Below are 72,089 nucleotides of genomic sequence, written 5' to 3'. Positions count from 1 at the left end.
CTGTTTAGAATTGGTTGACCTGGGTCGTAGATCGTAGATCAACCATTAGAAATGTGTTTAGAATTGGTTGACCGGGGTCGTAGCTAGTAGATCAACCATTAGAAAAGGGTTTAGAATTGGTTGACCCGGGTCGTAGCTCGTAGATCAACCATTAGAAAAGGGTTTAGAATTGGTTGACCTGGGTCGTAGCTCGTAGATCAACCATTAGAAAAGGGTTTAGAATTGGTTGGTTGACCTGGGTCGTAGATCGTAGATCAACCATTAGAAATGCGTTCAGAAGTGGTTGACCTGGGTCGTAGCTCGTAGATCAACCATTAGAAAAGTGTTCAGGATTGGTTGACCTGGGTCGTAGATCGTAGATCAACCATCGAAAATGAGTTCAGAATTGGTTGACCTGGGTCGTAGCTCGTAGATCAACCATTAGAAATGTGTTTAGAATTGGTTGACCTGGGTCGTAGCTCGTAGATCAACCATTAGAAAAGTGTTCAGGATTGGTTGACCTGGGTCGTAGATCGTAGATCAACCATCGGAAATGAGTTCAGGATTGGTTGACCTGGGTCGTAGATCGTAGATCAACCATTAGAAATGTGTTTAGAATTGGTTGACCTGGGTCGTAGCTCGTAGATCAACCATTAGAAATGCGTTCAGGATTGGTTGACCTGGGTCGTAGATCGTAGATCAACCATTAGAAATGCGTTCAGGATTGGTTGACCTGGGTCGTAGATCGTAGATCAACCATCGGAAATGAGTTCAGAATTGGTTGAACTGGGTCGTAGCTCGTAGATCAACCATTAGAAAAGTGTTTAGAATTGGTTGAACTGGGTCTTAGCTCGTAGATCAACCATTAGAAAAGTGTTCAGAATTGGTCGACCTGGGTCTTAGCTCGTAGATCAACCATCAGAAATGAGTTTAGAATTGGTCGACCTGGGTTGTAGCTCGTAGATCAACCATTAGAAAAGTGTTTAGAATTGGTTGACCTGGGTCGTAGCTCGTAGATCAACCATTAGAAAAGTGTTCAGGATTGGTTGACCTGGGTCGTAGCTCGTAGATCAACCATTAGAAAAGTGTTCCGGATTGGTTGACCTAGGTCGAAGATCGTAGATCAACCATTGGAAATGTGTTTAGAATTGGTTGACCTGGGTCGTAGCTCGTAGATCAACCATTAGAAAAGGGTTTAGAATTGGTTGACCTGGGTCGTAGCTCGTAGACCAACCATTAGAAAACTGTTTTGAATTGGTTGATCTGGGTCGTAGCTCGTAGATCAACCATTAGAAAAGTGTTTAGAATTGGTTGACCTGGGTCGTAGCTCGTAGATCAACCATTAGAAAAGGGTTTAGAATTGGTTGACCTGGGTCGTAGCTCGTAGATCAACCATTAGAAAAGGGTTTAGAATTGGTTGACCTGGGTCGTAGCTCGTAGATCAACCATTAGAAAAGTATTCAGAATTGGTTGATCTGGGTCGTAGATCGTAGAACAACCATCAAAAATGCATTCAGAATTGGTTGACATGGATTGTATAACATAAATCAACCATGTTAATTGCATTGAAAATTGGTTGACCCGGGTCATAGAATGTAGCTCAATCATCAGAAATGCATTCAGAACTGGTAGACCTGGGGTTTATATTGCCGCAATTCGTTTAGAGACTGTAAGGCTTGGAAGATAGAAAATATAAATTGAAGAATCATAAAATTCTGCACATCCAAAATTTTTATGCTAGATTACCATTTTTGTACAGTTTTTATTGCCCATATTATAACAATATTTTGCCACTCTGCAAACGAGGGTTTATGACTGATATTCTATCCCAATAATTGCAACACATTCTGGCTGTTTGATGTTAACTTTCTCCAGCCACAGCAGAGCGGTGAATTTATTTACCTCAAAGCATGTAAATTTTATCGTCTACCCTATAATCTGTAACCGACCAAACCATAGAGTTCTACGTGATTTTGCAATCCATGCACCTAAAGCTCTGCTTGCTGCCAGGGATACAAATTTGGCTGTGATATTAGATTCCCTTTTAAGCCAGGCCAAAATATACACATTATATACAAATATACACAAAATATAAACACTTTTCTAATGATTGATCTACGATCTACGACCCAGGTCAACCAATTCTAAACTCATCTCTGATGGTTGATCCACGAGCTACGACCCAGGTCGACCAATTCTGAACACTTTTCTAATGGTTGATCTACGAGCTACGACCCAGGTCGACCAATTCTGAACTCATTTCTGATGGTTGATCTACGAGCTACGACCCAGGTCGACCAATTCTGAACTCATTTCTGATGGTTGATCTACGATCTACGACCCAGGTCAACCAATTCTAAACACTTTTCTAATGGTTGATCTACGATCTACGACCCAGGTCAACCAATTCTGAACACTTTTCTAATGGTTGATCTACGAGCTACGACCCAGGTCGACCAATTCTAAACTCATTTCTGATGGTTGATCTACGAGCTACGACCCAGGTCAACCAATTCTGAACACTTTTCTAATGGTTGATCTACGAGCTACGACCCAGGTCGACCAATTCTAAACTCATTTCTGATGGTTGATCTACGAGCTACGACCCAGGTCCCAAACCCAAATTCTGAACACTTTTCTAAATGGGTTGATCTACGATCTACGACCCAGGTCAACCATTCTGAACACTTTTCTAATGGTTGATCTACGATCTACGACCCCCGGTCGACCAATTCCTAGACTCATTTCTGATGGTTGATCTACGAGCTACGACCCAGGTCGACCTATTCTGAACACTTTTCTAATGGTTGATCTACGAGCTACGACCCAGGTCGACCAATTCTAAACTCATTTCTGATGGTTGATCTACGAGCTACGACCCAGGTCAACCAATTCTGAACACTTTTCTAATGGTTGATCTACGAGCTACGACCCAGGTCGACCAATTCTAAACTCATTTCTGATGGTTGATCTACGAGCTACGACCCAGGTCAACCAATTCTGAACACTTTTCTAATGGTTGATCTACGAGCTACGACCCAGGTCGACCAATTCTAAACTCATTTCTGATGGTTGATCTACGAGCTACGACCCAGGTCAACCAATTCTGAATACTTTTCTAATGGTTGATCTACGAGCTACGACCCAGGTCGACCAATTCTAGACTCATTTCTGATGGTTGATCTACGATCTACGACCCAGGTCAACCAATTCTAAACACTTTTCTAATGGTTGATCTATGAGCTACGACCCAGGTCGACCAATTCTAGACTCATTTCTGATGGTTGATCTACGATCTACGACCCAGGTCGACCTATTCTAAACACTTTTCTAATGGTTGATCTACGAGCTACGACCCAGGTCGACCAATTCTAAACTCATTTCTGATGGTTGATCTACGAGCTACGACCCAGGTCAACCAATTCTGAACACTTTTCTAATGGTGATCTACGAGCTACACCCAGGGGCGACCAATTCTAAACTCATTTCTGATGGTTGATCTACGAGCTACGACCCAGGTCAACCAATTCTGAACACTTTTCTAATGGTTGATCTACGATCTACGACCCAGGTCGACCAATTCTAGACTCATTTCTGATGGTTGATCTACGAGCTACGACCCAGGTCGACCTATTCTGAACACTTTTCTAATGGTTGATCTACGAGCTACGACCCAGGTCGACCAATTCTAAACTCATTTCTGATGGTTGATCTACGAGCTACGACCCAGGTCAACCAATTCTGAACACTTTTCTAATGGTTGATCTACGAGCTACGACCCAGGTCGACCAATTCTAAACTCATTTCTGATGGTTGATCTACGAGCTACGACCCAGGTCAACCAATTCTGAACACTTTTCTAATGGTTGATCTACGAGCTACGACCCAGGTCGACCAATTCTAAACTCATTTCTGATGGTTTGATCTACGAGCTACGACCCAGGTCAACCAATTCTGAATACTTTTCTAATGGTTGATCTACGAGCTACGACCCAGGTCGACCAATTCTAGACTCATTTCTGATGGTTGATCTACGATCTACGACCCAGGTCAACCAATTCTAAACACTTTTCTAATGGTTGATCTATGAGCTACGACCCAGGTCGACCAATTCTAGACTCATTTCTGATGGTTGATCTACGATCTACGACCCAGGTCGACCTATTCTGAACACTTTTCTAATGGTTGATCTACGAGCTACGACCCAGGTCGACCAATTCTAAACTCATTTCTGATGGTTGATCTACGAGCTACGACCCAGGTCAACCAATTCTGAACACTTTTCTAATGGTTTGATCTACGATCTACGAAACCCCGGTCGACCAATTCTAAACTCATTTCTGATGGTTGATCTACGAGCTACGACCCAGGTCAACCAATTCTGAACACTTTTCTAATGGTTGATCTACGAGCTACGACCCAGGTCGACCAATTCTAAACTCATTTCTGATGGTTGATATACGAGCTACGACCCAGGTCAACCAATTCTGAACACTTTTCTAATGGTTGATCTACGAGCTACGACCTAGGTCGACCAATTCTAGACTCATTTCTGATGGTTGATCTACGATCTACGACCCAGGTCAACCAATTCTGAACACTTTTCTAATGGTTGATCTACGATCTACGACCCAGGTCGACCAATTCTAGACTCGTTTCTGATGGTTGATCTACGATCTACGACCCAGGTCGACCAATTCTGAACACTTTTCTAATGGTTGATCTACGAGCTACGACCCAGGTCAACCAATTCTGAACTCATTTCCAATGGTTGATCTACGATCTACGACCCAGGTCAACAAAGTAGACATTTTTATTGTCGACCTACGATCTACGAGCTACGCGCCAACTTCACACACCTTAAAAATTCCCATTATTGTCGAGTAAATCTATAATATATATGATGTTTCTCCGGTACCAGTTTTCTGAATATTCTGTTTTTATTCTGAAACGGTGGTTATACCATAAAGGCGAGTATAAAATATCTTCTAAATCATTGATTTCGCAACATTCAACAAATCTACATCAACTATTGAGCACATCCCTCCAAAATGGATTATGCACTTCTCTTACTAGTACTTTACATATTGCGAGCCAAAAGAGATAATTTTATCAAATGAAAACGTTAACAGAGATTTCCAAGTATCACAGTTAAAAATAGCTAATCTCCTAATCCCACTAATTTTCAAACTTTGAATAAAAGATTTAATATTAATCATGTTCCAGATCCTCCGAATTCTATATTCTTTGTGACAATAACTCGTTTTAAAATTTTGTCAGGTCCGTTGTTCCATAAAAACTTATAGGCAATAGTTTCCAATTCCTTAATAAATAATCAGATGGGTCAGGAAGTGCAATAAATATATAGACAAACTTTGACAAAACAATAGATTTTAACACAGTTACTTTCCCAAAAAGGGGGAGCTTTCTTTTTGCCCAAATATCTAATATATTCCTGCATTTTTGTAATATTTCAAGAGCATTTAGATTCCAGATATCATATATATTGGCAGAAAACCGAACACCAAGTATCTAATTGGTTCTTGACTCCAATCTAATGAGTAAATCTCTACATAACTGACGTTGGGAATTTCTAAGTGAACCTATCCAATAAGCTCTGGTTTTTTCTATATTTATTTTTAAAACCTGACATTTTATAGAAGTTATCAAGTGTAACCAGACAATTTCTAAGAGATTCCTCGGTTCCGTTTAAAAATATCTGTGTATCGTCAGCATATTGACTAATTTATATTGCTGATTTCGGGAGGCTAATACCTACAATACTATTGTTACGTCTAATCATTAATCCCAGTACTTCAGAACATAAAATAAATATATAAGGTGAAATTGGGTCACCTTGTCTGCAGCCTCTTTCGAGAAGGAAAAAGTCGGATAAATGACCATTTTGCAGAATGCACGTTTCACTTCCGTTTTGAAATAGACGTATCCATTTTTTAAAAGAATTCCCGAAATTGAAGAAATCTAGGGTTTTGTGTATAAATGTCCACGAGATAGAATCAAAGGCTTGCTGGAAATCTATAGAAAGCAGTAAACCAGGCAAATTTTCTGAATTCGTTTCAAACATAATATCGTAGATAAGTCTAATATTTCTCCAATAAATCTGCCGGATATAAAACCTTTTTGATCATTGATGTATTAATTATCCAAAGATAATTTAAACGATTTGCTATTGCAGCTGAAGCTAACTTGTAAATAACATTTAAAAGAGAGATTGGTCTCCAATTTTTCATCAAAAATCTATTTTTATTTGGTTTTGGAAGACAAGTTATGACCCCTTGTTTCTGTGTTACTGATAAATTGTTTGTTTGATAGGCAAAGTTTAATGATCTCAGAACAAAGTATGCAACATCTTTCCAAAAGAACTTGAAAAACTCTACAGTAAATCCATCTAACCCGGGGCTTTTATCGTTTTTCATATTCTTTAAGGCACTACTTAATTCCTCAATTTCAAGCTGTCCTTCCAGTTTTGCAGAATCTAGAAAACATAATTTGAAAACATGAAGATATATTTTATTCTGACCAGACACTATTCGTTTTTATATTTGTATTTCAAATAACTATATTAAAACTGTCGAAACATGGTTCTTTTGTTGTTACAAGCTGAGATGATTTTTGAAAATTTAATTTTCGCTACAGTTGATTCATTTTTAAGAGCAAAACATTGTTCCAAATTCCGTAATGGCAATCGGCAATTTACTTCACATTACGTAATATCCCGATACTACTTCGGCATTTTCCGGCTGCTGATGTGGCGTTTATGAGCAACCAGACGGAGAATGCCGAAGTACTAGGCGGAAAAAACGTAATCGCACGGAAATTACCAATATTCATTACGGGTCCATTACCTTAAATTATTAAGTCATTCAAAAAAGTGTATACTATGGTAACTGATTTCTGCCATTTCGCGTTTTCGCCCCGCGACCCCGCCGAGAGAAACACGAGAATTAACAAGTTAAACTAGCGGGGGCGCTGAGCGAAAACACGATAATTAGCGGTGTCGCGGGGCGAGATTTAGTAACCGGAATGTCGGGGCGCTTTGCGAAAACACGACGTTAAAGCAGCGCTAATTATTGTGAATTCGCCGCCCCCCCCCCCCCCCCCCCCCCCCCCCCCCCACACACACCCCACTTCCACTTCCAGACTTATCAGTTATACCACCATAATATACTTTCTTTAATTTTCAGATGTTTTAGAAAAGTGTATCTCGTTTTGTATTAATACCAAAAAATAAATACTAGAAATTACATTTGAGCCGCGCCATGAGAAAACCAACATAGTGGGTTTGCGACCAGCATGGATCCAGACCAGCCTGCACATCCGCGCAGTCTGGTCAGGATCCATTCTGTTCGCTTTCAAAAACCTATTGGAATAGAGAAACTGTTAGGGGAACAGCATGGATCCTGACCAGACTGCGCGGGGCGCAGGGTGGGCAGGAAACCATGCTGGTCACAAAGCCACTTTGTTGGGTTTTCCCCATGGCGCGGCTCATTTATACTTTACGTTATTAGAATTACAGGTAAAGTAGTTCTGTACGTTCGCATCCACTTTTTTTTACAAATTTAAAACTTGATTAAACCTTGATTTTTCAAAACTTCAGCGTAAAAAAGAAATTCGGGAATTAAAGAATAAGGGTCACCCGCATGCATTTAAGCAGCGGTTTGCAAAACTTGGACATCACAAAATATTTTCATAATTGGACTTGATCGATAACTCCCCAATTTTTTTTGACATTTTTGTGAATAAACATATATTCCTTTTCCGGGTACATTTTTAGGAAACCTGTTCAAAGCTACTGATTAACACAATTGTTTTCTGAAAATGTCATCTATAAAATAAAAAAATCGTACTTTTTCTTTAGAAAGATAATAACGTTATACCGACGAATTATCTTTTTTTTTTGCTAACGATGAAACACTGGTTTTTTATCAGTGAGATATGATCCATATCAAATCACTGCATATACACTCACGTAAAATTGATTTAATAAATTTTATTGCTCTGAACACATAATACACAGCACATATACATAATAATAACAAAGAAAAATGGTTGGCTACAAGTTATTACAACATTAGAAGTCAACCCCTTTCCTAAGTGCGTAACATTTTTAAAAGCAAATGAAATATGAAAAAGCGTTTTAGTTAAATTTAGCATAGATATTGTTTTATCTTGCCTCCTACAAGTTTCTTGCATTTCTATTGGTCAATATACGTCACGTGGAGACAGGATATATTCCATATCCTGCTAGTGTATTTCAGATATGAATTTTGATTAAAACAAAATGGCTGCCACACTGCTGGTGTCATTGAATCAAGTCAAATTATTTATTAGCTCCAGCGTTAGTATCATTTCCGAGAGTAAATTTAGTGTTTTCTTGTCGATTTCATTCTACTTCAGTTGAGGCTCATGAAGTTTGACAAAAGTTAGCCGTAAATTTAAAGCGGAATAACTCTGTATGGGATACACAGACGTTGAAATCTTGTTTTAAGTTAAATCGTCGTAAAATAAAGGAATTAACATATTTGTTACTTGTTTGTTGTAGGATCATTTAATCTACGTGCAAGATAAATGATTTAACAGGAAACGGGATGAAGGCGGAAGTATCAAGACATTTGCGACATCGTGAAATCTGGTGACTTTCGAAGGGATGGAATAGGAAGTTTTTTTAGTGTTTCTGATCTAAACTAGTTCATAACCTGTGTAAATGAGCTTTTGTGTTTTGTGATTTAACCAAGACACAGGTCATTGTGCATTTTATGGCTGGTGTAAATCAACTATAAACAAAACATGATGACCAAACAAATGATTGTAGGATTCCAGTCTGCACTGTAAGTAGCTTTGTTAATTTACAAAATATCTTGATTATAGCATGTAAGTAAAGGGTAGTCGGCAAGATAAAATCGTTACACTGCTGTTGGTGACAGGATACGGGATATACGCTGTCTCAAAAATTCGTAGATTGAGAGTAAATTTTAATACGCCAGGCTAAAATTTCAAAATCGGCATTGTTTCTTAAATTGTACGGGTTTAAGTCATTCACGGTCGATAGAAATAAATCGAGTAAATATATTGGCAGATCATTATTTTTTTCCTTTTTATACTAAAATTAATTTTTGTTTTTTCTACGGTCAGAAAGAGAACCCCAACCAATTTCGTTAAGAAGTCTTTCTATTGATAATAAACGCGTTAATCCAACAACAATACGCGCTGCTTCAAGTTGGATCTTTTCTAATTGATCTTTTTCATAATTCGCACAGTTATCCCAAACATCAGAGGCATATTCTAGGACTGGTCTCAAATAAGCTATATAGATTTTATTTAAGGTGTGATTTCTTAGTTTAAATTTCAACGTTCTCATAGATCCTAGTATTTTTGATTCCGACTTTACAATATTAGATATATGTTCGCGCCAAGAGAATCTCTAGAGAGCGTTATGCCAAGATGTCTGTGATGTTCGACAACTTTTAACTGAGTATTTTCAAACAAAAGATTAGGACACTGAAAAGAGCATAGCTTCTGTGTTTGTGGGATTTAATCCCACTCATTGTAAATGATCTAGCTTTGCCGATCTACTTGTAGCCTACATTGTGTATAAATTATTTGCTTAAAACAGGATGAAAATTGTAGTCGCACTTTGTTCTTTATAGTATATTTCTCGATTCAAATCATTTTACTTATTGAAAGTTTCATAACGTGATGCAGCTAGAAATAAAATAAGACGGAATTTTGTTGTGTACGTCTTTTTAACGCCACAAAACATGTGACGTCATATTCGTTTACGGGCGTCTGTTTTCGCGCAGGGATTAAAAATTGTTTCAAAATGCATATCTCAAAGAAATTAAGCATTAAACAAAAATGTTTTTGTTTTTGTTTTTGTTTTTTAACATGAATATAGAATATCTCACCTCAAAGTGAGAAAATTTTAACATTTTCACTCGCTCTAAGCGCTTATGAAAACATTTGAAATTTTCTCACTTTTCAGTGAGATATATTCCAAATTCACTCAAAACAAACAAATATCCTCTATTTATATAGTAAACAGAGGATATTACATGAGTGTCTTTTCATACTGAATTTATTAAACAAGTGGAATAAAATAATAAAATGCAAGGCTCTACCGAGCATTTAATCAATTAATAGATTAATAAATTCAATGTGGAAAGTCACAATTGTAATTTTTTTATATCACATGTTAGCTTTTCCTGCCGAACATAAGTATTCTACCATAAACAACATCGACGTCGAAGTTTTTTTACACTAGTGTATAATCATTTTTATATACTGTGAAATCATTTTTATTCGCGTAGGACGAATTTTCGCGTATCCGCGCTAGGACCGATGCGCGAAATTAAGACCGCGCTATTATTATTTTTTAATTATATTTTCATCACTAAAATTGAAAATGCGCGAATTATAGTCCGCGCGAAACAGTCCTTTTTAATGTTTGCGCGAAATTTCATGTCATCGAATTTAAATGATTTCACAGTAATGGATTTATTACCACCCGCACGTCAACATGGGGTAAAAGAAAATAGAATTTTTGTTGTTTCGACAGGAAAATCTAACATGTGATAAAAAGAAATTACATTTGTGACTTTCCGCATTGACACAAAATCGTATCGTACCGTCACTGGAATTTTTCCAACGTTATCGATAAATGACATTACATTATAATTCCATTTATAAAACGTACTTATCAAACGTACAGAACTAAATTTGCGGAAATTTCAATTTAAGAATCAATAATAAAATTCTGTATAGTCATATCGTCAAGCATATTTAAACCATTTGTAAATAAAAAATAATAAATAACTTACGTGTTTAAAGACTTGTACTGCAAGTCATGCCTCACAGAAATATTTTCTTTCCTTCGAACAAAGTGTTTAAGACCTGCTGACATACATCAGTTTTATACTTATGAAGCGCCGATCCTAATATCTACATTGGCATCTAATTATAGGTAATAACATTTTTTATTTTAGTTTTAAATGAACAAAAATTAGTTTAGTTATTATTGCGTCTTTTAAAACCCGGCACATATTGATGCTTCATTCTTCGGCTTTTTCAGAATATCATTATGCTATATTATCACAAAAGATCATTTGATGAATTAATTATCTTCGGTGAAGCGTCAAAAGTTTAAAAAAAGTTTAATTTTTCTATCAAACAATTTATACACCAAATAATGTTTTCTGGTTGTAGGTGAAGATGGGTATCGAGGTAACTGCTTAGGCTGTCACGAGGCTCTGCCGAATACCGCGTGAACAGTTACCCGTGAGCGGGATATTTCAATCCACACATACACCCACTGATAAAATCTTTTTCTTGCATGCCATATTCAGGACGAAATAAGCACCAATAAACAGTTTATTTAGTGTTTGAGTCATTGAACCTTCCAAGGCTATGCCCTGCTGTGTCCCTTCTTATTAAATGTTTATGTGAGCATGTTTTCTATTATTGCGTTTACATGTGTTTGTGTATGCATATGCTAAGTCGGTTTGCACGTATTTACATTTATGCATAACTCTATGCTGTATGGACAGCTACGTTCTTTGAATGTAGGTTGTCCTCTTTAACTCTAGTTCCGTCATTTTTACATTTGAAAACAACGATCTAACGTAAATCAGGTAGATCCATATGTATGGTAGCATATTTCTGCATACGATAACCAGATAAGTTTCGCAAAAATGTATCGAGTTTTCACGAAAAATAGAACTTTTTTCGCGAAAAAATAAAAGCTTTTCACGAAAAGAACTGCAAATATTAAATGGAAAAAGATTGCGTTGCTGCCCACTACTGCATAGGAAAACCAGATAAGTTTCGCGAAAATGGACTAAACTTTCATGAAAAACGATTAAGTTTTCGTGAAAAAAAAAGTTTTCGCGAGATAATATTTTATTTTCACGAAAACTTTACCGTTTTTCATGAAAATTTGGTCCATTTTCGCGAAACTTATCTGGTTTTCTTATGCAGAAGTGGGCACTAACACAAATTTATCCACTTAATATTTGCAGTTCCTTTCGAGAAAAGCTTTTATGTTTTCGCGAAAATCTTATATGTTTTCGCGAAATTATTTATGTTTTTCTTGAAAACTCGATACATTTTCGCGAAACTTATCTGGTCATCGTATGCAGAAATATGCCACCATACATATGACATAACATTTTGTCAAGTGGATAAATACCTTGTTACCTGTGTTGTTTTTTGGGTAACAGTATGCTGCATGTACGTGGAAAAGTTAGTGAATCTACATGTTAAAATTTCCCCCCAGTCAAAAAATACATAACCTGAAGTTACAATTACGGCTTCTGTGAGTGAAATTGTATTCAAGCTGAACTTTATTATTTCGCAAACATTTATAAATATTCTAAAGTGAGATTCGTTCTTACTGATTTCAAGGGGGAAAATGAAACCAAATCAGTATAATATTTGAAAGCAAAAATGGATAAGATGACTTTGGCAAATGAAATACAAAAATGACAATCGTAATATCAAAATTCATCAAGAATCCAGATAAAATCAAATGTGTTGAAGTGAACGCTTATAACGCTATCAAAAAGCAACAGAACAAACACTATAAGGTTGAGAGGCGTGTGCATACACTTCACACATGCTGTTTATCCCCGAGGGGCCATTTTCTTCTTTCTTGTGCAGGTAAGAATTACGTTGCAAAGTTTCAAAACAAAAATAGAAATGAAAATAACATATACCATGGTGCTCATTTTAACAAAACATGGATTAGTACCTCGTACATAGTTTACAGATTGCTGATTCTTGTGCTGACCCTCACCAACTCATTGCATAAATACCCTCACCAACTCATTGCATAAATATTTTCACTAACTCATTGCATAAATATTCTCACTAACTCGTTGCATAAATATTCTCAACAACTCATTGCATAAATTCTTTAGCACTCTTAAAATATTTAGTTAGGCAAATTAACATTTCAGTTTGCTCTTTATAAATAACATTTCAATGTTTGTCTTCTGTGCAGCTAATTAAAGAATTACATGCGTTAATGTTAAATATTTATGTGATTCTCTTCATATATATCCATGTGCATCATCAAATCTCACTGCAAGTGTGCAAAATATTTCTCTTTACATGTATCTGAAAAGAATAAAAGACCGAAATCACAAATTCAATTAAGAAAGAGTTTATTCATATTTATGTTTATAACGTGATATATGAATACGAATTAAATATAACAAATGGAAAACTAGATATACATATGTTCGTATTAGTGGACGAATAACAGTGCATGAGGCCCTAGGGACCCACTACTATATCGACTCATTTTTATTTCAAATGCAAACCACTTTTATACATGTAATTAAGTTTGTATACTTTTACCACTGAGAAAATAACTGTAACACGAGTTTCTACACCTAGTATAATTTAAAAAAAACAAAAAAACTTTTAACTCTTTTCTACTGCTACAGAATTTCTACGAATGACTGACGACAGGCTTGTGGTTCTACATGTTTAAAAAAAAAAATAAAATGCACTATTTGTATTTTCTGTTGTATCAAATGCAGTATATGACCATACTTACATGTTGGTTCTAACACCATAGTGGCACCTTGGAGTGTCCCTTTTGTAGGCATGACAGTAGCGGATTGCCCAGACACACAATCTGTCGGCATCAAACTCAAGAACACAGTTCCATTTGAAGTCTTCTGCATAGCCTAAAATATCCATATAAGTTCAATTTTAGAAATTGTTCTTCTATCATTGATCCTATATCGTCTACATAGAGTTAAAGTTATATCTGCTCTTAACATTTGACTGAGCACATTTCTATTCAATTTGTTTTAATTATTCATTATTCAGAACAACACATTATTATATTTAGACCTTTATCGGTGTAAACTTTACATTTCATTATGAGAACACGTATGTCTGTTTAAATGCATCGTGTTAATTGGTGTAAACTAGTGGTCTAATATTGTACGGAACAATGTTAAATGACCGAATACCTATGAACAATCTGCTAAAAATAAAAATATGCTTATTTCATATATCAATGCGAGTAATGCGCATCAAATCAAAATACGGTATTGTCGTTGAAGATATATATAAAGGATACAACAATTACGAACTAATTTAATAGATATATGTCGATTCAGCGTAATTTTATAGATATATGTCGATTCAGCATAATTTTAAAGATATGTGTCGATTCATCGTAATTTTATAGATATATGTCGATTCAGTGTAATTTTATACATATATGTCGATTCAGCGTAATTTTATAGATATGTGTCGATTCAGCGTAAATTTATAGATATGTGTCGATTTAGTTAATGTTATAGATATGTGTCGATTCATCGTAATTTTATAGATGCCGATTCAGCGTAATTTTATAGATGTGTCGATTCAGCGTGATTTTATAGATGTGTGTCGATTCAGCGTAAGTGTATAAATATGTGTCGATTCAGCGTAATTTTGGATACTTACCACACATGTGAACTGATAGGAAGTTGTTGATAAAGACGTATCCCTGTTGTAGTACGAGGTATAGTATGTATCAGTACTGGACTTGTATACGTTTGCAATACATCCTACCTGGCCGCCAGCTGAAGGAAAAAATAAAACAAATCTGGTTTTACTCTAAACAAGAGAAAGGTAAGGAAATTTAAAGTAAGAAAAGATACTGCATATAATACCAGAATAATATCGAATTATATAAATATGTATTGAACACTAGTGTGAAACAACATTTTGTTGATGCAGATTGGATCATAATTATTAAGATTTCGGGGTTTGAAAACTATTCCAGATATACACTTTTAGAAAATTCATGTAATATCTGAACGTACGAAATGTTTAGAAGGAAAAAACAGTCATGAATATCAATAAACTGTATGCTGAATAAAACTCCCTTAATTCATTCTAAACTTGACAATACTTAACGTTAAAAAAAACTTGTAAGGTGGATGATAAGGTCATACAAATGTTACTTTATTTACACTGGCATATCTGAATATATTTTCTGTGTAAACATTCACACGTATGAATGTCTTTATACTACGATTTCTATATACTTTAAAAATAACACCTTATAAATATAAGCACAATCACGATCACGTAGTTACCGGAATAAAAAGGTTCCTTTGTAGTACATCCTGTATTGTCAATTTCTAATTCAGCATAGCTCTGGTTACTGCAGGCTATAACAGTAGATGTGTTCACAGATTCACAGTACGTGCCGGTCTGATCAGTGTAGGTGTACTGGAATAAACCTAGGATATTGTCAGGGCACTGCACCGCTGATATAGCTTCAGACTCAGAACCTTTGAAACGTAAATTAACTTTATTTATAACAAAACAATATAGTTTATTCTCTGCCAGTCCCAGAATAGTGGGAAATAAATTAAAACTTATTTAAAGTATTAAAACATATGGTTATTAAGGGATCGTTTATATGCATTTGCAAAATGCTAGCTTGCTGAATTGTAATATTATTTTTTTTCTACATAATACAAACAATTGTTACTTTCACTATTTTGAACAATATTGGAACAAATATAAAGTATATCATGTATATGTTGAAAGGAAATGATAAACGGGGAAACCTTAAGAGGCATCAAAATAAAAACAAAAAACAAAAAAAAAAACAATAATGTTGACATTGTTTAGGTCATTGTTTACGAAATATCACTTAATTCTGTCTATTAAGTGATATGTATACTAGTGAATCCGAAAGTTAAATAAAGGTATTAAACATGAAGTAATGCTTTACTGTGAATATAAGGAAAATACTAAACACTGTATAGGTTTGTACTTGAGGAAAAGTCAGACACGTTCTCTATCAATGTGCTGTTGGACCTACCGATATGTTACTGATATATTATGACATCGGTCAAGTTTTATGTTTCAATTTCTTTTTAATTTTATAATATTTTCAGAATCAATCATCCAAATGTATTTACCTGATTTTATCATAGTGTAAAACTCTGCCGTATCCACTGTAGATGAATCACATATATCAGTGAGAGAGGTGATAGTGTCAACGCTTCCTGACAATACTGCCTTGAATCTTAAATCACCTAACGTTATTTCTTCAGCTGAAACGTTAATTAAAGATTAACAAGTAATATGCGAAAAAAAGTCAGGTTAAGATGAAACAAAACACTGTCATTCGTGTCTTCAAATAAGTGAGAAGACGTCCTTATTTAAATGCTTGTAGGAGATCCAGTAAGACAGAAACGGTATTACTCCATTAGCAAAACATCGGCATTGCAATCTTATCCAGTTAAACAAAGGATCTGAATACAAAATAGTGGACTACATGATTTTTGTACCTTTCAGTTAACAATGTGGGATATTTTTATGTTCTAATCATCCTAGGTTAAAAACGTCATTCATATAAAACGCTAAGCGTGGCGAGGGGTACCATAAGAAATGGCACTGTGATTAATATATGATGTAGAACTTGTTTATTTATTGACTGTAAGATTATGTCAAGGCTATTTACAGTTCTTTATAAAACTGTGTTTTGCCTCAAAAACGGACAAGCCAAAGGCTAGTGTGCTGACCAACGTTAAAGGTTACTTGAATAATCTTAAATATATATATAACATGAAACTCCATTTTTATTACTGTTTGTCAGTTAGGCAATTGGATAAACAAACGCCAAGGTCGTTAATGACAATTCTTGGCGCCTTAATTGCACTCCTTGGCCATTTTCGAAGAGAGAGGGTGCACATATGTATACAGTTATTGAATGGCGTCCCGGTCAATAGTAACTATTTAAAGACAAACCATTCAATAAGAGTTTTATTATATGACATCGGAAATTAATTTTTAAAGATTTATGTAATTTCTTCACTACTTAGCCCAGCAAACCTGTTATGAATATAGACCAGTCCTGTAACACAATTTTTAAACTATGAAAATGTGATTTATAGTGATACATAATAAAACTCTTAAAAGTGAGTGATTAATTAAATATAGTAATACCATACAATGGTTCTGTCATTTGTTTTAATGGTATACAGAAACATTATCCGACATTAGGCAGCTGAAACGATCTGCATATTTAAGTTTGCATCCTTCATGGGGTTAGGGTTAGCAAAGTTGTAAATTTAAGACACAGTTACACGTTATGATACCCTAAGGCGTCCTAAAACCCAAATAAACAACACATCTTCAATGACATATAATTGTGTATATTTCTCGCTATCTGTTTATTTTTGTGTTATTGACCGTTGTCTACACATACATAAATATACTGAAGCAAGGATTTTGTTTTTGTAAATTAAGGCGCCATTCTTGAAACATTGCTATTTCTATTTCATTTGAAATTTCAACTTTTTGTTGAATAAATGTGTATTTTTGCGGAATCGGATTAAGTAAGAAAGTTGTTTATTATTATATTACAGGAGTCATAAAGAATACATATATTATCATATCCCAAGGTAGTATACCTGAATTAAGATAGAAATAATACGAGTATGTGCCGGCTTGCCTGAAGTCAAAACAACCGTAGGGGTAGACCTGGAGGGTTCCACTTAAGATTGGCACCGTCTCATTCATCCTGAAGTATGAAAAAAAAAAGAAACAGCTGCTATGGATAATGTTAGTGATTTTATATTTATGCATTGACTATTGATGTTTAGCTTGAAAATATTGTATTAATTATTCTTATTTAGAAGTTAATTAGTTCATCTCTTTTATTAATATGTAACAGCTATGAACGTATCTATTCTATCAGTAATCATTAGATATGCCAGATGTGGCTCTGATTGCCTTGGGTATACTTAATGCTAAATTTAAGAGATGTGTCTCTGATTGCGCTAGATACGGTAATTAAACACTTTCGAAATACTATTTTACTTGTATTTCCACAGCAATCCCTCAAAACACTTCTTAAAAGGCAGCCGTGGCATAAAATTGTATTATAATTTCATGTATTATTTTAGAAGTTGCTGCTGTAAGAAGTGACTATGTACATCTATTTATATCATTGTGAAAAGTGAATATATCATAACTATATAATAGCAATGACTATTTTTTAATTACGATGTAAAATGTTATTAACTTTGTGTCTGTGGCATGAATACATAAATAACTTTAAAATACAGTTTGAAGGAGAAAAACTATTATTTTACTTACTTAAAGACGTATTGTGTGCCAGAATTCAAAACACATTCAAAGTTGCTACCTGACAGCGAAGAGTGAAACGTTTTCGTCATGGAAAGAGTCATTGCAGATGACGATATAGTGATTGTTTCTAAACTTGTGCTGGTCCAGACACCATCTAAGGCATCCGGAACACTCGAACATACTTGCAACGACGGGGAAACTGAAACAAAAAAATTAATGTCATATTCAGGTAATATATATGAACATAGATGAGATTTCTTTTTGAATAGGTATATCCCAACACTATGTATGTTTGAATATTGAAATGCATGATTTTAGCTTTATGAGATATTCCTGTGATTTGTTACTGGAGAAAACATGTCATTTGTATCTTTCAGTTAAGACTTGCGAATTACCAAATGGTACAAGTTTTCAATTTCATTTAATTATACACTTTCCTTAACATCTAAATAAACTTATTCCTCAGATTACAATAATGTCAACTCACCTGCTATTTGCAGTAAATAAACTATTATCAGAGGATTCATTACTCCAAACAGGAATGTTCACATTACTTAAAAATATTTGTCCTCATTTCATTTATTTCGTGTAGGAAATAATAAATGTTTGTAGTAAGCCATTTTGTTTTTTAGTCCATTAATCAATACAGTTATGGTATCTAAGACTACTAAGGTACCTATGGGGACTAAATATCTGGAAACCAGATATTTAACTACTGCAGAAGTATTTTAGATATTCACCTTTGATTTCTTTAACTTAATAATTTTATTTTAATATTATAAGCAAATTTAACATTATCGGAACATTTAATTAATTAGAGTAATTTTTAATTCACTAGTATAAACCTATATGGCCCCACAACTAAAATCTATACAAATTCTTTAAACAATAGCTAAAATCAATGGCATACTTTCTAACGGGTATTTAAATGAAAATGGGGTATCATCTTTCAAACACAGCGAACCGTTCATACGGATCAATTCTTTTAACAGTGAGGGCGTTATAAAATATACCACAGCTTTTTTTCATTTTCATTCAATTTACCGAATGACAAGACAAAACGTATGTGACCTTAACGGAGATTATTTTAACTCAACCGTCTCCCTTTTGATCTATATCAACCTTTTGAATATCTTGACACGTTTTATTAACATGAGAGAAAACGTTTATTCATACAGTTATATATTGAGACTACTGAAAAGTTATTAGCAAGGAACCATCATCAGTTTCAAGCTTTCATTATAACATCCATTGATGGTATATTATATGTAGGCTGCCGTCTTTGAAAACCTTTTAAAAGCAAAATAGGAACCTATATCAAGGACAGTCTAACAATATTTGGAAATTGATTTATTGCAGATTTTTTTTTACTTCTTTTATTACAGAATCAAAATTATGCTATATTACCTGTCTATATTCAACATGTTTACTGGACTAATGAGTCAAAAAGTATAAAAAAAAATCTGTAAAAAGTAATTTCCGATGTCATGTAATAAAGCACTTATTAAATGTCTTACAGACCAATAGTAACAACTTTTGGCCTCTGGTCTTTTGGCCTCAGGCACTAATTTTGATTAATGACCGGCAAGCCATTCAGTAATTGTATATCAGGTATCACCTCAAGACAAAGAGTTTCCAAAATATAGATACATTTTTAATATATTTCCCGCAATAGAGGAGAAAATGTTTGCTTGATTTTCATTCACTATTAACATTTTTTCTTATTTTTTTGCCAATTAATAGTTACTCCCACATGAATTATTATACACTAATTGAATGACTCGTCTGTCAGTAGTTAAAACTATTGTCCCGCGTCCGAAGGTCAATAGTGTTGTCTTTTGACTGGCAAGTCATTCAATAAGTGTTTTTTACATGGCATCAGAAATATATTTCAATCAATTACTTTTATTTTAGTTTTGACTATAGCCTAACAAAATATGGCATTGAACTTTAGATCAGTCATAAAGCACAAACTATGGAACGGTAAGTTATTGGAGTCAAGTAATAATACATAACACAAATGGTCTAGATGCTATGCTTTATTCATGAACAAATGTTGCTATTATCTTCATTCATGACAGACCGTAAGATTTCCTTCTCAAAGTCTCCAAATATATAAGAAGTATGAATATTAACTGAAAACGAAAGTCCAGATTTGTAACGTAAGTAAATAATTCATTTGCATAAATTTTATAACCACGAATGTTGAAATAGCTTTTTAACTACGAATGTTAAATCGTGTAAATTCATTTTGTCCCTCAACGTTCTTCAAAAATGAGAATCGACACATCGGAGAAACAATTAACAAAACCGTAAGTTACGTGTAGGCACATTTTACCATTCGACGTTTTACAAAAAAGAAAATGAGCATTGACAGATGGAACAATTAATTTTGCGACTACTCTATAACTCTTAAACAGTTGTCTCTAATTTTCACAGATTATTTAAGCGTAGAATCCTATATATTCTATTCTTTTTTACCTTTGTATAAACTCGAATCAAATATTGACATTTACATTATTGCGCATCATATAGATTCCAAGTGTGTGTTTATTGTTTAGAAGTATAGATATAATAACCTTAAATATGTATTTGTCCGTCATAGGAATCTTTTGGATAAACTGCTCCTTTCACTTTGTTGTCATAAAGTACGCTCCATTGTACATGCAAGTTTCAACACTGTCAGGGAACTGCCAGTACTTGTTTTGAATCTAGAAAACTTCATTCTTGTTATCATTTACTGAACCGTCATTTCATTTCGCCAACCCTCCATGCCAGATTTCAGAAATAATCTTAGATACCCACTGTCTTTCCAGTCGTCTCAATTCCACCACAGTGACTGGATTCCAACTTGTCTTTCCTAAAGTCATTGCATATCCTTATGGTTACTATTATACAGATGTATACAGATAACCTGCATACCACTAATAGTGACAGTTTATCATCATCTGATTTCACTTTAATCTAGGAAATACTCAAGACGGTTGAGCTGCAAAGTTTATTAAACTTTACCAATTGTCTTTTAACTTCCAGCTACTGACGCTTCTTAGCCCCGCCATACGCAGTACAACTCCTCTCTGCATTCTTTGCGGTGTTTTGACTGCCTGCCATTCTCCTCGGTTGCTATGATATTATAGTGTCTAAGAGCAGTTTTCAGTAGGAATTCCTTTACATTCAACTTCAGCTGGGTAACTCCATACTATTGACTCAAATTCTCTGTAAATCTTTTCCATTTCTTCATACTCGAGTCTCGTTCTCTAATTTGCCTGTCAACTCGACAATCAAAATATGTTTTGAGCGAATTATTTGGAAATGTGTTATACGAATAATTTCTGGGAACTGCCAGTTCTTGTATATGCCAACCCTCATTTCCGAATCACAGGTGCCTTCCAATATATATGCTGTTTCGCATTATGCCATGTCGATATCAATTTCAATATCAATATAAGGTATCTTCTTTAGTTAGAGTTGTATCTTCTCAACATTTTGTTATGTCTTGTTCACTACTGTGTTATCATGTTGACTTGCAATGCCATCATGTCTAACGTTGTACTATTTTGTCAGAGTGACGTATTATTTTGTTAAACGACCATCCTAGTTTCTCAAAGCAACATGCTGTCATGTCCAGTGTGTACACTATCTTGTCAGAGTGACGTACCATTTTGTTAAATGACTATCCTACTTTCTAAAAATAACATGCTATCTTGTCAGATTGACGTACCATTTTGTTAAACGACCACCCTATTTTCTCAAAGTACTTTCTCAAAATATTATGTCTAATGATACACTATCTAGTAAGATTAATTATTTCACATCCATATAAATTTAAACAATTGATAGCATTTCCTTCTATCACGTGGTGATATAATTATAGAATGCGGTTATTAAACAGTGTTGAATAAAATACTGAATTCTATTGGACGACTACACATCAGTTATAATCCATATTGAGGCGAGGCGATTAGCTAAACAAAATGAAAACAACTTTTCATAAAATTTTGAACCGAAACCATGATCATCGGATGGGAAATGTTCTAACTAAGAAATTGAGTGCTCACACTTACATGTTTCGTTCAAAAATAAGGAAGTTATCGCAGATTTTAAATGTTACTGTTTTCTGCAGGTGAAACACTATATACAAGGGAAGTCATTTTCATAACACAGATACATACATAACAGAAATTATTTATCTTATGGCTTACCAGTTTTATGTCGATCAATTTTTTTTGACGAACTGTCGTAGTAAATGACATCTTGCGGTCCCTGACCGGTAAATCAGTAGCGGTTGCATATCCCTCTAAAATTACTGTTCCGTTATAGATACCGGTTACGGTGTTCCGTTTGGACAATCGTGACTTTTTATTTAAAACTAAACCGTGATGCACGATGGTACGATGACGAAAACGCAATGGCGCGATGGCACGATGATGAAACAACGATGGTACGATGGTGAAAACGCGATGGCACGTTGATGAAATCGCGATTGTGCGATGGTACGATGGTGAAATGTCGATGTAATATCGCGTTTTCATCATCGTACCATCGCGCTTTCACCATCGCACCATTGTGCCATCGCGTTTTCATCATCGTAGCATCGTGCCATCGCGTTTTCATCATCGTACCATCGCGTTTTCACCATCGTGCCATCGCGTTATCATCATTGTACCATCGCGTTTTCACCATCGTGCCATCGCGTTATCATCATCGTACCATCGCGTTTTCATCATCGTGCCATCGCGTTATCACCATCGTACCATCGCGGTTTCACCATCGTACCATCGCGTTTTCACCATCGTACCATTGTGCCATCGCGTTTTAATCATCGTACCATCGCGTTTTCACCATCGTGCCATCGCGTTATCACCATCGTACCATCGCGTTTTCACCGGCGTGCCATCACGTTATCACCATCGTACCATCGCGTTTTCACCATCGTGCCATCGCGTTATCACCATCGTACCATCGCGTTTTCACCATCGTACCATCGCCTTCCGGTTAGAAAGGCGTAGTTCCGTGCACTTGAATTTTTGTTAACAATAGATGAATATTACGGAATTCCGTTAGGGCCATCGCCTTTGAATGTGTTCATCTGAAACGCGTATCGTAGTATCGCGTTATCATCATCGTGTTGTCGCGTTTTCGTTATCGTAGTTTCGTGATTTCGCGTTTTCATCATCGTACTATCGAGTATCGCGTTTCTGGTCAACACATTCAAAGGCGATGGCCCTAACGGAATTCCGTAGAATGTATCTCAATGTATTTTGTGAGAAGAAATTTACCATTTAGATTCTGCTGTTTTGAAAAATGTTTTCAAAATGTTCAGTGCTCAACTCATTAAAACTGTGTAAAATCTTCAAGGCCACGTCCTTTGTATTTATGTATGCATGAAAGTAAATAAAAAGCTGGATGTAATAGTTATTCTTGTTAGGATGTAGAAGGTACATAGTGCAATGTGAAAATGAGATTTATTACTGACACATATACTGTACCACTGCGCATGACCACCGGAAGGCGATGGTACGATGGTGATAATGCGATGGTACGATGGTGATAACGCGATGGTACGATGGTGAAAACGCGATGGTACGATGGTGATAATGCGATGGTACGATGATGAAAACGCGATGGCACGATGGTGAAAACGCGATGGTACGATGATGAAAACGCGATGGTACGATGATACGATGGTGAAAACGCGATGGTACGATGATGAAAACGCGATATTACATCGACATTTCACCATCGCATCATCGCGATTTCATCATCGTGCCATCGTGTTTTCACCATCGTACCATCGTTGTTTCATCATCGTGCCATCGCACCATTGCGTTTTCGTCATCGTACCATCGTACATCGCGGTTTAGGATTCAATAAAAAGTCACGATTGTCCAAACGGAACACCGTATACCGGTAAATGTTTTCTTTCATGCGTTCTCATCAAACTTATTTACGATTTAATTGACAGTTTTTTCTTGAAAACAAATATCTGAGCTGGAAACACGTGCATGACGTCACAAATTATGTCACATTATTTGTATGACGACATGGTCAATTAGCGACAATTTAATGGATTATTTCCTGAATTATTCTTATTTTCTTTGATAACATATAGATATTTCTTCACATGGAACTGGATTTGTGTAGAAAAAAATACGTTAATTCAATAGATGTTATTATAGAAGCGTCTTTACGTAACTTATCAAACGAGTTGAATAAAGTAAAATGCGAAGCTCTACAGAGTATTTTATCATTTTTATTCAACGAGTTTAATCATATGGACAGGAACAGATGTAATATTCTTTTTATCGCATGTTAGCTGTTTTTTGCTCAAACATCAAAATTTCTTCTTTATTTACCTATTATAGACACAATTAATTTGAACAACGTCGTCTATATTTAAAACGACGTTAAAATTTTGTTACACTAGTAGTGTAATACCAAAAAATACATAATGGCTTTATTTCACTCCAACGACGTCAAACATATGATAGATATCCGTTTTAAAACATCAGCAGATAAAATATCATACACTCCAACTAAACAAGCGAATTCATTTCCATTACATTTTTGGTCTATACTTCTGATTTAAAATGGCAACATGGTTTGAATTATTATTATTATTATTTATTATAGTCTCTTCACTGTACAGTACATCAATATACAACATAGGTTAAAGAAACAATAATACAATGTACAATGTCATTCATATATGAATTATAAGAGACTGAGATAAAATTGATTTCTACTATAAAAAGCCAGACAAAAGTTTTTAAAAAACATATTCATATTTACTTTTACTAGTATTACCACTAATTAAAATTCTATATTAACTATCTAAAATCTAGGAATTAGACATATCACTACTAAGACAGTGCCATTTAAAAGTTTAAAACAGTCTATTTATAATGAAAAGGAGATAAAACAATTGTTTACAGACTGTCCTAAATATCTACATTGGTACATATAAGACCATAATGTCAGTGTTATTGATACAGCTATTAATAAGCTATCTGTTTTAAAATGTATGTTTTTTTAAAAATATATTTCAACAAAACCTGTTCGTAAGACAGCAGGCTCAACCTTTCTCAGTGAATTAGAGCTTTGTCCGCAAAAGAAACACTGTGTAAAAACTTTAACTAGAACAGTCTAAGTTAAATAAGGGGCACAACCCTGTCAAAATCCAAGATCAGATCTATGGGGATCGTCCCTCCTGGTGTAGACTGACAACAGATGACCATTTCAAGTTATGAGTCTAACAAATTTATCAAACTTAAACAAAAAAAAAAAAAAAAAAAAAAAATTAAAAGGGAGCATAACCCTATCAAAATTGAAACCAGGATTATGCAGATTATTTCTCCTGGCATAGAACTTGGTAGTAAATAATTATTTTATGGTTCAAGTCACAAGCTTTGATAATAACAGAGATGTTCAAATTTATCAAAAAAAAAAAAAAAAAAAAAAAAAAAAAAACTTTTTGACTAAAGAAAATTCTAACTTAAAAGGGGCATATGTGTCACACCCCAAACCAGAGCCATGGGGATTGTTTCCCCTGGTGTAAATCTTGGTATTGATAACTGTTTTAGTTTAATCCTTAAATGCTTCTGACTTTATAAAAAAAAAAAAAAAAAAAAAAAAAAAAAAAAAAAAAAAACTTGAGGGTTGTGACAGTACTGCGGCAAGTGTGCTAGCTCCATTTTCCCTTGATAAGTCGAGCTAAAAGATATAGTGAATACCATTGATAAAAATTGTAAACAAAATGAAACACTTATTACTCGAAATGGAAATTACTTTGCATGGAATATGAGTGATTAACACTGACATTATGCATTAACCTAAAACACATGTTTTATCTTAAATATGAATATTGTTAGTACATTTAATAACTATTTTATTTATATACAAATTCATTTCTTCTCCTTAAAATAAGAAAGCAGGTTTTGGCTGTAAAACGAACAAGAGCTCTATTTGTAAAAAAGAATAGAAACTTTTCATTATCAGAGTAATGATTAAATTCTGCTTCTATAGAACTGGCTTTTCTGAATAATTCTTGTCTAAAATCACTATATAATTGACATTCCATAATGACATGTTTTTCATCCTCAATATTTTCCCTACAAAATGGACAAAGCCTTTCATTAATATCTAGTCTTTCATATCTTCCAGTTTCAATACGTATTGGCGCAACACCTATCCTAAATTTTGCAAAAGCGGCTCTATGTGGACGAGACAGAATAACTTTACAATATTGTTCTGTTTCATACTTTGATTTAAACAATTTATAAGTACGTAGTTTATTTCTACCTCTTTTGCTCGGACCATGTTGAGCATTTATGTCGGTTTTCCACCTATTAACAAATTCTTGCATGGAAGACTCAATGACTCTATCTAAAACAGATTTCTTAGACATAACCAAAAAGCGATTACACAACTCTTCACACCTAATAAGTTTAAATTTTTGACATATTCTAAAACACCAATTTTTGCATTTATTGCCATTTTGGTTATAACAATAATCAAAGATTCTACGGTTTATACGTGATATTGACATATTACAAACTCTATACCAATAATTTGAAACATTAATTAGTTGTCTCACTGGTGTGGGTCGCCATCCCATATCGCCAGCAACTGCTGCTGATGGGGCAAATTTTGATACACCAAGAAACAAACACATTGCTCTATTTTGTACTGAATCAATGCAGGAAAATGACTGGGTTCCCCAAACAGCTGCTCCATATCCAATGACGGACCACACCATCGAGTCAAATAATCTTGTAAACACATCTACAGGCATACCACCCAGAATTCTAAACTTTGCAGTCAAAAGACCAAGTGCCCTGCCTGCAGATTGTGCAACATATTTAGCAGTAATATTGAAGTCCAGAAACTGATCCAAAGTAAGGCCTAAATACACATACTTATCTACAATTGTAAGACTATCGTTACCACATTTAAATATGTGTTTGGTAGACGGTATATGTCGTGGTCTGAAATGAATTATATTACTCTTGTTTGGATTAACATAAATACAATTTTCATTGGTCCATTCATACAGTGTATTTAACATAAGCTGCAAATCTTTTTCATTCTCGGATAGTAGTACAATATCATCGGCATAAAGTAAAATACAGACTTTTTCATCATTACCAATATCAATACCATATCCTAAACTTTTCATCTTCACTGCCAAATCATTAATAAAGAAACTGAACAAAATTGGAGACAGGCCACATCCTTGTCTCAAACCTGTTTTAACTTTAAACCAGTCTGTTTGAAAACAATTTACTTTAACACAGGAAGATGTACAATCATACAGTGACTTTATAGCACCATGCATTTTACCATGTATACCTGTACTGCCCAGTTTCCGCCAGAGACGACCTCTATGTACAGAATCGTATGCTTTCCTGAAATCGATGAATGCTGCGAATGTGGACATTTTATGTTTAATTCTAGTTTCAATTAAATTTGTTAATGACGATAAATGATCTACAGTACTCCTTTTCTTTCGGAAGCCATTTTGTTCATCAGCTAATTTTTTATTCGATTCTGCCCATAGAGACAATCTCTCGCTCAAAACTGAACTGTACAGTTTATACATTGCAGGTGATAATGATATCCCTCTGTATGACATAGGATCTCTAGTATCATTTGTACTACTTTTGGAAATTGGGTTTACAATACATTTACCCCAGTCTGATGGTATTTTACCAGAATTAAAACATACGTTAAATAAGACATGTAAATATGAAACAGAAGTATCATTCTTAAATATCTCATATGGGAAACCATCAAAGCCTGGAGATTTGCCACTTTTTGCCTTAAAAATAGCTTTGCGGACTTCCTGCACACTAATATTATTATTTAATGTTTCATCTATCTCTAAAGCACCATCACTTTCAGCATATATTTCCTCAATGGCATTATCTTCTCTATCAAGTACATTATACAAATCTGAAAAACTGGATTTCCATTTATCTAAGACAGCTGCTTTATCTTTAATAATGTGACCATTTTCAGACATAACTTCCATAGGTATAGAATGTTTTTTCTGATATCCTACTCCAATTTTACCAAAGGATTTCCAAAACTTATTTGGATCAGTATTTACATTCTGTAATAAATCCTGTTGAACATTAAACCAATGCAGCCGTTTAGATTTTTGCACTAATCTATTAAACTCTTTACGGCACATCAGAAAATCCATTCTATACTTTTTTCGGGTAGAAGGAACTTTACTGTTTAAATATTTGTTTTCATATTCACAAACTTTATTCCCTTTTACTGAGAGGTCATTATTCCACCATGGTTTTCCAGTCTTTTTATTCTTTTTGGGGGCCTTGGAATTACTGGACGTACTCTTCATCTTACACTTTAATTTTAATGACATTTCTTTGTTTAAGGTCTTACAAAGTTTAGAATATGCCTCATCAATATCAGTTTGATTTCGGAAACTAGACTCAAGTTTAAAAACTGTATTATGTAATTCTTGTACAATACTAGTATCTTGTAAAAAAGTATCTGGCATATTTCGAGTATCATACATTGTTGATGAGTTACAGTTTTCATCATCAATTACACAATCGTTTCTAGTAAGAGTACATGATATCATAATATCCCATACTAAAATGGAATGATCTGGCATTGCAATTGGCATAATACTAAACAACTTTACCAGTTCAGACATACGTTTAACCTCAAAATTTTGATATAAATTCAAATCTTCATGACTAACTAGGCAAAAATCTACCACAGAACTACCTTGTGGTCTAACACATGTATAATCATTTTTCACAGTGTTCCTACCATTTAGTACACAGAAATTACTATTTATTAAAAAGTCAATAAGAAAAGATCCATATTCATTACTGATAAAATCAATAACATCCCGCTCAATGACAGAATCAACACCTTCTATATAATCATAAAGATCACCAATGCGACTATTATAGTCGCCACAAAAAAATAATGTCCCATATTTATGATATTCATATACCAATGTTAAAAGATTGTCGTAAAAATTCTGTACATCTATCTGTCTGGTTGAAAATTTTGGTGGTAGATAACATACCACCGGACATAAACAAAGATCATCATGTATACATTGTAATTTTAACAACAGAATACCCTCATTTTCATTATTGCATTCTGTCACTTTAAAATCCTCAAGTATATCATTTTTAATTAAAAACCCAACCCCCCCCCAGAACCTAATTTTGCATTTTTATGTAAATTTAACCTATTATTTCCAAACCATGTATATCCATTTACTTTAAGTACTTCTTGAGGTTTTAAGTGACTTTCTGCGACACCTATTATATCTAAATCTAACATATTTATACATTTTTCCCTGAAAAGAAATTATCAGTTTGTATGTTGCAGTTCCATCCATTCACGTTCCAAAAACCTGCTTTTATCTAGCATTGCTCTCGTCTCCAATTTCCCCTGCGACTGTACTGACCTCCATTTGACCTGTAAGTATCATCTGTAGAGTATCTTTGATCAGAATAACTGTTTTTTGACGAATGTCTTCTATTATCTTGACTCGAATATCTTACATAACGTTCATTTCTGTCAAAGTTTCTATTATGCTGATATTTGCTTTGTTGGTTAAAACTGCCACCGTCTCTTTGACGGATCTGATCATTTTCACTCTGCACACGCGAATATTCACCATGTTTATGTTGGTCATTATAATCATTATCTAACACAATTTTAGACCCTCGCACCGATAGGTTTTTTGTCTCCTCTTTTTACCGCATCCACTAATGTACGCATGTTTGTTGCCCACCTGCGTTCTTCCGACGACTGGTCATTATGTATAAATACTTTTGTATATTTCTTTGAGTCTTTTAACTTATTTTTTGTGACCATTATCTTCTTTTTGTCTTCTTTACTCCTACATTTTGCTATGATCAATCCAGGCTTACTTATGTCTCTATTCTGTTTCCTTACAGCCGAGACCACTGTGATTTCATGTAATTTCAGCCCATCTCTGACTAAAGCATTAATTTTACTTTCTGCATTTTCATTCACAGTTTCAGGTAACCCCCGTACAACAATGTTCAATGATAAATCATTTGATTTGATAGTCGTGCTGTTTTCAATTTGTTTTTCTTCTCTCTCACTTAACTTTGTATCTATTTCCTTGATGTCAATCATAATATCTTGACGGAGAGCATCCAACTTTTTATCAAATTCATTTCTAAGTTTTGCAGTTTCAGAGCTCACTCTCTTATCTATAATTTTTGTTACCTTGTCTGTCACTTTTTCAGTAATAATTTTCTCGGATTTGTCATTTTTTTCTTCTATATGATCCATTCTGCTTTTTAACATGTCATACATAGCATGCATATCATCGGACATCTTTTTCAACATAGATCTCATGTCAATATCTGCGTCAATATGCACATCTGCTCGAGTTATTCCTGTTAACGAAGATTTTTCTTTAAGGTCAGATTCATATGAACTATTTTCATTTACCGTTTCATTTACACTTTGTTTTGCAACATTTATCGATTTACTGGAATCTTTCTTATTTGCTGTTTTCTTGCCATTTTTCCCCCAGTCTTTGTATTAGACACTGATTTATTTTCAGATTTATCGTTGCCAAGAAGTTTTCGTTTCACGGAAAAGAAAGTATCTTGATCACTGATATTAGAATCTATATTATCACTTCTCTGTTTTTTCATTTCACTTTCAATCCCTGGTTCTGATGGGTATCTTTTTCTTTTAAGCGGAATAGGCGTTCTCATAACTGCAATTGCCGGTTGGGAGGAAGACATCACACTATCCACATATTCTTGTGCTTCCCCTAAATTTTCCATCATACAGGTATTAAACAACAGCTATAAATCAATGAAAGATTGTCAGTATAGTCACAGATAATCACATATATACTGTCATAAGGTAACAAACTGTCATCTCACGCTAGAATCTTTTTTCTTTCTTTTCTTACTTCTTTTCTTTCTCCTAGTGGCGTGATACCTAGGCGATGGCTCCCGTGAGATTTTTACGTCTACATCGGCCACACTGCAAATGTATTATTACCGTGTATAATACAGTCTATGTCACATTTCACGATATAAATCGATAGATACTTTGCTCCGACACACACTAAACACTGTCTCTTTATAATACAATGGCAATCTCATCCAATTTTAACACTTAAATTCAGTTTTTTCCACGCTACTTTTGAATACTTTGAAATAGTCAGATAATCTAAGCCGTGTGCAGTCGGATATTTTTAACTGCAAGTCTAACAGAATTTCATTAAATACATTCAAGGCATACCTTCCAACAATAATGAACACTCGCTTTTCAAAGGGATGTTCAATTATAAAGCATAGAATTTCAGAAATGTCAAAGTTTATTTCACAGTTTGTTTTTAATGACGGGTTGTCCGCCATCCATGCCGGATTCTAGATATCTTGCATATCTGCTGTTTTTCCACTCTTAGAGGCCATCTGCTCAGAATTTCATAGTCAATGGATATCTGTTCGTTTATGTACATGTACAAGTGTCACGACCTGATTTCAGATATCATAATATTAATTTGCGTTACATTTGATTATTATTATGAGCGTTATTCCATAAACTACAATATCAGTTTGTTTTATATGTGTTAATGTTTGCACGAAAAGCCTTCATTATATATATATATATTCTAGAAATGTCAGTGTTCGTTATATAGGGTATTTTTTATATCAGAAGCCTCATTCTTGCTACTAGAATAACAGTTATATTAGCTATTTGTTTAAAACAACGACAAGTCCAGTGGGGGAAATCTCAGTTTAGTTATTTGGAATATTTTGTTTTGTTACATTGATATTTCAAATGTCATTTGCGGTCGTTTAGGTAAACATTATACAAACTAGAATATCACTTCTTGTTGTATTAACTATTATTTAAGTCAGAAATCTTATTTTGCACACTAGAATATCAATCGATCTCGTCGTTCACACATTGACGATTCCCTTATTATTATGTTTGTATTCATGCGTGTATTCAAGCGTTGCATTAACCAATTTGGTCCACATTTACATAGTTGGTGAAATCTATTCTATAAAAACCCAACAAATTGTATACTGTATAATGGTTTCTTATCCATATCATTTAGTGTCAAAATGAGGTCTGACAAGGCTGTCCTTTGTTCCCCTATATATTTATTTTAGCTATTGAACTACTCTCTATAGCCATTAGAGGAAATAAAATTATTAAAGGTTTTAAGATATTTGGTATAGAAATAAATAAAACAGCATGTTTGAAGTTTTTAGACGGTACCGATAACAGTTTTAAAGAGATGCTAGGTAGTTTGAACAATTTTCGTTTATTTCACGCCTTATACTCAACTAAAATAAATGTACAGTTCTTAGGACAGGCTCGCTCCAAACCCAGCACGACCCAGTATACTGTAGAAAAAATATTGAAACTTTTCATGAAATTTAGAGTATGCAAAAACACTAGGTGTTAATTTTCATTCAAAGGCTGATGAAAAAATTAGACCAAATTAAGATACTAGATTATCCTAATTTCAAACGGATATAAATAGACGGAAAGCTAGGCACCTTACAACTATAGGTAATATTTTGGTATTTTAATCACTAAGTCTTCCAAAATTAACCTAATTGTTTTCTGTTCAACATAATCTTTCGGATGAAGTTATAAAACGAATTACTAAAAGTTGTTATGAATTTATATGGAACTCAAAAAAGGGATATAATAATACAAGAATTTGAAAACGGGGGCTTGAACATGATTGACATACCAATATTTTTAAACTCAATAAAATCCAGCTGGATTAAATGAATGACAAACGATTCAAATAATGGATTGTGGAAAGAAATTATAAAGAAGCACATATAGCATTTAGGAGGAATATCTCTATTCAATTGCAATAGAAATACAAAGACGCATTGAAGTTCAAGCTTAAAGACTAATTCATAAAATGACATATTAGTTGCATGGAGGAAAAAAACTTTTAATGAAAGTCTACATAGGCTTTTAGCAACATTCATATTTAAGAAATAACAACTCTCTACTTTTGCTCATACAATGGAAAAGTAAAAACATAAATCGTATTAAGGACATTTATAACACAGACACAAGCAATTTTAATACTTTCAATCAATTACAAATAGAATACAACATTCCTAGTACCGAGTTCTTGAACAGACTTATTTCATCGATCGCAAAGGAATAAAAACGGAAGTTTAAAAACAACATACCCCTAGTATATCCGATGAAATAAATATGAATCCTAGAAAAACTGAGTTATACCTATAAAAAAAAATAATACAGCTACAGAAAAAGCGTAAAACCGAAATCCTAATTAAAATGATAGAAACATATATGAAACACATAAGAATGTGTTGTTAACTGTAAGAATAACACTCTACAAATTGTTCATTACATTTTTAATTGCACAGGAATATTGCAACAAACAAGTTCCGTTTTAATTGCAGATATGTAAGTCTAGACTATGTGATTTTTGTAATATGGAAATAGACTGTATTGAACATAATTATGTTTTGGAGCTGCCACAAAACACAATTGTTTTGGAACAAATTGTTTAAATGGCTAATTGAAATTGGTATAGATTTAACTCAAGATATATTTCTGTCATCTTTCATTCAAGAAATAAAATCATATCATACATTCTCCTGTTCTCCAAATATTACAGGTACAGTTGTGGAACATTGCCAATCTGACTAAAATCATCTCCTCAATAACGCTGTACATTGGGATCTGACAGTGACCCGTTGGAGGTCACCTTCTCGCGACTTTTCAACTAACCAATCAACGCCTATCTTTCAAGTTTTTGAATGTGAAAGTAGAAGTAAAAAAATCTATATTTAGCCTCATAAGCCTTTAAGCGTGATAAACACACGTCTATAATTCTAATGACGACCGCAATATTGCGACAACATCTTTCCAGTTCATTCTTTCGAGAAAACGTCCACTTATTTAGGTTTCACTATGTCCCATCGATAACCTGATGTTTACAAACAAGACTATGAATAGATTAAAATGGAACATAGAGAAGTATATGTTAAAATCTAAATATTTCTAGTTTTAGTATCAATTACAAATTAGCTCAGAGGTAAAGCAGAATTTTCATGTTAAACAGATCTTTTGCCGTGCTGGTTCGAAACTCAGCTTCGACATTTAATCTTTATTTCACTTTCGCATAAAAAATAAGATTCCCTCATATGCTCTGTGACAGCACGACAGAGAAATATCTAAGCCGAAATGGCAGATGAGAAAGGTTTAGCATCATATCAAACACAATATTGATGCACTTAAGCGAATAATGATCATAATATTTTGTTATATAAATACATATAATGCAAATACAAACCATTGAAGAAAGAAACGAAAATAGGGGAATAATGAAAACGAATGAGAAAAACAAAAAGAAATCTGAAAAAAAGCCCTGTTGATCATTGTTGAAACTATCAAGAGAATCGTTTAGAAGTACTTTAAGATTTGTAATTTGTTGGACAGTTTTTGTTTAAGAATAAGTATGTTTGGCAATGTTTCCAATCTGATTAAAATCCCGATCTTCTCGTACATGAAGATCTGACAGTGGCCAATTGTACACTAATTTCGCACAGTATCGGATTTCCGAAAACGGTATTTATAGTTCAGCCAATGAAATCGCTTGCTACAAAAATAAAATAACATAGGCTCGACATTCAAAATGGCGCTGCCCATTGCTATCAAAACTGTTTTGGAAAAGTTTGAAATAAAATAACTACTAATCCCCAATGATAACGTGATTTCCGCCGAAACGCGAGGACGAGTCCATCCTATGATAACTGATAAAAATAACAATTCATCATGCTTTCACATTACTTAACAAGTAAATATTGATATTTCGATTCAAGGTTTGATAACAAGTAATATTTTCAAAATGTTTGGTGTAGACAGCAAAGTCAGTACAATGAAATATCGGTGCAGAAACATATTTACTTGGAATCTAAAAAGAACAACTTAGATGTCGAGCGATAACTTGTAGTTGTACCAGAATTAGCATTTAGAAATATATACATTCCACTGGGGCACTAAGATGTCAGGCAGTTCTGCCAATTTTGGCGTCAAGTCTTCCGTTGGTGAAAATCGATCGACACATTTTTCGTTTCGTAAGCCTTTATGACAGATTTAAAACATCCTAATAAAGTACACAACGTGGTTTCCAAATATTCTAATTCATTCAAGTAGCATTTTACAGATTCTGCTAATATGTATTTAACAATCTGAATGATCGTAGTCGAAAAGTCCATTGAAAAATGTACCATTCAGTAACATCTATGGGTCGAGTAAGGCATGCCACTAATTACCATTAACCATCTCGACATCTCTCACGGTATTTCTTGGGATTCTCTTCTTCTTCCCGCGATAAATACAGAGGCTAACAATTATGAAGGTGATCAGAAGACAGAGGCATGGAAGCAGGATATACAACCATTTCAGGTTCGTTGATTTTGAGTCCAAGTCTGTGTCTACGCACCCTATTTGAAAATGGAAAATAATAACTTAAGATTATCAATGTCTGGTCATTCTAGATTACGTTCAAGAATGTTCGTTACTTAAGCAAAAGTGAGATATATCCCATATGCACTCAAAGCATACAAATATCCTCTATGTAACGTCATGGTGTCATTTTTATTTAAACGTGGTGGAGTCTTGGGTTTCGTTTGAATATAAGATTTGTTGATAAAAAGGCGTTGATAAACGTTCAAAATGAATAAGAAACTAATGTGATTATGATACCTGCTCATAATGAATATCAATGAAAGAAGTCCGAATACGAGAATGATACGGAATTTAATTTCAATATAGTACAATACGGTATATTGTTTCCGCCTGTTTGTATTTACTTGTGAAAAACATGCCGTTATTTTACAGAATTTACGTAGGTACATTGTATATGATTAATCACATTACGTAATTAAACCGGATTAAGTACATACAAGTTAATTATTCTATAGTTGTGCGATGTTCTTGTGGAAAAATTGCACGCATTTGTGCTTGCATGTGCATATGCTTGCGTTCGTGCGTACACGAGTGCAGAAAGTAAGCACGTGTGCAGAAAAATAGATAATTACATTCCTTGCACCACTAAACTACCAGACATTTATATATTGTACGTATTTGCAACCGTTATCTGTAGTTTAGCCCCCTTGGAAGGTAAAACCTCATTCGAAAAGGGTATTAATACTGAAATAAATTATGAAACTAATGCTGTCAGACAGAACATAAACGTATGCCAGATTTATAACAGGCTTTGTCTGGTACTCGTAGAGTATTCTTTCCCTTTCTAATTTACATTCTGCGCCGTTAGAGCGTTAACTATTACTGATATATGTATGACTGTGAAACATATATGAAACACTAAATAACACACTAGCTTCGCTAGTATTAGCGTAAAACATATTTAAACAAGAAACTTCATCTGATTGACTTCTTTGATTTCTTTTACTTGATAAAAACCTACGTTTTGTCAGTCTCGCACAGGTAAGGAAATAATACAATAAGGGGCACCTTGGGTCTTCCTCCACCATCAGAAGCTAGGAAGTGGTCATATAACTACTATGTATTTGAAATCCCGAATAGTAAGAAACAGATGTAAAAGCAACAAGATAAATCATAAGGCTCCATGTAGCCGTGATATTTTCCTGTCTCTCCACACCCCCCCCCCCCCCCCATTACATTTCAGTGGTTATACTGAAAAGACTGGAAAATATCACGGCTACATGGAGCCTTATAATTTATCTTGTTGCTTTTACATCTGTTTCTAACAAATCGGGATTTCAAATACTTAGAATAAGGACTTTCTCTTACCAAAGCAATTTGATTATGACTGAATTATATAAGAAATGAATTGGTAAAAGGGGAATTTAAAATGTGTACATATGCATCAATACAAATACATTTTGAAGATCGTTGCTTAAAGGAAATCGTTCAAGATAGAGCAAGTAGTAATATCGAGAAGAGTACTAGTCTAAGATCATAACTAATTTAGTTTCAGTAAAGCAGACATATATCATGTTGGCTTTGCGGAAGATGCTAGTGCATAATACAGTGCCTTTTTCAAATCTAAACCAAAAACAGGTATTTTAGGCTTACAAACATACATCTGGAGAAGAAAATGAATCAGTTTTTTATAAGTCTGAAATGTACAACAGTAGGGAATTAATAATACATTCGTTTTAATATATTTTTTCTATATTATACGATTATACTTTTGTGTAAAGGATTATATTGTTGATTTTTATAAAACTAAATATCACCAATTAAAATTATTTCGCAAGAACAAATGTCATTTCGAAAATACAAATGTTTTCAGCAAATACATGCAATATTTAACCATACTTACCTGTTGACTCCAACACCATTGTGGCACCTTGGAGTGTTCCTTTTGTAGGTGCATAGCCTACATATAATGATACGTTTATTCAATGCGTGTTGTTCGTATATTTTGTAATAATAAACATATTACGCTAAAAATTGTAAAGATCATATTATATATGAGATCTGATGTCTGATGCACTGCAAAAATATTTCTCTTTTTTTGACTTCTCGTCTTACTGCAATAAAGGACCATGTGCAGAAGTGTGTGTGTATGTTTGTGCGTGTGTGTGTGTATGTTTGTGCGTGTGTGTGTGTGTGTGTGTGTGTGTGTGTGTGTTTAACGTCTTTTTTCAACATTTTTTCAGTCATATAAACGACGGCCGTGCAGAAATAGTGCTCTTAACAAGGTATATGAGAACTCGAGTGTTAACCTGTTTTGATTCACAAAGAATTCTGGAGATGTTATCAAAAAGCTATTAAACAAACACTACAAATGCCTGACTATAAGATTTTTCTACTCTTTATATTAATTTACCACGTAAATTCATAAAAGAAAAACCGGTAGCTTTAAATGAGAAACTTTGGCAAGAGAAAACGTTAAAAAAAATTCTGGCATGTAATGAAATTAGAGTATTCTTAACAGTAAATTTAACAAAAACACCCATGCAGAGTTGTGATCAGGTTTGTGAAGCGCTGCGGTTTCTGTAAGATACCTTTTTATTTATTAAATTTGGCAAACAACTTGGACAAGACTAGACAAGTAATTGGTATCCCTATGGGGACTAACTGCACCCACTCATAACTGATTTAATGGAACCTCGATATACATTGGTGAGTTTTAGATATGGACAACATATTTCTTTTTCAGAAATGGTGAAACGCATTTATCATAAATATTTACAGCTGAACAAGGCGTATACTTTATATTTAGAAGCGTCATTGTTGGACTTATATTTAACAATTGTGAACAAACATATTCGATAAAAGAGACGAGATCAATTCAGAAATTGTCAACAACTTCCCCCACTTAGATGGAGATGTCACCAGAGCGACATCACACGGTGTTTACGTTTCACAACTAATTCGTTTTGCAAGAGCTTGCTTCGAGTTAGGGGAATCTTTATTTCACCAAAACTTTATAACAACAGAGTTACCGATGTTATAAGCTACAGACGGCTTTCACTAAATTTTACTACAGATCGTCCAAACTTTTAAAGAAATATAAAACTTACACACCCCGCATACTAAGAGGATGTAATTTATAAACTTCGGATTATTAAACATAATGCTTATCTTAATCAAATATTTGTAAAACGTGTTAACACTTTTATCAAGAGGATACAATGCGAAAATCATTAAGCACAGTGCATGTTTTGTGATTGTACCCTCTGCAGTTAATCGCTACGCTCTCCTATTTGATGGTGCAAAGACTAAATAAATAAAGTGTAAGACTCCGTGCTGATTTTCAACTAAATCTTACAAAAACGGACGGAGGAAGTGGAATTTTGCAGCTTGCTTAGTCGTGCACTAAAAGAAAGCTCGTGTTGCTCTAACTTCAGACAAGTTGTTGAGTACAGTTATATGTTTACCTTGTATAATCTGGCATTTTGTCACAGTGAGTAATGATAGAGCCTTTCTCAGCAGGGAGTTATTTCGTTTATACTGACTTTTCTAACTGTTGAAAATAGGGTAAGTGCGAGGTTGGTATGCCCTAACCTAATTTCCTTTGTATATGTTGCTGACCGTTCAACCTGGTTTTTGACCATTACGTATTTCATGTTACATATCTTGTCTCGTTTGTTGTTGGCGTTTCTTTCCTCCCTCCCCCTCCCCCCTCCACTTCTCATCACACTGTAGTCTGTTTGTTTGTCTGCTGTGGTTTGCAGTATAGGGAGACCGCTTTTCTGGAGGATGGTTTTTTCACCCATTTTTGCATGAATGTACTTGTTGTTGGGTTTTTGAAGCAACCCGTCTGCTATATTTTTCCGTTACAGTTTCCTTTTGTCGCGTGCCTACTTTGCGGTGCATGGCATGATGGCTGTATTTAGGGTACTCTGTGTTTCCAGAAAATGTACCCTTACCTTTTATTTGTTATGAAAGATTGTAAATATTCGTTTAAATGTTACTTTGTTGTCCTCCAGGTATCATTTTTGAAGAAAGTATTATGCAAATATAGCTGATGATGCTACAGTTATCTTAAAGAGAGATTCTTAGACTATGTATAGGATATCAAAGTAACACGAGTACTCACAACACATGTGAACTGATAGGAAGTTGTTGATAAAGACGTATCCCTGTTGTAGTACGAGGTATAGTATGTATCAGTACTGGACTTGTATACGTTTGCAATACATCCTACCTGGCCGCCAGCTGTAGTAAAAAAAACGATAACTTGCAGTGCGTTGATGAATTTCGTTTCCAAATGCACCCGCATAATCATTCTATATAATTATTAGCTAGGTAACTCACCATTTTCAAATGTTAATTATAACACTGATATTAAATCATATTCGCAAATTTGATTCTTTTGTTGAAATGACTAAATACTGTCATAGTTATATGATATTATCTTATTTCTAAAATAACACATATAAATTATCATAAATCTCACGTTACAAATATCATCTAAAGGCTTTATTTTGAACCGCCAAAGTGATGCCAAAATGATATTGAATCTTCTTTTCATATATGTTGCCTGTTCACCTTGTTTTAGTTGCAACGGCATCAATGTTGCTAGAAATATTTTGACTGATTTCCTCAAAGGCTAAAAATAAAAACAACATACTTACCAGAATAAAAAGGTTCCTTAGTAGTGCATCCGGCGTTATTGACCACTATTTCACCATAGTTCTGGTCACTTTTGATCATTATTGTTGAAGTGTTCACAGATTCACAGTATGTACCCGTCTGGTCAGTGTATGTATACTTGAACGAACACAATATAGGACCAGGGCACTGCACTGCTGATATTGCTTCGGATACATAACCTTGAAAAATAGATAAAATCCTGGCGTGGTATGTACTGTTTCATTTTAATCAGAACTATAGCATTAATATTAATCATTGAGGATAAGATTTCTTAATCATGTCCTACGAAAACTTCAAATAGAACATGTATTGTGTCAACATGTCTGTTTCCGATTGTTTTGGGCTGCCGGAACTTCCTTTGTCCGCAGCTGTTTTACAGAACACTTTTCACATATGTTCTCTGAAAGCAGAATAATTTCGAAAACAAAATAAGAAAACCACACTTAGGGACAGTGCTAAAGTACGCTCTCAGAAACGGAACGCGAGTACATTTGCTGTACCGCTTTTGATAACCTACGTTTTGTCAGTCTCGCACAGGTAAGAAAATGATACAAGGAGGGGCACCTAGTTGGTCATATGACTACTTAAACTGAAATATAATGGGGGAAAAGACAGGAAACTATCACGTTTACGTGGAACCTTATAAGTTTTCTTGTGTCTTTTACATCTGTTTTTTTTTTTACAAATCGGGATTTCAAATACTTAGAATAAGGACTTTCTCTTATGGTTATAAAGAAATCGTTTATCTATCTAGCTTGCTGAATTGTAATATTAATTGTTTTCCGTTTCTTCTACATATCAAACAACTATTGCATTTACTATTTTGAACAATATTGGAACACATATAAAGCATATTATGTATATACTGAACAGAAACTATAAACGAAGGTACATGAAAGAGAATTCAAAATAAAAATTAATATTTCTGAAATTGGTTACGAAATATCACTTATCCTGTCTTACAAGTTCTATGTATACTAGTGAATCCGAAAGTGAAATAAAAGTATTGAACATGAAATAATGCTTTACTATGAATATAAGGAAAATACTAAACTCTGTATAGGTTTGTACTTGAGGAAATGTCAGACACGTTCTCTACCAATGTGTGGTTGAGCCTACCGACATGTTACTGATATTTTTGACATCGGTCAAGTTTTATGTGTTCACGACAAGTATCTATTTCTTTTTAATTATCATATTTTTTGAATCAATCATCAAACACGTGTTTACCTGATTTTATCATAGTATAAAATTCTGCTGTATCCACTGTAGATGTATCACATATGTCTGTGAGAGAGGTGATAGTGTCAACGCTTCCTGACAATACTGCCTTGAATCTTGAATCACCTAACGTTATTTCTTCAGCTGAAACGTTAATTAAAGATAACAAGTTATATGCGAAAAAAGTCAGGTTAGGATGAATCAAACCCCTATCATACGTTTCTTCAAATTAGTGAGAAGACGTCCTTATTTAAATGCTTGTAGGAGATCCAGTAAGACAGAAACATTATTACTCCTATTGCAAACTAATGGCATTGCAATCTTATCCAATTAAACAAACAAAGATCTGAATACAAAATAGTGGACTACATGATCATTGTATATTTCAGTTAACAAAGTACTGGGATATCATCCTAGATTCAATACGTCATTCATATAAAACGCAAAGCTTGGCGAGGGGTACCATACGAAATGACATGGTGATAAATATAAGATGTAGAATTTCTTTACTAATTGACCGTAAGTTTATATTTCAAGGCTATTTACAGTTCTGTATCAAAATATGTTTTGCCTTATAAACGGACACGCCAAAGGCTAGGGCGCTTACCTACGTTTAATTTTACTTGAATAAACATATATATGTGTCTAACATGAAACTACTATTTGTTACTGTTTTTCAGTTAGTCAATTAGATAAACAAAAGCCAATGTCGTTAATGACATTCTTGGCGCCTTATTTGCACTCCTTGGCCATTTTCGAAGAGAGATGATGCACAGTATACCGTTATTGAATGGCCTCCCGGTCAATATTAACTATTTAAAGACAAGCCATTCAATAAGAGTTTAATTACATGACATCGGAAATTAATTTTCACAGATTTATGTAATTTCTTTACTTATTAGCCCAGCAAATCTATTATAGATATAGACCAGTAATGTAACAAAAACTGTGAAAATGTGATTTATAATGATACATAATCATGATAATAAAACTCTTAAAAGTGAGTTATAAATCCAATAGAAACATCATACAATGGTTTCGTCATTTGTTTGTAATAATATACAGAAACCTTATCTGACATTTAGGCAGTTGAAACGATCTTCATATTCAAGCTTGCATCCTTCATTGGGTTAGGGTTAGCAAAGTTGTAAATGTAAAAGACACAGTTATACGTTATGATACCCTGAGGCCTTCAATGACATATAATTGTGTATATTTCTCGCTATCTATTTATTTTTGTGTTGTTGACCGTCGTCTACACATACATGTAATATACGAAGCAAGGATTTTGTTTTTTTTAAAATTTAAAGGGGTCATTCTTGAAACATTGCTATTTCTATTTCATTTTAAATTTCAACTTTTTGTTGAATAAATTTTGATCTATTTTTGCGGAATCGGGTTTAAATAAGAAAATTGTTTAGTATCATATTACAGGAGTCATAAACAATACATGTATCATTGCATCCCAAGGCAGTATACCTGAATTAAGATAGAAATAATACGAGTATGTGCCGGCTTGCCTGAAGTCAAAACAACCGTACGGGTAGACCTGGAGAGTTCCACTTAAGATTGGCACCGTCTCGTTCATCCTGAAGTATGAAAATAAAAAAAAACAGCTGCTATTGATAATGTTAGTGATTTTATATTTATGCATTGACTATTGATGTTAAGCTAGAAAATATTGTATTAATTATTCGTATTTAGAAGTTATTTACTTCATCACTTTTATTAATATGTAACACCAAATTTGATCTATCTAATTGTACTAACTTTATACTTTATTTATGCAATATTCAAATATATTTTAAGAAGAAAACTTGAAAAATGCATTCAGTAGACTACTTGAATACATATTGTGTTCCGGAATTGAAAATACAATCGAAGTAGCTGCCAGTCAAAGAACTGTGAAATGTTTTCGTCATGGAAAGAGTCTTTGCAGATGATGAGATTGTTATTGTTTCCAAGTTTGTACTGGTCCAGACCCCGTCTAAGTCTTCCGGGAGATTCGAGCATTCTTGCTTCGAGCGGAACACTGAAAATACGAATTTGTATTTCATATGTTACCCGAAAGTAGGTTTCAAAACAGCCACCCATAAATAGTCGGTGACTTGTTCAATCTATTAAAATATATATTTTATAAACGTAATTGAAATTGCATCTGCTGTGTACAAGAGTGCATCAAGAGCCTCTGCTCTCGCGTATTTTACAATACTTACGAAATTAAGGCAGCGTGATGTTTATTTAAACCACTATCATTCTTAAGTCACTTGAAATATATGTGTGGCAGCTATAGATATTAAGTTTTCTGTTTGGTTCAGATCAGATAGCAAAAGCAGTGATTAGATATTTGCATGGAAAATGATATTACTCGAGACAGTTCATCAAGACATAAACACTTCTCTTGGTGGTACTGCCCTTCGTAAAAAACGATGAAACTGAAAACAAGCCCAAAAATGCAACACGACAATTTGCATTTAAAGAACTCGTAAGGGTATCCAGAAATATAGTTTAATGCCTGTGTCGTAGTAACGATAAATGAAAACAAAATCTTCTGACGAGAACTGTGTCCGTGGATAAAATGAATGATCATTAATTTGATCCAGAAACATCATGTTTCACATCCACCAAAGAACCTTAAATGGATTAACATTAAGCAATGTAATTGCATCTGAATACTGGGATTGTACGAAATATATCATTATATAAATAACACCCTCACTGACATGTGTTATTTATTTTATTATATCGAAGCAACCAAAACAAGAAAAATATTAATATAAATTGAAATTTTAAAAACACCTGGGCAAAAGACACCTCTGCGCAGGTGTTATTAAAATTATTACCCGGAGATTATTCGAAAACGCGGATCGGCGTGAGAGACATTAAAATCAGTACATTTTGAGAGAAAGGGACTTTGCATTAGGTGTTTTACATGAGGTATAATAATAGTACATACCAGTGCACCTGTATAAATGTCTTAAATTGTATTAGCTGAGAGTGGCTTTAAACTCCTCCCACTTACTATGTACTGCATTGACTTAGTACAATGACGCTTCCATCTCTTTCCCAAACTTAAATCTGAACATTATGGAGGACATTTCGATAGTTATGATGAGGTCATTGGTACTATTTTATACATTTTTTGGTGAGCAGGAAGAACATTTATTTCGGGTTGGCTAATTAAAACGTCTTCATTTAAATAATTCATCCGCTCTGAGAAGCTAGTAATGGGATAAATTACTTAATGAGGTAATGATAGAGATCGAGACCAAGCTCCAATTCCAGAAGCTTTCCTGGTTTTTTAGCTAGCCAGGTGTAAAGCATTCATACACGGGACTCTTCGCCCGATTTTAGTTATTTTAGCTGGAGGAGTGTGGTATTGATTACTTCTATATTTACAACTTAGCACTCTGGACTATGCTGTTTATAGAGTTGCATTCTAATTAGAACTATTTACAAAGGGTATTTCGTTTTGGTTCCATTATTTATAGAGGGAGTTTCTGATTTGTGAGATTGTGTAAATTTGTTTTTAGTATTTTACAACGAGTACCGGTTCTAACGATTGTTTGGTTCCCTTTAAATGCTGCATATTAGCAGCCTGTTATCATTGTAATTAAGCCAAATCTCATTATTTACAACATTTCCACTATAATCATTGAAATTATGAAATGTAAATTAAGTCAAACACTATCCATGCTTACATATCACGATATTAATACATAACCAGAAGTATCTTTGAAAAAGATACACGGCCACATTAGTCAATGCACACTTGAAGCTACGAAACATGCATGCACTCTACGATAGGGTTTTTATAAAGCAAAATAAAATGTAGTTTTTAAAGTAGAATTTTCAACTTTTTTATATAGAACATATTTTACAGAACACATATTTTGTGAAAAGTGGGGGACGAAATGACCATTTTTGAAATCGTCAAGGGATACGAAATGACCAAAATGGGGACGAGTTGACTAGGGGACGATTTGACTGTAAATCGTTTACGGGAGATCACTCCTTATCAGTTTACAGTTCAAGTCAAGGCCCATAAGGGCATCTGACAACAATTATAACAATAACAAGTCATAGTAACAAAATCAGAATGACATGACAAACAGTTGCTGAAGTAACTGATATTGTGGAGGATGAGAACTAACCATTTATCTAAAACAGACATAATTTTCTTGCAGAAGACAGCCAGTATTCTTATTGTTGCTGTTCATAAGGTTCGAAAATTTGAGAGTATTTGGATATTTATAATAGTATTCATCTACATATTTCTTTCTGTCAACATTGAAGTATTTGCAATTAAAAAGATAGTGAAATTCATCTCCTAATAAGTTACTGTTATAAAGATGACAAATTCTTTGTTCTCTTGCAACGTTTTCAATCAGAGTGATAGAGTAGGCAGGTTTGTAATCGAACTCTGCTGCAGTTTCACTACCGAGGGGATTCAGGTTTATGATGAAGGAGTCTTGCAACGGATTATATTGTCTAACAAACAGCTCAGAGCACCTGCACACCCCCGAAGAACATATCTATTCCATTCGAAAACCTGTGGAATTTTTCATCCACCAACCACTATGTAGTTTTAATCATTTGTTAATCTGCTGTTAAATGACCTTCACCACAGATATTTATAGGAAGTAACGGTGAGGTCAATACCGGCCTGTGGCCGGAACAATACAAAGTATACTTTCATTCTACAATAAAGTCAAACGAATCAGATCTAACGTATTAGAAATACTCCCGAGATTGTTAATTGAAATGATTTCTTAAATCTTACCTTTCCGTTGACTGATATAGGGTAAAACGCTAATTTTATTTGACCACGCAACAGCACCAATATATAAAATCATTTCGAAGATAAACAAAAGAAACAAAAATATATTACCTGTTATGCACATAAAACAAAATGTCGGTAGGAGTTTCATTTTACTAATCAACAAGACACACTTCCTTGTCAGTAGGGAACGACTTAAAAATATTTCATCTGAAACGCTACATTGTATATTTGCTGATAATTATCTTGTAAACAAGCTATGCATTATTATGCAGGTTATATATACGAACAATACCACGTTTGTACTAAGACTTGTATACGTTTATACATTATATTGAATATAACTATTATTATTATTATTATTTATTTATTCATGCGAGGTTACGAGTTTTGAGCCTCACCGGAGAGTGGGACAGATAGACAAAGAGACAGACAGACAGAGACTGAGGTGTAACAGTTAGGCAGAGAAGCTAGTCCAGCGAAGAGACTTTATTCCTGAAAGATAAATCTGCGGATCACCCAGATGATGATACAGCATTGTAGCTGGTCCGACGCAGAGAATTTATTCTTGAGAGGGTGTCTCCATATTACAATTAAGCACAGAGCTCTGCAGGTCCGATGCAAAGAATTTATTCCTTCGCAGGAACTTATGATCAAGTTTCTTTTCTCCACAAGCGAGAATTTCGGTCTTTATCGTAGACTTTCATATAAAATTCCTATACTAATATCGTCCCGCAGAGGCGGGCTGAAATAATATCCTATTGAAGGTTAAAATATACTATTCTATGTTTGCATCTTGTACATGCAGCTATGTTGAACAAATTTTAAATTAAATTTCAACTTCTATTGTCTTTCTGTAGACAAACTCTGTTATAGTTTACAAAAACATTTTCAAAAAAATGTCACTAAAACTGATATACTTTCGACGTGCATTTAAACATATATCAAAGATCTGTAGGTTCAAAAACAACTCTTTTATCAAACGGAACAACAGTTGCTCAGTGAGGGCGTTAGATATTAAAATGGAAATTGGGAGGGAACAAATGAATTTGTGAAGTATTAAAAATCGACTTTTGTTCCAATGTCTTTAGCTGTTCTTAAAATATGCATGAGATGACAGTATTAAATATATAATTTTATAAAAATGTTCAAGCTTAGAAATGCAGGTGTTTCTGGAAACGTACTGTGTTCGGCTCTTTACTGCACTGTGTGCGTTTTCTGCACTTTTCTGGCGAGATAAGACAGGCGAGATAAGACAAATGCATTTCTATTGGTGGAAACATTTCAATGAGGCTTATACATGTTAAGGAGAAACTCTTTAAAACTGTCTTTGTTTTAATCCTATCCTTCAGTTATATATTGAATGCAAACATAAATAGCATTTTGTCGAGGACAAATATGTATAAACTAAATCCATATTGACTACAAATTGTCATTTATGTCACATAAAGCTTTCGATTCTTGCAATGCTATCAGCAAATATGCAACTCAACTGTGTCAAAGTTTTGTTGGAAAACTCCAGTGTCCTTTTAATGGAACTGCAAGCTCCTTTTCGTATGCATTTAAAAAAAAAGACTAGAAAAATTTCAATTCCTAAACAAAACAGGTCAATCTCTAGCTTTTTTTCATCAAACATTCATCGTTTTTAAACACATTTCATGTTTTCAGTTACTAATGCCAGGGTTTCTTGCTAGCTCCTGGTTTTTTAAGTGTTAGTTTGCTTAAACTTCTCCTGTTCAATGACTGATATGTGTCACGTAAGATATTGCCGGTAACAGGTATTGGACGTGTAGGCATAACTTCATTAGGACCTCCTTCTATTACATACTCTTCAGGCATAGTGAAGATATCTGGTTTCTTCTCTGAAAATGAATAGGAAACATGCCGTTTAATAATATATTCTTCTAAAGTACATGTATTTAGTATTTTGTTCTATGTTTTAGTGTTAGACTCATTTTCAAATGTATCACTGATCTCTGCTATAATCGAAGGCCTCAAATTTCTTACTTCTTCGCAAGTACGCAAACAGTTATAACAAAAACAAAGAAAAATATCAAACAGGGAATGCCACGCACCAAAAGCGCAGCCTCCTCAAAACGAACCCCAAGCACGCAAACGCGTGCACCACACACACTCACACACACACACACACACACACACACACACACACACACTCAAAGCTTACACATCAGGACAAAACGAACAACACACACACACACACACACACACACACACTCAAAGCCAACACATAAGGACAAGACGAACAATAAGCATGCATACACACACGCGCGCACACAAAGTCAACACACAAGGACAAAACGAACAAACAAAGGAACACAGTGGGGCACCGCCTTGGAACGGTCAGTGGCAAAAACACCACTGGGGAGCTTAAACCGGTTTATGGTGCGCACCCAACCTCACTCTTACCCCCATCATGTTCCAAAGACATGGGACAGTGTAAATAAAAGTAATCCCCTCCAGGTGAATCTACATTACTTTAGTTCGAATTTAATGCTATTGCATACCTCTTTTACTGTATTGGGCTTAATTTTGTTTTGTAGTTAGCAGATGTTTCTTAGATAATATTAAATCATAACGAAAAGTTCATTCTAATACCTTCTTTTTGTCGAGCTAGCACCATGGTTTTACTTCTTGGCATTCTATTATTTCTCGATATGACGAGGTTATCTATTGATCCCCTCCGAGATCCAGTTCTAGAGACAGCTCTAGACTCAGCTCTTGACCCTGGTCTAGATCCAGCTACACTTTTCGTCTTCTTAATAGGTTCAGGGTGAATTCCATTGCTTATTTTCAGATTCGGACCACGCCCGCTTGATGCTCGTGTATTTCTCTCGTACGATTTTGGATGATTGTTTTTAATTCCTCCTCTGAAGCTATTGGCAGCCATTCTTGTAGTCAAGAAATTCTTGGTCTTTGATTTCCACCTGCCAGCAATGCTTTTCGATTGTTTTGATTTTCTGTCATATCCGTTTGAGATAGAGCCATTTGAACTGGTTGTGACCGCTGTAAATGTAATACCAATATAAATGAACCAACATATACATGTATAATTCACATCTAATTTTAGGTAAACGAAATATATCTGTGAGAAGATTTTTGACAAAGTCTATTAGAAGATCTTCTGGAACACAACTACGCAAAATGATTGTAGATACGGTTTGGCCGTATTTCTGTTCATGAGAGGTTATGAGAAGTGGATCATCCTTCACGCACGAAGCATCGCCTGTTGGACTCTGTCAGAAACAACAACAACGCGAAGTACAACTGCTTTTATCAATTGTAAGACATTTATTCAAATTAGTGTCCTTATTATATGAAGAACTGCAAATTTTAAAGTTAATTTTACAAATTTAGTGTGACTTTTAATGTTAATCGATGGTAGATTAAGTTAAGAAAACCTTACCTCCAGAGAAGGCTTTATTAATGACAGGAGGGCGTTTCCCGCGTTCTAACTGTGTCCAAGTCTTTGTTTCTAAGTTCAGATCTAGTGATTGTTCACAAAACAAATCCTCCTCGTCTTCAGCTAAACGGACAATAGAATTTTAATAAAAGAAATAATATCAAAAGAGTATACTTCCATGAATAGAATTATAATTACTTGTAATTCTCAAAATTCAATATCAAATTTCTTTAAATAGACTCAAAAGATAAATTCTGGCAGTGTTGTATCAACATCTTACAGAAAAAAACTCTTTCTGTCTAACATAAGGAATCTTAGATTGGCAATATTAAAAACATTTCATAAGAGATGAATTTTCCCACAAAATACTTTGTTTCAATGCGTGCGTTTTTATGATTCTACGTCCTAAATATTATTGAATTTCGTAATACCATTACAACCCTTCATAGCACGTATTTTTCTAACCAACAAAAAGTAATTGCATTAGTTTACCGTGATACAAATGCAATAACTTACATTTTCTGCTTTGTGCATGTTTATGGAGGAGACCTCTCTTACGGTCGATGTAGCCATGTTGTAAGCCTAGGGATGCTGGTGCATCAAGCTTCATCGATACCTCGCCAAGTGGGTGATCGGCTAGGACAGAAAAAAGAAAATGTACAAAATTGCTTAATTTTGTATAGTTCTGTATCGCTTAAAGTTCTATTAACAAGTCCCTATAGAAAATAGCATTTGTTCAATCTATTATATACATTGTATACTAGTATAGTATTCCCTTAAACAAAACATTGGTAAAGTGAAACAATATAAGACAGCTGTATAACATCATTTGTGTCAATGACGTAAGCTAGCACAAGGTGTCTGCAAATGGTCTACTTTTTCAAATTTCGATTTTAATTAACACAGTTCTTTTAGAAGCAGTAAGTTCTAGTTTATGTTTTTCCAGGACGAACTTCCTCCAAGCAAGTATTACAAAATATAAAACCACAAAGAGAGTACCATTCACAAGCGCTGATTTCCTTCTGGCTCTCTGCGTTTCTCTTTTCTTTAACCAGTAGTAAAGGCAAAGACATACAACTATGAAAATTATTAGAAGCGCAAGGCATGGCAGAAAGATAAACAGCCAAGTCCAGTTCCGTTTCTTCGAGTCTGAGTCGTCGATTAGACCTGTGCGAATGGATAAACATATATAAGACTCGTCGATTAGACCTGTTTAAACAGATAAACATATATAACAGTCGTCGATTAGACCTGCTTGAACAGATAAAATATCTATGCTTGTTTAAAGTTTATAATGGCACTTAGACGACAGAATTGTTATCATTGATAAATTTTGTTGAAACAAAACGTAAGGAAAATGTAAAAGACATGTATACAAACGATTTGGTGAAAACACGAGGTTATTTCTACGTTGTAAATGTATTGGATTAATATCATCAATATCACTTCAGTTATAAAACAAAAATCTACTTAAAACCAGTTACGGATATATAATTTATAACATACACATGTATAGTAACAGGTGACAGGTCATAAAAACTTATTCCCGCCACCAGGCACGTCACACACGCGAATATTTTGATGTTCTTAGACCTAGGACGGCCTCTATTTCCCGTGCATGGATTTCATGAAAATAATTCTGATAATAAAAGTGATAAAACAAACAATACCACAATCTCATAGGGGAACAAATTCAGAACCTACCTTGTATACATTATTTTTGTTTACGTTATCATCCCGAAAAAAGCGTTCAGATATTTCTACAGGCAGATCACTTTGCAAAAAAATACTTAGAAATATCATTGGATTTTGTGATCTTTCCAGGGTTTTGTTCAGCTTTAACCCTTACCCAGCTAAATTTCTGTAATGAACTTTTCAATTTGGACAGTACCATCGACTGTTAAAAAGGGTGATTACCAAAAAAATAAATAAATACTGACTGAATGGCGGACAGTGCATATCTTGATGAGACTGCACGGATGTGCAGGCTTATCAAGATCTTCACTGGTCGAAAAGACAGAATCAGCATGATAAGGGTTAAATCTGAGTAAATAAACACTCATCATTCTTGAAATTAAACGTGGTCCAAAAATATGCAACAATGAATATATTATAAAACTAATTAAATCTAATTTATACATAATAGTCATCGAAATCGGACCCACTCCCCAACCATAATATTTGTATTATTTTGTAAACTGTAATACCAAGCAGATACTGTTATTTATTAATTATCTTATAGTTTTAACATGTTAAATGACAATGGTATAGATACTAAAATATACTTAAATGTGCCCAATGTCTTTAAACAAGTTTCCGATTTAATGCTGCATAAATTTTTCCTTACAAAAGCAACACTGTTATTGCCTGCAAAAACCGTCTCATGACAGCTTATGCGTATGCAATGTGCCTACACATCAAAATCACATAACGTCTAAATGACGTGTTTTAGTATTCAGAATACATGGAAATAATGTCACTAGTCGCTATATACTTGAGATTTGATTTTCACTAAGTGAACAAAGTAAGTTTTCCTAGGACTAAACAGACATGTAACAGATTAACTGAATATATTTTATTTATTTATTTTGTTGTGTTTAACGTCGCACCGACACAATTATAGGCCATATGGCGACTTCCCAGCTTTGATGGTGGAGGAGGAGCCCAGGTGCCCCTCCGTGCATTATTTCATCACGAGCAGGCACCTGGGTAGAACCACCGACCTTCCGTAAGCCAGCTGTATGGCCTCCTCACATGAAGAATTCAACGCCCCGGGTGAGGCTCGAACTCACATCGATGAGGGGCAAGTGATTTGAAGTCAGCGACCTTACCTACTCGGCCACGGAGGACCCCTAACTGAATATAATGTGTAAAGCAATGTAATATGTGCTACAGTATGTCGCTGCTAACAGAAATTAAGGACAATGTTTCAGATACACAAACGTGCAAACCTAGTACCCGTGTTGTTTAAACAAGTGATAGTCTTCTAACCATCCAAACCATTATCAACCTTTTCTGGGTTTACATACATGTATCTGAAACAAAAGGCAATACTTTATATACATGTAATTAAATTTTACAAACGCAAGTACTGCCGAAAAATATAATAAAACCGTCTGTTATATGGATTAAAAACAACCTCCCTTGTACAAAACAGTTTTTGTTTTACTGAATCGTGTAACCGAATCAAATAAATTGTATATGTTATATAAATTGAAATTCTAAAACTTTCAAAATCAAAAATAGTTTGAAGTTATTGCCACATGAAATAACAAAATGAGCCGTGCCATGAGAAAATCAACATAATTGGTTTGCGACCAGCATGGATCCAGACTAGCCTGCGCATCCGCGCAGTCTGGTCAGGATCCATGCTGTTCGCTAATGGTTTCTCTAATTGCAGTAGGCTTTAAAAGCGAACAGCATGGATCCTGACCAGACTGCGCGGATGCGCAGGCTGGTCTGGATCCATGCTGGTCGCACACCCACTATGTTGGTTTTCTCATGGCACGGCTCAAATAGATGTTTAAATATTTTGTTGTATAAGTACACAGTCGTTAGCCTGAAATAGCTACTACATCGTACATGTAACAAAGTTCATCAAGAGAAAATCGAATATAATGACTAATTTCATGTGAAACTCAGTAAACAATAATCATATTTATTTGTCAAAAGCAAAAAAAAAAAAAAAAGAATTAAGGAATAAACAGTGTGAGGTTCGAGTTGAAAATAAGTAATTATTCTGAAAACAATCAAGCAAGGTATGATTTAAGTTTATTTGCAGTGCGTGAAAGTGTGTTGCATGCAAGACTTAAATGCATTACACTTTCTGTATAAAGAAAACTTATGAAACTGTACAGTGAATTAATTTGTTAGCATAACTTACTAATTCATAATCAAATGACAGAAATGAATTACATACAATAAGCTGAAAGGACCATTGTTGCTCCACCTGTTGGGGCTGTTGTCGGCGATTGACCAGAGTCACAGTCTGTCTGCTTCATACTCAGATAAACCGTTCCATTGCTATCTTTGGTCACAGCCTGACATATAATGACATTATGTTTTATTTAAATTTAATAAGATTGCTCATATATTCAAGTAAACCGTTTCATCGGTGACTTCAGTGGCAGTCTAACATATAATAATCTGCAACTGGCTGTTGATGCTGATGAGAATTTTCGGTCCGATCCAAGTTACCGCCAACACAATATTCGAGAGCAAGATATTCCCACCTGCAACTCCAACCAATGTCTTACATACCATATTTGACAAACTGCAGAATAAATAAACCAAACGAAAATTATTTCTGCATTGCACCCTTTCTTACAGTTGCCCATTTAAACACAGCACAGGAAAATAACGTTAGTAAACAAAAATAAAACACAGTTTCGGTTTAGTTATCATTTGTAGTGTAACGGTAATTTTTTTTCTATATTTTTTTCAATCGAGAAATAAACTATACTGTAAGGAATATAAGCAACTATTAAAGGCATTTGATATTTAGTTTATCGAATTTTATATAAACATGGTGGATGAATCGTTAGTTGTCATAAACAGAAGTCATCTGGCCTTGCAGTACCAGATCTTTTTGCCGGTGTAATGAAGTAATTCGACCGCCATAGAATAATGACCCCCGGTCATTATTCTATAGAAAAAGTGACCCCCCGGTCATAGTATTATGACCTCCAGATCATAGTACTATGACTCCCCCACGTAAAGTAAACTGAACCTCACGAAGAATATTGACTCCCATAAAAAAACGACCCCCGGTCATTTGGTCAAATTTAGTGATAACTAAGGCCTAATTGCTGCATTTTATGCCCCCACACGGGGGCGGGGGGCATATAGATTTGCCCTTGTCCGTCCGTCCGTCCTTCCGTTTGACCATTAGCCCCAGATACCATCACTTGACACATAAATCAGAGCATTCCGCAACGGGAAAAGGAATTCTATTTCTAGACGCTGTATCTTGGTGTATACATTTTTTTCAGGAAAATAACAATTCACAACACGTTCATAAAACACACCAGTGTCAATAATCCCTGTAAACTTCGGTATGAAGTAATTCTTCAGAAGAAAACTGCACAAGAAACTGCTAGCATAGAACTTAGTATTAATAGAAGTTGCAATACTTAGCAGTGGCAGTAAAGTACGTTAGCGGCAACAATAGAAAGTAGTAGTAGTAGTAGTAGAAGTAGTAGTAGTAGTAGTAGTAGTAGTAGTAGTAGTAGTAGTGGCAGTGGTAGTGGCAGTTGCAGCAGCAGCAGCAGCAGAGGAATAAGTGACAGCAACAACAGCAGCAGGAGAAGAAGAGGTAGATGTACAAGACGTATTAGTGGAAGCAGGTATAGTAGTATCAGTAGTAGCAGTTGTAGTAGTAGTAGTAGAAGTAGTAGTAGTAGTAGTAGTAGAAGAAGATAATGATATCAGGGGTCTACGTGTCCGAGTGGTTACCGATTTGGCAGAGTTCTTCATAGGAGGAAGCTATCCAGCTGGCTTAACGTAATGACGGGGATTCTATGTAGAAAGCGGAGAACAAAAACTTATCGGTCAGGAAAAAGAATCGAAATCGCTTATATTTAACTCCTATAATTAAAACCGGTATTCAAAATGCGAAAATGCTGGTTTGTTACTCACAATGCATATAAACTGTGTCGTTGGTGAGGTGTCTAGATTATACAAAGATATGTAATAAACATCTGAATTGGAATCCTGTACATTGGCAATGCATCCTAACTGACCGCTACCTGGAATCATACAAAGAAAACAGGAATCATAAATGTGAACAACTTCATTATTGTCCGAGCTTGCTTCAGCTCCATCGATATAAAATATCAGACTTCCAACAAGATATTCCGTTACTTAAGTTTTTAAGTAATTTTATAAACCATAGCTCTTACTATTATTATTATTATAATATCAAATAAGCAAAACACCTTATTACGCTTACATTTCATACATGTGGCACCTCATATCACAAATGGAATAATTAAATGAATTTTCAATTTTTCATTCTACTCTTCATTTTCCCATATTATTAATCGGTCCATTTCATCTGGATTAAAAACAATATTGAAGCCGGTAATGCGAATAGAACAAATCAGTCGTGGTCATAAAATGTGTCCCACTTAAAAAAAAACAACAAAAAAACAACAACAACAAAAATACTGCATTTAACATACTTGAATAGAAAGGGTTGATAGACATGCAGTCACTGTTGTTGACCAATATATGCGTTCTGTTCGAATTGTCGCAGGCGTTTATGAAAGATGAGATAGCGTTTTCACAGGAAGTGACTCCTGAGTCGTCTGTGTACGTGTAGCTAAATGAACCAAGCACTGGATCTGCACACTGCACGGCATTCACGGCATCTGTCTCAAACCCTGTAAATTTCAATGTGAAAACATATTTTATACATTTCTATTGTCTTCTCATTTTACTACATGTTGAGGTTGCAGAGGTGATAAAGGTTGTTGAGTCTATTACATTTGACTTTATACGTGAAGCTATTTTCAGTTAATTTAAAATGTCATTGCATTGAGCTGGTATTTTGTAACGCAATCATGTCACAAAGTAACCATATCACAATAGATTTAGCTCAGAAATGTGCGTGCAGTTAAAACTGAATTAAGCCCGGCTGTACTACAGTTTGTTAATAGTCATAACTAAAAGATAAAAGGTCCGTACCATCTTTGATCATCGTATAAAACTCGGCTGTATCAGGTGTTTCCGTGCACACGTCACTGACAGAGGTTGTTGCGTCAGGAAGGCCAACAAGCCGATAACCATCGAAACCAAACTCCACAGCTGAAAAATAATAAATACAAAATGTAACTTTCTTAATTTTTGATTAAAGTTGAATAAATAGGGTTTTCTAAGATTAATACAATTAGACATAACGCATTTGAGCCGTGCCATGGGAAAACCAACATAGTGGGTGTGCGACCAGCATGGATCCAGACCAGCCTGCGCATCCGCGCAGTCTGGTCAGGCTCCATGCTGTTCGCTTTTAAAGCCTATTGGAATTGGAGAAACTGTTAGTGAACAGCATGGATCCTGACCAGACTGCGCGGATGCGCAGGCTGGTCTGGATCCATGCTGGTCGCACACCCACTATGTTGGTTTTCCCATGGCACGGCTCATTTATTTCTTGTAACAAACGTAAGATTATCCGTACCATTGTTAATGAGATAGTATAATGTGACAAGGTACTACTCGAACGATTGAATGATACAAGAGTCTTTCACTGGTTGGAGGCTGGATGGAAATATCTGGCTCCAGCTATACTGTTTAGGCGGTCACGAGGCTCTGTCGAGTTACCGCGAAACAGTTATCCGAGAGCCAGATATTTCCATCCGCACCTTGAACTAGAGATATATATTCTTTTTCTTGTATACCGTATTCTTCAGTTAATAGAAGAAATAAAATGAAACAAATGCTTTTCTTTTAAGCAATATATTATTATAGTAGTGTATGAATTTACGCCTTCATTCATAAATTTCGGCACATGAGTCACCTTACATCCCGGGTTGTAAGATGAATTTTTCCAGCACGGAAAAAAAATCGGGAAAATCCTGTCTGACAGGCAAAAAAGCAACACGAACATGCAGACTGTATGTATATAGTATAGTAACAAAAAACAAAGTCCCATAACTCTGCAATTTTTTTTTCTGAAAGAAGCTAACGTGCATCATGCACAACTGCTGTTGTTACTGATCACTTTTGTGAAGTTTCATTAAATTGTGTCACGGGGATGAGGAGAGTTGGTGCGCACAAGATTGCATATGCAGACTGTATGTATATAGAATAGTAACAAAAACCAAAGTCCCGTAACTCTGCAATTTTTTTTTCTGAAAGAACCCAACATGCACCATGCACAACTACTGTTGTTACTGAACACTTGTTTGAAGTTTCATTAAATTGTGTCAAGGGGATGAGGAGAGTTGGTGCGCACAAGATTGTGTCTATGTATATAGTATAGTAACAAAAAACAAAGTCCCACAACCATGCAAAAAAAAAAAAATTCTGAAAGAACCTAACATGTATCATGCACAACTACTCTTGTTACTGATCACTTTTGTGAAGTTTCATTAAATTGTGTCAAGGGGATGAGGAGAGTTGGTGCGCACAAGATTGTGTTCTACGAACAGACGGACGGACGGACAGACAAACTGAAACCAGTATACACCCCCCCCCCCCCCCTACAACTTTGTTGTCGTGGGGTACAATTACATAATGGTAGTAATTACTATACGGGAATACTCACGTGAGTTTAGATAGTAGTAGTAAGAGTAAGCGCTTGCTCTGCGGAGATCTAGACACATCCACATGAAAATTGGATTCGTGGAACTAAATGTAGGTATGTGGTACTTTGACCTGAATAGAATGATGTATGAGTTTAGTTTATACTAATTTATTTCAGATCGATTATGACGAAAGAACGAAAGATTCAAGCTTATTTGAACCATTCTTGAGTCCGCTTCTTTTGGTCGTACCCCATTTTCCGAGGCTGAATAATTCAAACTATTGATCACTTCGAAGGTAGATAGTTGTAAACTACTGGCCGGTCTGTAGTTTAATATTTGATTTTTCTCGGCCAAAGTATAACACTGAAGATATAAAGCTCTGATGTCATGTCTTAAAACAATTGATAAGCTTCTGACCTTTGACTATTGAAAGGCCATCCATTTAAATAAGTGTATGTTATATGAATATGAAATATATCATATTTCATAAATCTTTTCTAATCAACGTTATAAAAATTCAATTAACATGTACATTACATTAGTGCATGCACGTACTGGGCAAACACGCATTTTCCTTATTCGATTTTACTTTGACAATTTTAACTTACTCGAGAATATACTGTGTTCCAGACGTAAAGCGACATTCCATTTCATTAGCACTGACAGTCTGTGCGGTAAATAGTTTAGTAAATGTCAAACTTGGGGAAGTCCCTGTGATGACTATTGTACCGAGGTTGGTACTCGTCCAGTTGCCCCAGAGCTCTTGTGGCAGTGTGCAGTCCTGACTCACTGAAAATAATCAATTGTTTTTTAATTCATGTTCCGTTAGGTCCATAGGACTTTTACGGTATGGGGGAAATATTTTGTCAGACAGCCATTTAGCTCAGTCGGTACAGCACTCGCCCTTCAAGCGAGGGTCCCGGATTCGAGCGCCGGTCTGACTGCACATCCTGTGATAGAACACAATTATTAAGAACTAACATGTAAAAAAAATATAGTCTTTAAAAAGGCACCAAGAGTTGAGAAACTTTGGTTAAAGGCGCACGCTTCCAAATTCATTTCGAATTCTTCGAACAAACTTTTGGTGGCATAGTTTTGCCAATGAGATATTCACTTAGTTATGTAGACCCTTTTCTCTAAAAATATCACATACGGCAAGTGAAAAAGCTTCGTGTTTTCCAGATAATTATCTGAACAGGACAAAACTGCCTGTTAGTGACCACTACAGTCACTACATATTCGCATAAATAAGTGGATATTGTGAAATAAAAAAGTGGAAAACCACAGGTTGCCCAACAAGACAATAAAGAAAATGTATCGGGCTTGGTTTAATTAAGCCTGTTCATGGAGGGTACTGGAAATGCAGGCTGCTGCCCATGCCCTCTAGCCCTGGGTTGAGTAGAACTCAACATTTACATATGTTATAAGTACCAGAATATAATTTAGAGACATCCACAAATGTATTCATACGCCGGTGCACATGGAACCTTCAATGATGCAAAGGGTGCAGTTCTATAAAAAGCGGCGTATGGTTCCCCAAATAAAATAATGACTTTGCCCTATACCGCACTTGATCTACTGTGTTAGAAAAAAGACGTTTAGAATCGAAATGATAATATAACAGAAATTCCGCATACACTTTTGCATAGAATTACTCACTAGACGTCCACGAACTCGTAAGTTAGTCCGAGGGACGTGTTACTTTTCGCTCTCAAGAAATTATTCCGCAGGCGTATAACCTCTTCGTACTATTCCGGTATGTAAAAACATGGTTCTGCTATTAATTATTTCTTAATTATTATATCATGTAGGATCAAAGTAAGCAACAAAAGAGATAACAGCTCGCCTTATTTTACACAAAGACAGTTGATTTTAATATTATAACTGCAGACGATATGAATATCTACGGTGCCCCTAAAGTGACATGTTACCCACTTTTTTTCCAATTAGGTAATGTGAGACTTTTTTTTATTTCGTTTAAACGAAATGATTTCGTTTTAACGAAATGATTTCGTTTAAACGAAATAACTTATTTCGTTTAAACGAAATGATAAGTTATTTCGTTTAAACGAAATGATTATTTCGTTTAGACGAAATAACTTATTTCGTTTAAACGAAATAACTATTTCGTTTAAACGAAATCATTTCGTTAAAACGAAATCATTTCGTTTAAACGAAATAAAAAAAGTCTCACATTACCTAATTGGAAAAAAAGTGTGTAACATGTCACTTTAGGGGCACCGTAAATATCTTATCTATTCACTTAATATTATTTCTCACAGATACAATTAGCTTACAGTCCCAAGTTGTTAGTTTTTTTTTTTCCAAGTTGGAGCAGGAAGACAATTGTACTTACCTCAGTATTAGGTCGCTGTTAAAGTTCTATTATGGGCTTATCACATTCTTTTATCTTTATTTGATAGGGTTAAACCTACCATTATTTTAGACAAAGGTACATTTATTTGAGACTAACGTAGTTCCAATTTCATTGTATGGAGCAGACGTGGGTTATACATCCTTCTTCTTCTCCCATTTGTGTACAGGTCCCACTCTGGAGCAACGTCGTACAGTGTATCACATTGTATAAATTGATAAGCTACATAACAGGTTAAAGACTAAGATGTCAAACACCATATTATGCTGTCTAAGAAGAACTTAGTAGGATTTCTTTGTCAGTTTTATCTAAAGAAACAGCACTTAAAATTTGGCTGAAAATCCGTAAGAATACTGGTACTCCAGACCTATATAATGTATCATGTCTAAGCCCAAGTATTGGTGTTAATGTATTAAATCTTTATTTAGACCAAATCATTTCAAACTGGTCTACCTCTATCACTGTCAAAACTGGAGTTCTATAATGCATTTTGCTATGAAAAATACTTTGACGGTATGTTAAGTAAATTAAATACTTGTTATGTTCACACTTTCATATCTTGAAACTGAATATTTTGTTGGGTTAAACGTCACATTGACACAGTTGTAGGTTATATGGCGACTTTCTAACTTTTGATGGTACAGGAAGTCACCAGATGCTCACCCGGGCATTATTTCATCACGAGCGGACTCCCGGATAGCGCAACCGGCCCTCGGTAAGCGGGCTGCATAGCTTCCTCACATGAATGTTTTACCCCAAGAGAGCTTTCAAGCCTACAGTGGTAAGGGTGAATTTAAATCTCGGAGATATAATGGTATAAATAGAGATAGATCGTTTATGTAAACTATGTAGTCAAGAACAGACTTGCTCTTGTGTTGTAACTGATAAACAAATAAGACGTAAAAAGATTGCGAAATATCTGAAAGATGCTATGTTTTTTTGTTTGTTTTGTGTTTAACGGCGTTTTTCGACAGCATTTCAGTTACGTAACGGTGGGTAGTTAACCTAACCAGTTTTCCTGGATTCTGTACAAGTACAAACCTGTTCTCCGCAAGTAACTGCCAACTTCCCCACATGAATCAGAAACACGCCCGGGGCTCGAACTCACGATCCCGCGATCCGTAGATCTACGTTCTCCCTATTGAGCTAAGCGTGCGGGCTTAGAGATGCTATGAAGTTTTGAATTGATACCATTGTTGCAATTAATGTTTTATGTTTTCTAATTTGCAAATGATAAAATAATGTATGTTCACGATTATAACTGATTATCTTATATATGCGTCAAAGAGTTGTCTTTCTTCAAACATGTACGGTATGTTTCGGCATGTAATGGCACTGAAACAATACTTGATAAATATTAATTATCAAGAGAGATACAACAAACTTTTTTGGCGTTAATCACAGGAAGTGTATTTCAAGTGCAAATTAAAATCACACAGTCATGTAACACACAATTAATTAGTATAAAAACAATTACATCAGAAATGAATTGCTAACTATCACAAACTAACTGTTTTGGCACCAAAACAAAACTTGATAAATCATCAAGAAATTTAACAACAAACCTTCTTGGCGCTAACAACAAAAAGTGTATTTCAAGTGTGCAAGCATACCGGTAGATCCGGAAAGAAAGAGACCCGTCCTATAATAATTAGTTGTTAAAACAAGAGCACCGCCTTGCGGGTGCAAACGCTCATCTGATTTTGTTTTGTCTCTGTATAACAGAAATATTGTCCTACCCGTATTTTTTATGATATTTTCTAATTCCAAATGGGGCCATAATTCTTGCAAAAAGCAGGATGGGGTTATGTTTCTTGCTGTACAGAGTCAGCTTTGGATGGTGAACAAGTGTTTCAAGCTTTGATAGTTTAGGAGAAAAGCTGACCGAAACGCAATACTTAACCAGGAAATCTGATTTTCTGAGTCCAAAACGGCCATAATTCTTGCAAAAAGAAATGTAGAGTTACGGTACTTGCTGTGCAGAGTCAGCTTTTATTGGCAAATAACTGCTCCAAGTTTTAAAGCAATAGCTTTGACCGTTAAGGAGAAAAGTTGACCTAAACGCAAAACTTAACGAAGAAATCTGATATTTTCTAAGTCCAAAAGGGGCAATAATTCTTGCAAAAAGCAGGATGGAGTTATGTTTCTTGCTGTACAGAGTCAGCTATTGATGGTGAACAAGTGTTGGGAGTTTTAAAGCAATAACTTTGATAGTTTAGGAGAAAAACTGACCTAAACATAAAACGTAACCAGGCAACGCCGACGTCGATCAAGTGATGACAATAACTCATCATTTTTTTTTTCAAAAAATCAAATGAGCAAAAAATGAAAATGATACTTGAAATTATGTTACGATCTAAGAATATATTACGGATATATAAGAAATTGATATAGGATACAAATATGGTGATTATGCAACGTTCACATATAAATCTAGACATAAATGACATACAAACAGGGATATATAACAGCACAACACAAACACATGCAAATGACTTATATACAATGCTATGTCGGTTTACTACCATAGTTACATAATTATTATGTATTTTCAGTTCCCATTTGCTATAAACAACTGAAAGATATTGCCGGTAGAAAAGCTGTATAGGCTGTTGTCACGCAGTAAAACTGTAACGTAAAATAGGAGAGATTTATCTGTACTTTCCATTACATTCATAAAATAACAATTGAAATAATAATTGAGCCGCGCCATGAGAAAATCAACATAGTGGGTTTGCGACCAGCATGGATCCAGACCAGCCTGCGCATCCGCACAGTCTGGTCAGGATCCATGCTGTTCGCTTTCAAAGCCTATTGCCATTAGAGAAACATTTAGCGAACAGCATGGATCCTGACCAGACTGCGCGGATGCGCAGGCTGGTCTGGATCCATGCTGGTCGCAAACCCACTATGTTGGTTTTCTCATGGCGCGGCTCATATATGTTTTTATAGACTCACTTTCGTAAAATGATATTACGACGTGTGTCTGGGCCTATAAAGCGTCTTAGTAGAAAAAAAAAACAGACATAATTCAGTATATTTTTATCATTCTCTATTTCAAATTTAAAAATTCTTACGGATTACTTAATCAATATGTTTATTGAACAGTGAGCTGGGATCTAAATCTATATAATTTATTAGAAGATAATTTAACTAGACTATAAAAATGATGTGTAAAATTTGTACATTTACCTTAAGACGATTCATTAAATAGATATAGGATGCATGACCAATGTATATATATTCAGACTGCATTTTGTTATACAACTTAACAGCATTACAAATATACGTCATATTACATAAGGGCTGATTAACAATTACGACTGATTAATATTCTTGCCCCACAACCCCACCCCACCCTCTCCTAGACATTTCAAACTTATCTACTTGTTTTAGTTAAGTCCTTTAACAAATGGACATATTTAGGTTATCTGGTTTTACCTTACCCCTTCGCCCGCCTCCACACCCCACCCTCACCTTAATCACCTTCAAAAAATTTAAATACTATTCAAACTTTAAAATCAAGTTTTTTAAAAGAACTATGAAAAGGGGAAAACTTACCTGCTAAATGCAAGTTTAGAAATAAAAATAATAATCCAATTTCTTTGTTCATGTTGCTATTGTTATAAAACGTCATTATGTAACATAAAAGCTAATTCAAATAAATAAAATAGTAAAATAAAGTTGGGAGCTAAAACTTTAAAAAATACATTTAATTTTTTATTATGGAGATACGGTTTTATTTACGATTTCATTGATATTGTTTTCGCTTTGTTAAAATTATCAATGGTATTGTATTTCAAGACAGCCAACGTGGGTCATTGATTTACGCCCTAAATGTAAAGACCTCACTTTGATGGTATAAAGATATCAAACGAGGACTTATAATGGCATCACATAAGGTAGACAAGATTCGTAAAAAATGTGAAATATAAAATTAAAATATAATTTACGGTAATAAAACTGCTACACAAATAAAATATAAAACTGCTATACAACAGGCGAACTTTTTTCTGAATGAGCCGAATATTGTTTGAAATTTGATCTACAATAGGTTTAAATGATTAGCAAGTCGTATACATTTACCATTGTTTAAAACCATGGGTGTTGCAATCTAAGATTACTAATACAGGTCAATAAAATCGATAAAATATATTTATTAAAATTGTGAAGCAAGACATATTCTGATATAATTAACCTATAAGTTTCTTCCACTGTTATAAGTTGTTTTTCTTTTTCCACATAAAAATGACAGGATCTTTAATATCAATATTCAAAAGTAGTACAGTGTATATGTCTGTCAAAATCGAATTTCATTATTATTTGTTGAATTTCAGACTTGATTACAGTGTATTCTAACTACAATTGTTAATCATTTATTGTAAGTGATTTATAGTGGTACGAAGAACTTTATTTGAAGGTGACATTATTTAATTGCGGGCGATTATTGCATAATAGATAAGAGAAAAAATTGTTGATATTTTCCATACAAAGTAATTCAAATCAAAGAAGTATAAAATAAAAAGCAACGTAGAGTTATGGTTCTTGAACACTATACTTTCCCTTAATGTCCCGCATCTTTGTATGCAGCTTAAATAAAATCCCTTCAGTACTTCAGAAGTATGTATAGTACAAGCAGATTTCATGAAGGGAAATAATCAAAAACAGTTATCCTTCTTCTTCACCACACTTTCCCTTCATCTTTGTATGCAGTTTGAAAAAAACTCCCTTCAGCAACTAAAAGTATGCCTTAATAAAAGGAGATAATGAAATATAAGCAAGGTAGTGTTATGGTTCTTGTACACAATACTTCCTCTCAATGCTCTCTGTCTTTGTATTAAGTTTTAACAAAATCATCGAGCAGTTTTCGAGTTTAGAGTTAAAAGTTAACAATAAGAGTATAAAGACCTGGTAAAAGTAACATGAAAATCAGCGTAGTTTGAAATGTTTTTTTATTATCTCCAATCTGACTAAAGTACTTGATCTTCTAAACGAAGATCTGAGAATGACCCATTCACTTTCGTCTTCTGTATATTTTGGATTTCCGATAATGCTATTTTTATTTTCGCAAATCTATTTTCATTTGAACCAGTCAGACGACTTGTTTCAACAAGCATTTGGCTGAACCATCAAAATAACGTCGAATGTCGAAGGATGAGAAAAATGTGCAGTCAATCCGGGGCTCGGACCCGGGACCACTCGCTTACATGGCGAGTGCCCTACTGATTGAGCTAACCGGCTGTCTGACACCTTACGTGACCAAGTTCGTACCATGACATATGATTTCTCTGAAAACACGAAAGCGTAGTCGCGATGTGGTCGCCATAAGAATTGTAAATATGAAAAAAAGGCTAAATGTAGATTTTTTTAAACTTCTACTTTCGCTTAAAAATTTGTTGTAAGTATGCTCTGATTGGCTACCGTAAGGGTCGTCAGAACGAGGCTATCAATAGCACGTCTTCAGATCCTATGTGCGTAGCGTTAATTGGAGCTGTACTTTAGTCAGATTGTTATTATCTCTTAGGTATTAGTAACTTCCATGTACATTTGTATCATTCTCCTTTCTTCCATTATAACAAATCAAATGTCTAACAGTAAGAAACCTATCTATTTAATATCTCCTTTTTTGGTTGCATGAAATAAAGTGTACTTTTGATTAACATCTTAACAAAATAAGAGGAAGTAAGCGGGAAAGGGTATCTAATCTGTAGAAATATCATATTTTACTAGGTTTCTATCTACTTCTATTTTAGGTAGTTTCACATCAAACATTGTTAATGTGGTCTTTGCAAAAGCCATAGAGCTTGAATGTTATTATATTTATATGCTTTGTGAAATAAAATATATGCCCTCCCCAAAAAATCACCTAATAGTTTTAGAGTTTTGCTCTGGTCATAGTATTATATAAAAGTAAAATCAGACCGGAATAACAGCAAGCGAGGTAGAGTTATAGTTCTTGTACACTGCACAGGTTTAAACCTTTTCTTTTAAAAACCAAAAACATATGGGTACTATGGATGTGACATATATGGTACTGTGGAAATTAGTCCCGGTATAAACTTATTGACAATGTATTTTTTGCAACATCTGCTAACAAATACCAAACAAATGTGCAGAAAGGAGTAAAATGGTCGTAATGTTTAACACTTTTTGTGCTCAATTTATCATTTTCATAGGCATATGTGCAAACATTCACATCTTAAAATTTTCACCCAACTGTGAATAAGTACTCTCCAGTATCATTTCCCATAAGTCTTACGAGAAATATGTCTCAAAAGAACTGCTTGAATTACATATACAATCACAGAAAAAAACACATTTAAAGCAACATTTCATGTATGTTTTCACAAGTGTTTCTGCCTCCTTCGTAAGAGTGATTATAGGCATCACATTAAAATCATTTCTCTCCAGTATGTTTTATCATATGTCTTTTCAGGGTAAAGGTTGTATTACATGCATAATCACAAACATTACATCTGAAGAGTTTCTTTCCATTATGTATCATCATGTGTCTTTTCAGAGAATGGCTTCGACTACAAGCAAAATGACAAATGCCACATTTGACGGGTTTCTTTCCTGTATGTACAACCATATGTTTGTTCAGATCACTCCTTTGATTACATGCATAATAACAAACATCACATTTGAAGAGTTTCTTCCCAGTATGTACTGCCATATGTCCCTTCAGAGAATTGATCTGAATACATGAATAATCACAAACACCGCATTTAAAAGGGTTTTCTCCAGTACGTATTCTCACATGCTTTTTAAGATCACTTCTTTGTTGATATTTTCCATACAAAGTAATTCAAATCAAAGAAGTATAAAATAAAAAGCAACGTAGAGTTATGGTTCTTGAACACTATACTTTCCCTTAATGTCCCGCATCTTTGTATGCAGTTTGAATAAAATCCCTTCAGTACTTCAGAAGTATGTATAGTACACGCAGATTTAATGAAGGGAAATAATCAAAAACAGTTATCCTTCTTCTTCACCACACTTTCCCTTCATCTTTGTATGCAGTTTGAAAAAACTCCCTCAAGCAACTAAAATTATGCCTTAATAAAGGGAGATAATGAAATATAAGCAAGGTAGTGTTATGGTTCTTGTACATGGTACTTCCTCTCAATGCTCTCTGTCTTTGTATTAAGTTTTAACAAAATCATCGAGCAGTTTTAGAGTTTAGAGTTAAAAGTTAACAATAAGAGTATAAAGACCTGGTAAAAGTAACATGAAAATCAGCGTAGTTTGAAATGTATTATTATTATCTCCAGTCTGACTAAAGTACTTGATCTTCTGTGCGTAGCGTTAATTGGAGCTGTACTTTAGTCAGATTGTTATTATCTCTTAGGTATTAGTAACTTCCATGTACATTTGTATCATTCTCCTTTCTGTTCTTCCATTATAACAAATCAAATGTCTAACAGTAAGAAACCTGTCTATTTAATATCTCCTTTTTTGGTTGCATGAAATAAAGTGTACTTTTGATTAACATCTTAACAAAATAAGAGGAAGTACGCGGAAAAGGTTATCTAATCTGTAGAAATATCATATTTTACTAGGTTTCTATCTACTTCTATTTTAGGTAGTTTCACATCAAACATTGTTAATGTGGTCTTTGCAAAAGCCATAGAGCTTGAATGTTATTATATTTATATGCTTTGTGAAATAAAATATATGCCCTCCCCAAAAAATCACCTAATAGATTTAGAGTTTTGCTCTGGTCATAGTATTATATAAAAGTAAAATCAGACCGGAATAACAGCAAGCAAGGTAGAGTTATTGTTCTTTTACACTGCACAGGTTTAAACCTTTTCTTTTAAAAACCAAAAACATATGGGTTCTATGGATGTGACATATATGGTACTGTGGAAATTAGTCCCGGTATAAACTTATTGATAATGTATTTTTTGCAACATCTGCTAACAAATACCAAACAAATGTGCAGAAAGGAGTAAAATGGTCGTAATGTTTAACACTTTTTGTGCTCAATTTATCATTTTCATAGGCATATGTGCAAACATTCACATCTTAAAATCTTCACCCAACTGTGAATAAATACTCTCCAGTATTATTTCCCATAAGTCTTACGAGAAATATATCTCAAAAGAACTGCTTGAATTACATATACAATCACAGAAAAAAACACATTTAAAGCAACATTTCATGTATGTTTTCACAAGTGTTTCTACCTCCTTCGTAAGAGTGATTATAGGCATCACATTAAAATCATTTCTCTCCAGTATGTTTTATCATATGTCTTTTCAGGGTAAAGGTTGTATTACATGCATAATCACAAACATCACATCTGAAGAGTTTCTTTCCATTATGTTTCATCATGTGTCTTTTCAGAGAATGGCTTCGACTACAAGCAAAATGCCAAATGCCACATTTGAAGGGTTTCTTTCCTGTATGTACAACCATATGTTTGTTCAGATCACTCCTTTGATTACATGCATAATAACAAACATCACATTTGAAGAGTTTCTCCCCAGTATGTACTGCCATATGTCCCTTCAGAGAATTGATTTGAATACATGAATAATCACAAACACCGCATTTAAAAGGGGTTTTCTCCAGTATGTATTCTCACATGCTTTTTAAGATCACTTCTTTGTGTACATACATAATTGCAAATATCACATTTTAGGTGATTATCTCCAGTATCTTTTGTCATATGTCTCTTTAGATAAATGTTATCAATGCATACATAATCACAAACATCACATACAAAACGATTCTTCTCAGTATGTTGCATCACGTGTTTCATCAGAGCACTGCTTAAATTACATGTAAAATCACAAACATCACATTTGAAAGTTTTATCTCTAATGCGTATTGTCACATGTTACTTCAGATCATTGCTTTGATTACACGCATAACTGCAAACATCACATTTAAAGGGTTTCTCTCCAGTATGTATAGTCAAATGTCTCTTCAGGTTTCCATTCCAGTTACTTTCGAAGCTACAAACATTACATTGAAAATGTTTTTCTCCATTATGCTTTTTCCTGTCTTTCAACGGATTACTGCTGTTAACAGTATTGTAAGAAATGTCACTTTTGTCCGAATTTTCTTCAGAAGTCTGGAGCATATTTATGTTTTCTCAACTTTCTGTATCTTTAATTGTTAATTAACTTTGTCTTCTCCTCACGCTGATTGGTTTGCCATCTACATAGATCTGCACAAGATATACCACATAGACAAATTTTAAAATGTGATAACATGGTGTATGTATAAATAAGACATTGGAACAATTATAAACTTTAATGCATGAGATCTATAACAACAGGGTCATGATCCCAGTGAAGCAGATGATCATCACCTTTTGTTTTTGAACATTTAAGGCGTAGGGGTTTGGGTACGATGGGACACATGTAATATGGCACCATGGGACAGTGTTAAGTACATTTGAAGAAGACCACAAATTATTACACTGGTAAATTAATACAATGTACATACAGGAGGGGGCACACATTTTGAAAATCAGCCAACCCTATAACAGACCCATTTCAAGGAAACGTTTTTTGTTTTTTAAAACGGGGTAAGCACTACTGGTACTGATGATAAACCCGGACAGAAAATGAGGTTTTTCACCTGTAACTTTTTTTATTTTTTGCAATTTTTTATCAATGGTTGGTTTCAAAATAAAGCTTAACATATGCTGAAAAATTGACTAATTCAAATTCATATTTACTAAGCAAACTCGCACGAAGTGATGCCCTGAAAGGGGTATGTAAAATGGGGAATGTACGAATGTTAATTGATGATAAATTTGACCCCTTTGTCATTTACAAAATTTTCTCCATAGCATTATATTAAAACTTTCCCAAAAATGCTGCAGCAGTCATTCCAGATCAAGTAATGAAAAGTGACCCGATGTCAGGCCTTCAAAAGTTCATATGTCGACAGTGAGCATGTGCAAAAAAAACGCCCTCTTCCCCAGTAATTTTGGATAAATATTCTTTAAACAGATAAATGTAAGTCATTTATTTATACAGAATATAATTCCATATTTAGCAATTTTGTTTTTGTTTACACCAGTTGGTGTTGTAAGTGTTGCTATTAGACAGCATGTTCAATTATATAAATAACCGAATGCAATCGAATAATTCCAAGATGGTTGACTTTATCATCTGTCCGGATTTATCATCAGTACCAGTTCTGTGCTAAGCTGCATACTTAGCATGGTGCGTCCCCGGTGCGTGCTTAGCCCATCTTAAACAATTTGAAGTGTCTATGGGTACGGATCCATACCTCTAGAATCTGATTCTAGAGGAATGGATCCGTACCACTAGACAAGCCTGTTAAGGGTTTTCTAGGGGTACGAACCTCCGATTTTTTTAGAGATTAAGGGTCATTTATATTCCAAATTTTGTTGAAAATGAAAAAACAAATAACTTAAACTTAGATCTAAATGTTTACAGATATCAACGTTCATCCGATGTGTAACATTTTCTGTCAAAACGTCAATAACAGAGGAACACCAAATATAAATCACAAGGATTCGAACTGGCAGAAAAAGGTATAAAGATTAAACAAAATGATGTTAAACATGTTGTGAAATAGAAACAACAACACTATTTTAATAATAATTAACCCTTAGGGTATTTATGTTTTCCACATATTTTGGTAGCCGTTACGAGATACAAGGGACATTTTCACAAACAGGTTCTTTTACTTAATGTCGGTTAATTGATTATTAAACAATTAGTACCGTGCCAATTATCATTATAATCTTGCTAGATCTAAATAACGAAGTATATAGGTGCATATTATTATGCTAATTTTTTTTCTCCTCTGAATTTCAAATATAATTCATTCAAGGGTTAGATCATTAATCTGTAATCAACAGCTTATTTTACAATACATTAATCGGCACAGACCAGTGTATTCATTTGGAGTTCCTCGGTTATTCATGTTTTGAAAGAGAAGGTAAACAAATTGGGTGAACCCTGATATCTGTACACCATTTAGATCAAAGTTTTAAGTAAAAACTTGTTAAGTTATTTGTTATTTCATTTTAAACAAAATTTAAGATGTAAATAACCCTAAATCTCTACAAAAAGGTGGCCAGTACCCCTTGAAAATCCCTATTAAACAGACTGTACCCATAGACACTTCCTAAACAATTACAAAACAGCAGGTCACAGATAAAATTGACTAGTCAAAATAATTCGACGTTCAGATTGTTTTATATTTGTGACCGGCAATCTAAACGTAAAACTTTGAAGGACCAAAATAATGGACGTTAAATCACAGTTCACAGTCATGTAAAGTTATTGGTTTTATCATGCTTATATGGCGTGTAAACACACGGTAAACGTTGATCGTGTCCAGTACATACAAAGGTTTAAATCAACAGAAAATTCGTAATTTTGGATATTATTTGATAATTTTAACATAGATTAATAGGAATTGAATCCCCTTTCAATACATGTAAGTTGTATTTTAATTTATGGCCAATTCGTGAAATAATCGACATTTAAACCTAAAGCAAAGCGTCGGCAGCGATGAAAATTTCATCGCAAGTTGCTTCAACTATTTTGGTCATTAGAGTGTTTGACGCGAGTGGGGATATTGCCCATATGAAAAAATATCTCAATATTTCCTAGGATTGCGTCAAATTAGTTGGACTAAAAATTGACTTGCTGTCAAAAATTGCTAAGATAATTACCATAATCGGTCAAATTATTGCCCCCTCCCCCCGTCGCTACGGCCCTGAAAACTATGGTGTATTTAAAGCTTCTGTGAAATTTCACGTTTCTA

The 72,089-nt window shown here is 34.5% G+C and overlaps 4 protein-coding genes across 6 annotated transcripts; all 4 read right to left on the bottom strand.

The window, feature by feature from the left end:
- Positions 1-12,344: 12,344 nt before the first annotated feature.
- LOC128548681 (uncharacterized) lies at positions 12,345-18,774 on the bottom strand. The gene is made up of 8 exons (XM_053524039.1): positions 18,602-18,774; positions 18,124-18,313; positions 17,436-17,545; positions 15,939-16,073; positions 15,102-15,299; positions 14,464-14,582; positions 13,559-13,691; positions 12,345-13,113 (listed from the first exon to the last, which is right to left on the bottom strand). Exons 1-8 carry the CDS (start codon positions 18,639-18,641, stop codon positions 13,076-13,078), a joined length of 963 nt encoding a protein of 320 aa, XP_053380014.1. The 5' UTR covers positions 18,642-18,774; the 3' UTR covers positions 12,345-13,075.
- A 14,202-nt stretch (positions 18,775-32,976) lies between these two features.
- On the bottom strand, positions 32,977-46,507 carry LOC128548979 (uncharacterized). Of its 2 annotated transcripts, XM_053524829.1 has the most exons (7): positions 46,391-46,507; positions 43,342-43,531; positions 42,979-43,088; positions 41,509-41,643; positions 40,260-40,457; positions 39,722-39,840; positions 32,977-35,627 (listed from the first exon to the last, which is right to left on the bottom strand). In XM_053524829.1, exons 1-7 carry the CDS (start codon positions 46,428-46,430, stop codon positions 35,619-35,621), a joined length of 801 nt encoding a protein of 266 aa, XP_053380804.1. In that variant the 5' UTR covers positions 46,431-46,507; the 3' UTR covers positions 32,977-35,618. The 2 variants fall into 2 exon arrangements, with proteins under 2 accessions (XP_053380804.1, XP_053380803.1); XM_053524828.1 differs by lacking the exon at positions 32,977-35,627 and having other exon boundaries at positions 38,886-39,840.
- Positions 46,508-46,844: 337 nt separating this feature from the next.
- On the bottom strand, positions 46,845-50,834 carry LOC128548978 (uncharacterized). The gene is made up of 5 exons (XM_053524827.1): positions 50,700-50,834; positions 50,217-50,336; positions 49,704-49,823; positions 48,896-49,303; positions 46,845-48,141 (listed from the first exon to the last, which is right to left on the bottom strand). The coding sequence occupies exons 2-5, from the start codon at positions 50,308-50,310 to the stop codon at positions 47,951-47,953; spliced, it is 813 nt and encodes a 270-aa protein (XP_053380802.1). The 5' UTR covers positions 50,311-50,336; positions 50,700-50,834; the 3' UTR covers positions 46,845-47,950.
- LOC128548976 (uncharacterized) lies at positions 50,733-64,065 on the bottom strand. 2 transcript variants are annotated; one of them, XM_053524825.1, is made up of 9 exons: positions 63,882-64,065; positions 58,555-58,735; positions 57,967-58,076; positions 56,388-56,507; positions 55,883-56,083; positions 55,338-55,447; positions 53,620-53,740; positions 52,652-52,735; positions 50,733-50,867 (listed from the first exon to the last, which is right to left on the bottom strand). In XM_053524825.1, the coding sequence occupies exons 1-8, from the start codon at positions 63,955-63,957 to the stop codon at positions 52,722-52,724; spliced, it is 933 nt and encodes a 310-aa protein (XP_053380800.1). In that variant the 5' UTR covers positions 63,958-64,065; the 3' UTR covers positions 50,733-50,867; positions 52,652-52,721. The 2 variants fall into 2 exon arrangements, with proteins under 2 accessions (XP_053380800.1, XP_053380801.1); XM_053524826.1 differs by having other exon boundaries at positions 50,737-50,867; positions 52,659-52,735.
- Between the last annotated feature and the right edge of the window lie 8,024 nt (positions 64,066-72,089).

Source organism: Mercenaria mercenaria, chromosome 15 (assembly GCF_021730395.1).
Source record: "Mercenaria mercenaria strain notata chromosome 15, MADL_Memer_1, whole genome shotgun sequence".
NCBI classification, from domain to species: Eukaryota; Metazoa; Mollusca; class Bivalvia; order Venerida; family Veneridae; genus Mercenaria; species Mercenaria mercenaria.
This window is presented reverse-complemented; position numbering and strand designations above follow the sequence as displayed.

What these genes read in the sequence shown, in the direction of transcription:
- LOC128548681 (XM_053524039.1), bottom strand. Translation starts at nt 18,641, where the DNA reads ATGAATCCTCTGATAATAGTTTATTTACTGCAAATAGCAG. An exon ending in TTATTTACTGCAAATAGCAG is followed by an intron (nt 18,314 to 18,601) that starts GTGAGTTGACAT and finishes TTTTTGTTTCAG; the next exon opens with TTTCCCCGTCGTTGCAAGTA. An exon ending in TATGGTGTTAGAACCAACAT is followed by an intron (nt 13,114 to 13,558) that starts GTAAGTATGGTC and finishes TATTCTTTTCAG; the next exon opens with ATACATGTAAAGAGAAATAT.
- LOC128548979 (XM_053524828.1), bottom strand. Translation starts at nt 46,430, where the DNA reads ATGAAACTCCTACCGACATTTTGTTTTATGTGCATAACAG. An exon ending in TTGTTTTATGTGCATAACAG is followed by an intron (nt 43,532 to 46,390) that starts GTAATATATTTT and finishes TCGTATTTTCAG; the next exon opens with TGTTCCGCTCGAAGCAAGAA. An exon ending in TTATTTCTATCTTAATTCAG is followed by an intron (nt 41,644 to 42,978) that starts GTATACTGCCTT and finishes TTAACGTTTCAG; the next exon opens with CTGAAGAAATAACGTTAGGT.
- LOC128548978 (XM_053524827.1), bottom strand. Translation starts at nt 50,310, where the DNA reads ATGAAGCTTGATGCACCAGCATCCCTAGGCTTACAACATGGCTACATC. An exon ending in ACATGCACAAAGCAGAAAAT is followed by an intron (nt 49,824 to 50,216) that starts GTAAGTTATTGC and finishes TTGTCCGTTTAG; the next exon opens with CTGAAGACGAGGAGGATTTG. An exon ending in GCTAGCTCGACAAAAAGAAG is followed by an intron (nt 48,142 to 48,895) that starts GTATTAGAATGA and finishes ATTCATTTTCAG; the next exon opens with AGAAGAAACCAGATATCTTC.
- LOC128548976 (XM_053524825.1), bottom strand. Translation starts at nt 63,957, where the DNA reads ATGACGTTTTATAACAATAGCAACATGAACAAAGAAATTGGATTATTA. An exon ending in CTACTACTATCTAAACTCAC is followed by an intron (nt 56,508 to 57,966) that starts GTGAGTATTCCC and finishes ATTATTTTTCAG; the next exon opens with CTGTGGAGTTTGGTTTCGAT. An exon ending in TTATACGATGATCAAAGATG is followed by an intron (nt 56,084 to 56,387) that starts GTACGGACCTTT and finishes TGAAATTTACAG; the next exon opens with GGTTTGAGACAGATGCCGTG.